Source organism: Pagrus pagrus, assembly GCF_965226575.1.
Source record: "Pagrus pagrus genome assembly, chromosome: 15".
Classification (NCBI taxonomy): Eukaryota; Metazoa; Chordata; class Actinopteri; order Spariformes; family Sparidae; genus Pagrus; species Pagrus pagrus.
Genome location: NC_140199.1, coordinates 2,379,481 through 2,451,569, shown reverse-complemented (window position 1 = coordinate 2,451,569; position 72,089 = coordinate 2,379,481).

Genomic DNA, 72,089 nt, shown 5'->3' with positions numbered 1-72,089 from the left:
TAAGGGATAAGAGTTGCTAAGAATGGAGACCATTGATATTCAAATTTCTAATAAAAAGTGACCTATGCATTCCACAAAAGAGGACCTGAAACGACCTGTAGCAGAGACAGGAAGACCTTTTCAAACTGCTGTAACTCTACATCACTGAATGGCCATTCTTCATCATCTGCCAGCTTTACGTTGACCAGACATTTATTACCCTCGACTTGTAGTGTGTAAAATGTTGTCCTGATGGGCTAATAATAGGACCCTGCATCATCCAGTGGGTTGGGTGCTAAAGGCCTCGTCAAGCCTAGAACAATGCAAGATAACTAGAAATGAAAATGATTCACTGTTGCTCAAGCATTCACATAAACGCGTTGTCTGTCCTGAGTCCTGAACAATGAGGCTTTCCTAGAACTTTAATGGGTTACAGTGTATTCTGTGTCTTGTTACTTGCACACATGCTGCTTTTAGGTGTAACTCATTGGGTTGTATTTCTCGATACAGTTAGCATTCAAGTGGTTTAGCTCTTGAGCATGCAGCTGACTGACGACACACATGAACAGTGTCTTGTTCTCAATTTAAAAATGGTGCTTGATATGCATTTCAAACACATTAGTTGAAAAGGCATCAGGCACGTCAACCAGTTCACCTTTGAGTCATTTGTCCTCAGCACAGAAATAGACAAGCAAATAGCCTAACATCAAGACTAGTCTTTTTGGTTGTGTGATGCCTCAAAAGTCTTGTACACACTCAGGTTTCGCCTTTTTAATTTGACTATGTTTCTGGGACTGAAGAAAACATTAGTGGCAGGGAGGTGGGGGCACACAGCATCCTTGAATCACTGAAGAACTGTAGAGTCAGCATGGGTTGAGTTCCCGAAGGAGCATCGCTAGCATGTTGTTGTTTCTTTTATTGCTTTGAAGAAATTAGGGTGTTCTAGTTTCAAAGAAGGGTCTTACCAATTACTAGTGACTTGTGCCTGATGAAGCGAATATTTAATGAACAGAGGAATGAACGATCAGCTGATATGCGCAGCAGCCAGATGTGTAATTGCAAACAACTTATGTGTCAGCAGCAACTAACACATTTGCTGATATTCAAGTGTGCAAAAAAAGCAGAGGTCAACCTGTGTAGTTTGTTAAATTATGCATGTCCTGATTCATCACTGGCTTGGACAAAGCACTGTGATTATTTCCAGAATGATCTCCTGAAGTATAATAATCAGGCAAAATAAATAAGCCCTACTGGCTTCGCACTATTACAACCAGCAGCCTTCTGGGTCGTAAAGAGGGGTTATTTGGTCTCATCACTGGAGCAATGAACATGATGCATAGCAGCGACATCTGTCTTGGCATGCTATTCAAAACCTGTAAGGTCAGAACTGTACGTCGTCGTGACAACCCAGCCTCTGATGCACTTATAGTCGCTGCCCCCTCCTTCCTCCACGTTCCTCTGCATCTCCGTGTCGCTCACCTATTCACCAGCCGGCCTGGGTGAAGAGCCGCAGCGGCTGCTGAGTGAAATGATAATGAAGACGGGCTAAGAGTCGCCTCTCTGTCTCCCCTATACACGCTCTCACTCTTACACTTATTCACTTCCTCTCCCTGCTACTACCGTCAGTCCCCCCCCCCACACCTTTTCTCAGTAAATCTGTCCAAACACTCCAGCTGTAACCTTCGGACGCTCAAGAACACTGACTCAATCTGTATACATGAATCCCTCATTGTTACCAAGAAATCAAATCATTCTGCCGGCTGCTGACAGGAAAATTGCCACCTTGAAAGCCACACACACACACACACACACACACACACACACACACACACACACACTCTGTATTTTCATCTGCACCCTCCTCCACAATCCTTTTCATTCCCTCGGTTCTTCTTCTTTGTCTCTCACCAGCTATTCAGGTAATCATTTTTAATAAAGGCTTATCAAGGAAAAGAGAACGCTAATGTAATGTAGCCCACTCACCTTCTTGTGTCTCACATTAATATGTTTGAGTTTGTCCAAGGTCAAATGACTCAGCCAGCTGACAAACTGACAAACACACCAGCATACTGACAGGCAACTATGACAACCCATCATTATGACTCAGATTTCCAAACAGAATCGTATTTATTTTCTGCACAATAAAAATATCACAGTCCAGGCGACGCATGTAGACCATCATGCTTTTCATGACATCTGCTAGGACATATTTGCATTAATAAGAGGACACATAGCTTTAGAGTAGAGCGTTCACCAGTTACCAGTGGTATACTTTTAGAGGAGGCAGTTTTCAGTGATTTGTTGGAGGACAAGCTGCAAATGTTAGTAACATATTCAGACATGCACTTTACATACTGTCCTCTAATGGTCACATATTGTCTCAGCAGCTGAATTACTTTTCCGTCAATGTCTTGAGTGACCTGACTCGTAGTGACATTTAAGTGTGGCTGTTATATATGGATTTCATTAGAAGCTCATTTTTTCATGTCAATAAATTGCAGGTGCATCATCCATAAACACTGCAGTCTGCAGTCCAGACACAGACGAACTGAGGTCGCAACCAGGAACCAACCGAAAGGGATGTGATGTAACCACTTGGTAAGGGTTAGGAGAGCGTCATGTTTTTGCTTATAATAACATGTTTTGGTCGCCACAAACATGCCTGGAGATGTCCCAACTTCCTGTTAAAAATATCTGGGGTTTTTTTTGTTTTTCCGCAGAACAATGATAGTTACCCTCCAGTAAGCCGAGGCTTGGATGAGTATGAATCCAGTTTGGTTGAATATATGAGCAGCTGCATCTGTTCTCTGTGAAAAGGTCGAAGGTACAATCTTGTTTTTACACAAACTTTCAGTTTGGTCTCAAATTGTAAGCCAGGAACATTTCTGTAAGAAATACTGTATGATGTCAACTGCTTCAACATTTCACCTTCTCAAACTGTTCACTTTACAACATGAATTCAGCCCTACGGTGCTGTGTGTTGGTCCCAATGCAACGATGAAGCATTCAGAGTTAGCTGAAGCTGTCGCGCCTCAGGGTGGGATCTTCTCTATGTGGATGGCCTGTGAGGATGACGGGTTTTATGTAGTAATAGTTAGAGCTACAATAGGCAGATAAAGATATGTGAGAAACAAGTCAGAATATTTATAATCAATTAATTATATGTAAAAAATATAACAGTGTTAAATTTTACATCATAAATGAAACACATGTCCTGATTCAAATCTTTTAATTCATTTGAGTTCAAAGACTTGTTTTCAGTCTCTGCGCCTGAGGGTCGGAGTGCTGATGAGTCCCTGGCTTATGTACAACTGGGAACCTTTGTGGCATGTCATTACCCGTCGCTTTCACTCTCTCCATCTCTTGTCATCCTGTTGTCTCTTTAGGGCTGCTAAATAAAGGCACAGCAATGCATTTTTATATATATATATATATATATATACACTGATCAGGCATAACATTATGACCACCTGCCTAATGTTGTGAAGGTTCCCCTTATGCAGCCAAAACAGCTCTGACCTGCCAAGACATGGACTTCAGACCTCTGAGGGTGTCCTGTGGTGTCTGGCACCAGGGCGTTTTATAGTGGATCCTCTGGGTCCTGTATGTTGGGGGTGGGGCCTCCATGGATCAGACCTGCTCCAGCACGTTTTACAGATGCTCGACCAGATTGGGATCTTGGGAATTTGGAGGCCCGGTCAACACCTTGTAGCTGTTCCTGAGCAGTGTTTGCAGTGTGTTGGGGCACATTGTGCTGCTGGGGGGCCACTGCCATCGGGTAGTGTTGTTGTGATGGGGGGGTGTACTTGGTCCACAACAGTGTTTGGATGGGTGGTGCGTGTCACCGCCACAGAAAAATACATGTTTCAGTTGTTGCATTTTTTTTCTATATAAACATTCTGCTAGATCATAAAACAAAGACAGCCATGACAATGTAAAAGAAACAATTCTCACAGTTTTTGGCCCTGGTGCACAGGTTGATAGACTTTAACAGTATTCCACCCTCACCTAACCCCATTCCTCCCCCACCATTTCCAGCCACGGTGCCCATCGGTCCTCAAATTGTGTGTTTTGGAGTCTCAACATAAAAGTTATCTTTTCCATTATGTAAATTCTCTTAACTACTGACCGCCATACATCAAGTGTCGGGGGATCTCTTTTAAGCCAGTTTAAGGTTATTGCTTTCCTGGCTGCTGTAAGTAGTATATGCAGTAGATATGTCTTTTTCCTATTCACCTCTGTTTCAGGGAGTGCCCCAAGGATGGCCAGCAGTGGGTTCCTAGGCAACTGAGAAGCAAATATTTTGTCCAATGAGTCAAATATCTCCCTCCAAAAGTTGTCCAAAATTGGACACTTCCAAAATACATGTGTGTGGTTCGCAGACTCATCTCCGCAACTCCTCCAACATGCACCTGTTTGGCTGGGATCTATTTTGGAAAGGATTAGCGGGGTTCTAAAATATCTGTGAACTATTTTCCACTGGAACTCTCTCCATAGGTTTGCACAAGTGACTTTATGCACTTCTGAAGAAATACTGTCCCAGACCTCCGTGCTTATCTCTAGTTCAAGTTCTGCTTTCCATTTTTGTTTAATATGCAGAGTGTTTTCTCGTTTCATACTAGACAGCGCGCTATATACACTAGATATTGGCCTCCTAGTATGCTCTCTTTTTTGGATCCTTGTCAAGTACTGCTCAATAGGTGAATCGGATTTTTTAATGATAGTCCAGTCTGGGTGTTTAGACAGATAGTGGATGAAATCAGTCTGCCAAGATCAGATTTTTATAGGTACCTTCAGGTAAGAAGCTACCTATAAAAATCTGATCTTGGCAGACTGATTTCATCCACTAACTGTTCAAATGTTTTTAATTCCTGTTCCCTAATAAGCTGATGGACAAAATTTAGGTTCAGATGTCTCCATACCTGTCGGTGGTTTTAATGTTGTGGCTGATCGGTGTAGATAGACAGATGAGATTGTTCTTTTATACGTAAGAAGTCTCTCAATACAGTAAGGGATGATACTGTATCCCTGTGCTGTGCTAGTATGACCATTTTTGCATCAGTGTTGGCAATAGTGACTTAACTCCTTCAAAAGGTATTTTTCATGAAATGTTTGTTCTGAGCCACAGCAGCTCCTGAGGCGTCGCCGTGGCCTGGAGAGTGCACAGAAATGGTCATGGCTGAGCTATCATTCCACAGTGACCCAGCATGTCACAGCTTGCACGAAACAAGGGAGAGCAATATGTCACATATAAAAGTCACAACAAATGCTCGAGCTGCTTGGATGTGCTGCTCAGCTGCCTTTGACAAACTCAGAGTGGTCGCAGCTGCTGCTCTCCTCAAAGGACCGAGCCGGGGTCAGGTGCAGACGGCTCGCTGTCATGTGATCTGTGTTCACGTCGCACCGCTGCGACGGATGATCGCTGTCCGTGGTCCTGAAAGGTGTTCGCACTGTCACCTCACAAAGTTCAGGAGCAGCACACATACAGCAGAGGTCAGCTTTAATTACGCTGACGAGGCTAATGCACTTAATGCTGCTGCTTATTGTGTGACATGCTTTTCCTGAGTAACACAAAATAATTACTTCTGATAAAAGATGAAGAAGATTTTGTTTGACTGTAACTAATGAGTGCAAAAGCCAGTTGAATTGCTTAATGGTGCATCAAAAAAAAGAAAAACAAAAAAGTCTTGTTTTGTGTTTGTGTTGTTTCTTAAATAAAAGACTTAACAACATGCCTGAGGAAATCTGTGAAGCTTATTAAGAGTTCTGACTGCAAAAGCTTTTTCTTTTTCTTTTCTTTTATCTACAAATTAGGAAAAATAGACTAATGCGTAGATCTGAAGATCTTTTTGATATTGGAGGTTGCAAAAATAAGCAAGTGTTGAGTCATCTGTCTACAAGTAAATTCTGTTAAGTTATCAATTTAATTTTGAGATCTTTAAAATCCGTTTGGGAGCCACACGGATCATCATCTGTGAATTTCTAAGCAAGAAATTAAAGTAATGGTGGGTCATTTACTGCAGAAACTGCATTTTAGCAGCCAAAATTAACAACAAGATTACTCCTCCTTCAGCAAGAGACTGGTATTTGATTCCTGATTAGCTTTATTGACTATAAATTGTTAAAATCTTCATTTACAGTCCATGTATGACCTGAGTTTCATATCAAGAGGTGGAGGGGATGGTGGTGGGTTAGGGTTACCCTAACAGACGAGTGGATTCTCAAGCCAGTGACTGCAGACTGCATTTTAACATTTGCAGGTGTTGTACTGATGGAGATATTTAAGGAGACATCAGACACTTTCCGGCCGCGGTAGTGTTGACAAAACCAGGTGTTTGTGATGAGACCTTAGGATTTCCCGCCATGTTCGTAGCGACCAAAGCGAGTATTTTAGGCCAAAACATGATGTTTCCCTAAACGCAACCAAGTTGTTTTTATGCCTAAATCCAACCAGACAATAGTGATGTCAAAACATAATTCGAAACTTGAACCTAAAAAAAAGAAAACATCATGCTGTATTATAAATAAATGTACATTTTTAACATATCTTTTTTGCAGAAACGTACATTGTAAGCATCTAGTCAGGCCACTGGGTTTGGGGAAGACCCAGCAGACCCGATGTTTTTCTTTAACTGTCTAAAGAGCCTCAAGAGTGCTCGGAGATGGGCTGGAACATTGTTGTGAAAAAGAATCTATAAAAAGATCGGAGGGATGGTTTTTTGGCAGTTTTTAAGTGACTTGCACTGTTCAGGCTGTACATCTGTCTGGCGGTTGGAACTGTGACTCTGTATGAACGGCTGGAGGTGTCTGACAGCTGATTTAGAGGCCGGGCCGTGGCAAATGAAGCGCGGCACTAATGGTCCTTCCTGCCACAGCTTTAATGGACATACCCGCAGAGCACCGGGCACAGAGCATGAGCCTGCCAACATGCTGAGGGGTAGGATGTGGGAGGGGGTGAGGAGACGTAGTCACGGTGGAAACAGGAGAAAAAGCAAAATACGTGAAGTGAATCTGGAGAGCAGAGTTTGGTGAGTCCTGTGGCTTCTGGCCATCGTCCTTTTTGGTGGAGATGCCAACAAACAGAGGGAAGTCCGTCTCTTTGCACAAGCAGGAGAATAACGTCAAAGATCAGTTTCACTCGGCTCAGCACTTATCTAGTTACCTCACTCTCGCTCACTCTCCCTCCCTCCTCCTCCCCCCTCATCTCATTCCCCCTGATCACCGGTGACCTCTAGGAAAACATTTTCAGCACCCAGGAGATTTTTCTTTTGACAGAAACCATTAATCCTCACTCAGGATTTAATTCAAGTCAACTCTCTGAATCTCACCTTCAGAAGCAGGTGGCTTTCCCAGTTTTAATTAATGATTACTAATTAAGGTTCGATTACTCCTGATTGCACGAGCTGGTCGAGATTTCTTGCAAAAACACTTGAGGCTTCTATTTTAGCAGTTTTTGATCTGAAAATGAATCCAAACATGTTTTGCCAATAAAATTCACAAACACATTATGATACTTAAATACCAGTTTGATTAAAAAGTTTCTTCTGCAAGGTCGACTGACGAGATCATTTTTAAAGGGAGTATTGGACTTTATGCTGAGAATATTTTGTCAAACTGTATTTTAACTGTTTTATGATAAGTTTTCATTTTTTCTTTGCTTTCAAATATTTTATTTATTGTGGCTCTGTAGCAGTCAGAGAGGGCAAAAAAAAAATACATTTTCACTTGGAAAGTAATGATTCTCCACAACAGGTTGTGACGGATCTGAGCTGCAGGCTAGCTGGGTACAGCTCCATTTCCATCCTTGTTAACACGTGTGTAGTAGTTGCTAATGATGCCCAGTGTTTGTTTGTCTGTGGCTTTTGTTTTGTAGCCCAAAGTGCAACATTCAAAGGGATTCTGTGGATGTAATGCTTCCGCTTCAATGCCTCTGGGGCCCGTTGGACTGTTTGGGTGGCTTGTGCTAATTACAATTCAAATGCTGTCTCTCTGCTTGTCTGGTTGAGTTGCACTGAGCTGCACTCAGGAGATGCGTGTGTGTGTGTGTGTGTGTGTGTGTGTGTGCGCGCGCACGCGTGCATGTCATCATGCCCTAAGAGCACCCTGACCCACCTCTGATGCTCCCGTCATTCACGTTCATTTTGCAGGCAGAAGCCAGTGACTTTCCTGATAGGAATGTGAATTTCTGAGGTGTGTGACATGGATCACCATGACCACATTCTGCTTGAAATAAAATTACTTTCAATGAAGTCACCCTAAATGTAATTTATTCCAACAATGTCAAGCTCAAAGTTATTAAAATTAACATGAAACGATAACAGTATCCCCATCTTCCATTCCTCTGCGCCTTCCTACTAGTTTGAAAGACACAACGGAAAAGAGATGACACTCAGGTCTTAAGTTAGCCGAGCGAAGATGTTTATCCTGCAGTCGTTTCACTTTCAACCTCAACAACTAATAGATTAGATTGTCGTGAAATATGGTGTTTGTACCATGAATCCTAATGACGTTGGTTATCCCTTGCCTTTCCCTCTAGCGCCACCACAAGGTTTACATTTTTATTGGAATAACTCAGGCTGCCATTGTCAGGTAGAAATATCCATTTGTCCAAAATTAAAGACATTCCCATCAGTCAAAACTGGCTGACTGAGATTTTATTTTCTGTGTCTTTGAAAAACATTAATTTCATCATTCAGTATGTCAGTGTTCCTCAATTAACCTGTTTTTGATCGTCATAATTCTTTATTTTCAATTTCCTTAATTACCTTTTGAATTCAAAATAATCTAATTAATTACTTCACATTGTTTTTGGTGAACAGATTTTGTCTTTGGACAGATTTTGTCAGTGCAATAGTGCCACAACTGCACAAGATGCGGTCACAAAGCTTTACACCTGGACCACATTGCCGACCTGAGCAGTGCAGGACGGTTGCGTTGCTGTACTGCTGCAGATCACATGTGTCTGTGGGTCCACACAGACAGTGTCGGTGCTGCAGTGCTGCTACATGTAGTTTGCCTAATTCATGGGGAGTCTGATTAAAAAGTTCCAGGTAGGCAACTTGTTAACCAATCAACACATTTTATTTTTGTACCCAGGAAATGAAAGCAAGCAAAATGCTCTATTTTTAATACCCATAGAAACATTTAATTACTAATATCTTTTAGATTTACTCTTTTTTTTTTACAATTTACTTTTACTATAGAGTGAAATGATTCAAGAAACAGCAACAAGCCCTCAAACGAGCAACATTCCTGACTTTGGATTAATGAGGAGGGAGAATGTGGAGCCATTTAAATATCCAATCTGCCTCCCTGAGACACTTTAAAGCCTTTGGAAAGGTTTGCTACCTCCTATTTCCCATGAGGTGTCGGAGTGCTTGCTCATGTGTGAACACATGCGGCGTGTGTGATGTTTTTCTGTGTCAGTGTGGTTGCAGTGTGCCGACAACTTTAGCATTCATGAATTATGCATTCAGCCAACCTGACTAATTAATGTCGTGCAACATGCTCTTCTCCTGGCTTCTTTTAGAACTGCTGTATGTTAACAGTGTACAGATTCCACTGACGAGTTAAGGTTTTATCTATAAAAGCCTTTTTAACAGAAGCCCAAGGTAAATAAGCAGTCAATATGTCACGTTGATAGATGCTGGCAGCTCAGCAGGCAGGCAGATGGAAATGGGAACAAATCTTGTGTAAAAGGATACTCAGAGCACATCATCGGCCTTGTTGAATACAGGTAAGAGGAAGATCCGTCTCGTGTATTCTACTATCCACAGCTGCTGTTCTGCGCTTGCTTAATATATTTATTTACTCTCAGTTTGTTTTTTATTTGCAGCAACACAGAGAATTAAATTTACAGCGCAGACTGGGAGACTCTCAAACTTGTACTGCTCACATTAATGGGATCAATACACTGGGATGTTTAGTCTCGTTCAAGGAGAGGTCTCGCTCTGAAATCTTGAGAGGCGAGTTGTTATAGTCGTTGCCTTGGACTTAGATTGTCGAAATCAGTTAAATACTCGGCCGTGACTTTGGAAATACATTTCTGCTGTCAATTTCTCTCGGTAAAGTCCAACCTCCTCTCTTTCCACCGTTGCCTACCTGCAACAACTCACCTGCAGCGAAACATCGGAGCAAGATCTTTTATTTTAACAAAAATATCTGTCATATCAGAGTTGCCCCAGTGGGTTACATTGCAGCCATTGCAGCAGTGTCTTGGCTGCCAGCTGAGAACATCTACTGGATGGATTTCGAATCATTTAAGCACCAAAACATGTGAATAAAGGGTCCAGGTTTAAAAATACCACAATTTCCCTTTAACACCATTGCCATTTTGGAGGTGGATATTGAGTTGCAGGCAGCGGAGTTAAAGGGTCTGACCCTTTACACACTGTGATAATGACTCAGCTGTACTCATAATGGTAGCCTCATAGCTCAGATCAATACTGTTCACATTGTACCTTAGAAAGAATGACACAAGAAAGGCTGGGTCGGCCTGAGATAAAAATACCAATCCTGATTATTTATTTTTTTTATATAAAAATGTAATCTACCCCACCCCAATGCTCTGACCTCAACCCCATCCAATGTCTTTGGTATGGGATGAACTTGAGAGCCAGACCTCATTGTCCAACCTCACTTATGGTCTTGTGGCTAAATGGAAGAAAAACCCTGCAACCAGGTTCCACAATCACTTGAAACATGTCATTTTCAGGTGGTCCTCATCAGAAAAACTACCAAATAGGTCGACAGTGAAAGCAGTTCATCATGACCCATATTTCAATGTCTGTTTCGGCAGTGACCTCTCGTGGCTGTAGTAATTATTAGGGCTCTAACAGAGGAAGTGAGGAGCAGTCGAATGAAGAGTGCACAGTCCAGAGATGGAGGATTTGGAGGATGGGTGGTCGGGTTAAACAAGCACAGGACTTTCATTCAGGACACCGTTGTTCTGGTTTAGTATGAAAAGTAAACTGAAAGTTATTTCAACTTAATAACATAGTTATGTAACGTCATGTACACTACGTAACATAAGTGCTGGATTTTTATGCCCAATCACTGGCTAAAATGTAAAAAACAGTGTTTTGTGCTGAGGGAACCAAAGGAAAACAACATAAATCAAGACTACGGCATCAACATATAATATTGTTATGGCCTTTCCAGCATTCAGCTTTTTGCTCTCTTCCAGTGTAGGTATATGTATCTGCATTGTCAGAACACAATTTTCTGTCTGTTGTCAACACCATGTCCTTGATAACATGTTTCTCTCCAGTGAGAGGGGATAAGTTCAAGCTTCACAGCGATGACATTTTGTGAATATTTTTTATTACTACTTAGTTTTTAGTTCTGTAAGACGACAGTGTTATTACTGTTAGCTTTTGTTTTATTTGTTTCTAAAGTCTAGCTGTTATTGTTGTTTCAGTTAACTCAAACATTTGTCACACCTAGTGTCAGTTTTCTAGTTTAGTTTATTTAACTGTAATGAAGTTGCTCGGAAAACTGAAGGGAGGGAAACAAATGCCCTGAAATTACTGTAATACGGCCCCAGAATGCTGAATGCATTTACAGCAGTTTATTCCGGCCAAACAGATCGTTAGTCCACCCAGAGGGATGCCAACAAACTCAGAGCAGGAATGGACCATATTTATGGATGCCAGCTGGAACATCCCATTAAAATGTGTAACCAAGGGACTCAACAGTTGTCCTTAATACAAATCTGAAAACTTTAATATGCTCCAGATAAGATATTGCATGCATGTTAAAATAATAATTGAAGTTGCTAAGTTTTATTTGTACAAAACTCACTCACTGTTTGCACTTTAAATTCTTACAAAATGCATTACACAATATCACAAATCAGAATAAAACAGCCAGATTGTATTGACTCTGATTGCAAAAGTGTCGGAGGGCTCAGATTCAGTCATCTCAAAATGTGTTCCTGCTTACAGTGCCGAATCTTTTCATCACGTCCGATGGTCTCTAATATTTTGACTGCCAAACTCTTGAAAAGTTCTGGGCCGCAAAGCATGTCGTGTTACTATGTGACCGGCAGCTGTGAGTTGTCATTAGCTGCGGCATCATTGCACATTGAACAGAGTAAAACATTTTGTTATCCTTGCAAACCCATTTGCCAAAATAAATTTGCAATGTAGGTTTCTGCAAACCACAGATATGTTGAAACTTTACATTTCTGCATGTTTAAATTTTTAGTTTTAGTTTGTGACAAAGCCGCACTGATGGTTTGGTTTTCTGTTGCCGCAAACAGAGTTGCCAACTGTCCTGACATCCTGTTAAAACATTTAGTGTTTTTGCACTTGCAGGTGTTGAAACTCTTCCAGATGTGATGCTGTAGGTTCCCGTGTAGTGTCAGTCCATGAAGCACATTTCTAATGCAACAGTATAAAGGGCAAGAAAGGGTCCTAATTGGGGGCAGTTGAGGTGGTTGAGTTGATCATACATTACACATTCGTATTGAAGAGCGGAGTTTGTGAGCGAGAATCAAGAGTGATTTTTTTTTCAAATGATGTGACATAAGTAAGTTAACATATGTAAATCCCATAACTTCCCTTTTGTGAGTGATGCACTTATGTGACTTGCGTTACGTGACTTATGCAGCAACGAGACTGAACGTAGTTCTTTATCCTAAGTATATTTTCCTCACCCGAACCAAGTTGCTTTTGTGCCTAAACCCGAGTGAACCATGGTGGTTTGACAACGTTAACAACAGTCCAAAAGTCATTATACTGTATGTCGTGATATATGAACTCTCTTCACGTGCAAAACCGACAGTAGAGGGGTGTGTAGACTGACAGAGCTGTCATATTTTAACGAGTTGGAACATGTTGCTCAAACGGTGGTCTCTCACCAGGCAGCCATCAGCCCCTGCTGTCACGCCACCACCACGCCCTCCATCTCCTGATATAAATGTAATCTGGCCATGATAAGACACGTATAGTAGAAATAATGTGTCACATATGAAACGTACAAATTGGTTTGCAGAGAAATATGATGCCGACATTCTAATCTGACAGCTGGACTAGTCTTTGCAACATCCCACATGTTGTGACTACAACAGACTTTATTTCTAGTAAATATCATTAGTAATGACTTGGAAATGCTTCACTCTGAGAACTTATTATTACATTTTCACACTGGCTACTGTACCTCAAGTACCAGCTGAACAGCAGCTGAATAAATAATACAGACAGTTTGCTGGTATTATAATTAATTTTGAATATCTACCTTGTGGAAAATAGGACACACAAGACAGTAAAATTACAAATTCGATCATGTCCATAGCTTTATTGTCTCTGTTTCTCTACTTTATATGCTATAAGACACACAAGTACAAACAGATCCCTTTATGATTGCACAAAGTGTGGCCAGAGCACATTATTCTTCCCTTCCCCCACTTGTTGCAGTGGATTTAATGAAATTATTTCACTTTGTCAGTGTAGTGATAAGATTTGTATTGACAGAACCTCTCAGTCCAAAGTAGCAGTGCATGGCCCGCTATTCAAAAATCAATACCTGGCAGCGGGATAATCACCAAGCTACAGACTGCAGCCAAAAAATTGAGAGCTGGTGGCTTCACTCATTCCAGCCTGCACTGTCTGTGGAGAGGAGTGAGTTTCATGTGTGCATGCCTCTATTTGCACATATCCCACCCCTGTGCAGCAGCGCAGCACATGTGTTCTTTCCAGTCCTGAAAGGCTTCTTACTGTAGTGTATCTGACATAATCCTGAGTGTGCATATCTTGTAAAATGAAACATAAATTGTATTGAGGCAGTACGTTTTTCAAGAACCTCTCACCCCTTCTTCTATATCCTGCTGCTGAGACATCTCAACAGCAGGTGTTTGTTCAAACAGCTCGAAACATTTTTTGCAGTGGAATATCGAAAGGAGGAGTTTGGGATGGATGGTGTTTGAAGTCGGTAAGACTTTCCTTGTCTAACCTTAATTATAGCAATTCAAGATGTCGAAATCCAATCACAGTTTAATTATAGGGGTTAGGTGAGAAACTGCACATGAGTAAATGTTTGGATGCTTTGTCATTTGGTATGAGAACTAATGTTCATATTAACGGATAAAAGGGGAGGGGGGGCTCTTTAAAATGTTGACTAAATAAGGCCGGTATAGCTTCAAACAACAGACAGACAGCAGTACAGCTGCATTATGAGACTATGAGGAAGCATCGAGTCAAGTTAAACTTACAGCACAGGTTGATATTAAATTATGTGTAAATATATTTAATGCCCAACAACAGGGTTAAATGTATTTCATTGCTTTTTAAAATGCTGGAAGTCTTTTTTAGATATTTAAAATCCTGCATTTATCTTTAGTACATGTAGTGCACATACAGTATGAACAATGAACTGGATCCATTAGAGATGTTTTTGTACTATTGTCTATCTATGTTTGTTTTATATTCTATTTTTGTGAAGAAATAAGTGTTGACGATCCTCATAATGTCTGTTTTATTCTTGTCTTGTGTCTTGTCTTGTCTAGTATCTATGTTATTCTTCAGTAGCTGTTTTACTGTGTTTTCTCAGCACTACTTTTGTTGTCTATCGTGCATTAAGCAGCTCAGGGAGATGCTCTGTTGTTTCATTGCTTTTGCACAATGAAAACAATGACCTGAATCTTGAATCGTGTTTGCTATCTCGTCTTCTATACGTTTTTGTCCCTGTTGTTTTGTTTCTTGATGGGTTACGGCCACAATAGTGTCAGCTGACATGTGTATGCAAGTTAGAATGAGCACAAGACACAAACGACATCTAAATATGTTGCTCAACGAAGCTATAAGTGCCCCAGACTGCACAGGGTATATGTTAAATTAACTAAAACAACAATTGTATACAGTCAAATGGAATCTGATACAGTGGCAGTGTTTTGCACAAGGCAACTCTCCTCTGTACAGGGTTTCCTATTTTTCTGGTCCCTCTGTGTAATCCCGTTTGTCTTTTCTAAACAACCACCGAGACACCAGATACATACGTATCACTTCTACAAATACAACTGACAAATACAGTTGTTGTGTTACAGAATAACTCAGGGCAAGCCACCGAACGGCCTGTCCAGCCCTCCAAGACAGCTCCCCCAAACATTTCATTAGATGAACGATTCCCTTGCACCGCTTTAGAGGAGCAGTTTGTAGCACCTGGCCAAGGTGAGAGCAGCCGCTGGATTTATAGTGGAATGCGCATAACCTCAAGGTGAACTAGCTAGTAATGACACTATCTCTGCGCTCAGAGACTCTCTCTCTCATCTTCACACCGCCAATAAAAACCGAAATATGTCCAGAATCAAGGATCCTGCCAGCTCCTGCCACTATGTCCTGGCAGTGTTTTCCATCCAAATAAGAGCTGCTCTTTTTCAGATATCCCCCGTTCACATTGAAGGGCCTGTGCTGTTGTTGAATCATTCTACGAGTCTTTTCAGACGTCTTGTACGGATGCCTTTAAATCTCACAGAGGGGAAGCGAGCCTGCAGCATTCAGGGACGTAATGAGGGTGAGTTATTGATAAGACAGAATCACATAAACTGGACAGATGACTGGTCATCAAAACTGCGCTGAAAGATAAAGGGGAACATAAAATAGATTTTGTGGATTATAGGACACAAGCTTTAAGTTGTTTGTAAAGTCGTGTGTGTCTGTGTGCACGCCTGGCTGCATGTGGCTGTGTGTATTAGTTTATATTTATGCCCATTTTGTGTGATCAAATAGCTGATATGAGTGCTGATATGCAAGATGTGAAGAGCGAAGAGGATATTTATATGTCATTAGATGTAGAGCAGCCTGTCCTTCCTTACCTTTTCTGTGAGACAGTCCGACTGAGTGCATCATAATAACCATCTTAAAGGTAAACGTACCGTCTGGAAGATGAGGTCTGCTTCTCTGATGGCTTCCTCTTGGACTTCAGGACAGCTTCAGTATTTGTCCACTTGTTTATTTACCCCACTTTTTGGAGGTCTCCATCACAAACCTTTGCTCTGAGTATGAAACAATCTCCTCTTGTTGGTATGAATTTTTTAAAAGTTTGCTACTTTGTGGAGGAACAAGCCCAAAGTAGTCAGCTTAGATTCACAGCAGTTACAACTGAGAGTCCACTGTCGACAGCAAAATGTCCACCAAACCACGAGAACTATATTCCCCTTTTGCTGTCATGTATGGACGTTTAAGCATATTCAAACACTTTACATTGTAGAATGCTAACATATTAGCAGCAAGCTGCAGTAAAGCCCCAAAAGGCTGCTGTGTATTGAGCCTAATATGTTGTTATACCTAAACAACTGAATAGGTCAACTTCCAAAGACTGGACCTCTGTCAATTGGTTGAGAAGCAATCACAGTTTGGTTTTGGAAAAGATCCTGGAAAAAGGTTTGGGTTAAAGTAAGTACGGTCCCTTAGTAACATAAAAGAAGAATTACAGTTTAAGTATGTTATGTAAGTCATAACTAATTACCGATGGCTGTTGGTTTTGTAAGGGACATGAAAAGCAGTGCTTGTGTCTGTGCCTGTTTGTCCTCCATCCTCCTCCTTGTACGGACTTTGTTGCTGTTATACATCAGCTCATTTTGTCCTTCGCTCTGCTCATAATTACTACGGCCAGTAGAGATCACGCCTAATAATAAATGTAAATACAGGTCACACTAAACTAATGGCACAAATGACCTAAACATTTATTTTTCTGGTGAGGCATGGGACCAAATAAATACAAAATAGAATAGAAATAACATCTTACCCGTGTCCTGCACTCTCTAAGCTGTCCTGTCAAATAAAGAAAGATAGATAGATCCCCCCAAAATATAAAAACAAAATTAAAATAAAAAAAGCCTGGACACACACAAAACAACTGCACTCACGCTGCACTGGAAGCTTCCAGGCATCAGGTCGTAAATACCAAACATTTGATATGATCAGAGTGGGTTTTATCTGTCAGTGAGTCTATCACTGTGGTTAGATTACTCTTAGAAACACTCCATTACCAGATAATCTGTGCAAGCCATCAGCCCAGACCTAGATCAGGATCAGGGGACTCCCTCTCAGTTGTCAGATATCCAAATGTGTTAATTGTACCGATAAGCCTCTGGACTGCCCTCCCTTTCCTAACCCACAAGGCAGTGCCAGAGCACTAATTTTTGCAACGCCCTGGTTCGTGTTTGCAATGTGTGCTGCACATTTTTAGTAGGCATGTGCATCCGACATGGTCATGTTGGGCGGTGTGCAACCAAAGCAGAATTGCGAGAGGCACCTAAGAAGATGAGACTTAATGTGCATGTGAAATGGAAACTAACTAATCAGCTTTAGGGGAGCACTTATTGGGGCATTGGAAACTAATCAAATTGAAGAATGGAGCTATTCAAGTCTAGGAACAAAGCATTCAGTCTCCCACAGAGGACAACAAGAAGACATATTAAAGAATTGGAGTTACTGCAACAACAGACAGACAGCCACACCCAGTAATTGTGTTGTTTTATTTACAGTTGAGTCCGCAGACTGCTGTCACCACAAGGGAATATTCTTTTTTAATACGTAGACATGTCTTTAAATTCATCACAGCACTGATTACTTTGATTTACAACCTGGACACAGCAACAAAATGACACGAGGGTGAATTATTTGTTACAGAACCAACCCGACAACAAGACAATACCACTTCATGTACAGTTAGCTGCAAGATGTAATAACAGCACTGATGGTTTCGTTGAATAAGTTTGTACTTTTTCAATCTAAGTTGTATTGTTGTAACAATGGGAAGGTTATGAAAACAATAATCACTTCTTCACTGTGACTCAGATGTTTGTTCTCTTCCTATGACGCCCTCCAATATGACATTAAATGTGTTGTTTCAGTAACTGCAGAGATCTGACATTAACTACGGCCTGTATTTCCATATTTCTTCTTGTTGTGCCGACAAGAGAGGGCTGAGAAATCTCAAATCACAGCAGTAAGAAATCATATTTTTTACGTTCCCAAAGTATTTACAAGCGGTGACCAAATACCCCTCTGGATTCTTACTTTGGAGTGTGAGAGGTGTTGATCCTTGACCTGAAACATTACTAGTTAAGACGATTTTATACAGCAAGCATCACATTCAGTGTCTCACGGGCCCAAAACAGCAGTGGTTTCCAACTCAGGCCAGAGTCTGAGAAAACAAGATAAACCCCCCAAACAACTTTAGGATTCTTGACAAAATGGAGTTAAACCTCAGGAGAGACTATTCAGACAGTATTCTGTCTGAATTCTCAGACAGCTGAGGTTTGGTAGTCAGACAATTAGTTAGATCGAACTCGATGGTTTTGTTTTGTAGAAAAACAAAGTGCAACAAGGGAATTATAGACTATAGATATATATAGACTATATTAAGTAAAAAATAATGCTGTTAATTAAATGAGTCCAATATTAAAGATTTACACGCATCATTAAAAGTTTCCATTCTAACATAAACTACTCAATTTTTACATTTTCCCAAAACGTCAAGGAAAACTTTGGGAATTACCCATTTTTACCTAAAGTGAGGCTATAAGTAGCCCAATGTCCTCTTAGCTTCACACTTTCTTGTGTTTGAGCAGATCTAAGCTAATAGCAGCTAGTTAAGGACTCCACTTCATGGAGAGTGGTATCAATATTCCCATCTTTCTCTCAGTGAGTGTTTTTCACAAAATGCAAAATTGTCTTTTTAAGCATTTTAGGATTTTCATAGCAACGGCAGACAAGGCTGATATGTGCCTCTAAATCTTCCTGCCATTTTTGTTAGCTTGCTATAATTAAACTTAAAATGGATCAAACCAATATGAAAAGAAATGCTAAAATATTTAAAGCTATAATTACACTACAATTTGAAGTGATGGCTACTCTGGAGATCTTAAATGGCAGTCAAAACATGATTCACAAAGTAGCAGCGCTTAAAACTTGGATGGCAACATTTCAGACTTTAGCATATTTACTCATGAATGGTTGCATGCTGTTTTTATTGTCTCATTGTGCGATGGCTGCAGCTCAGGAGGTGGAGAGGGTTGTCCAGTAACCGGATGTTCGCTGGCTCGATTTCCAGGCTCCTCTGGCTGCATGTGAAAGTACCCTTGAGCAAGATATTGAACCCCAAATTGCTCCTTGTGAGCATCAGTGCATGACACAGGCATCAGTGTATGAATTTCTGTGTGAAAGGGTCTTGTAAAGCGCTTTGAGCAGTAAGTGGACTGGCAAAGTGCCATGTATATATATGTACTGTATATATATGATGACTGTTATCAGGAATCAACTGACTCCGTGCAGAACGTGGAAGACAGTTCTGGCCTCCACATCATCCATTAATTCCTGACAATGGACGTGTCGTTGGGCCTTAACACTTACATCATTATCATGCACATTTTGCAGCCAGACCTACTTTCTACACAATTACAGTAAGTGCACATAACTCCCAGTCTGAGGCTTAGCACAGCATGAAACAGCACGATGTCCACCCTCCAACACAACAATAAACCCTGGGAACATTTGTGAGACATTTTTTGGATTTTTCCCCCTCATACAATTGGATCCCATTATGAATAAAAGCGACTGCTGCGTCCACCTCAGGATGAACCGAAACGATTTCTAAAACTTCCTGTCAGCCTTTATAATCTTTTTTTTTAACAGTCTGCTATGGAGGGCTTCCGACTGTGTTCCAGTGACAGCAGTAATAAATGGTCTTTTTATATGCTGGCTGTTTAATACCCATATAAAGCCCCCACCTCCCCTTCCAGATCTAATTTTGTGTGCGAGTGCAAGTATGGGCCACGGCTGCCAAAAGAGCAAACATAAAAATTCGTGAGTGACTTGATAAAAGCGAGATAGCTGAAGGTAATGAGAGGAGAAATTCATTAAATTGGAGGCATTTTTCACCCAAATGGAGAGGCAGAACAGCAGTCCCATTCTTATCGTCAAAGAACATCAAAAGAAAGAGCTTTTGGTGCTTTAACGCCTGATTTGCTATTTGCATTTCTCTTCTATTTCTAAACACTGTTGACACTTTGCACAACTCCTACAATGGTGATAAGAGGCAAACAATTACAACTCCTGCACTTTCCCTTCAGGCACACACACACACACACTCACACATATAAAAGCAATTTCTGCAGTTTCTATACACAAACACACCGCTCAGTTGAAGATGTATGAGTTATGAGATGGCGGTATGGAAGAAAATGGTCATATTTAGATTTATGGATTGTTTGCATTTTGATAAGAGGGGAATTAGACGAGGAGAGAGGAAGTGAAAGGTGTGTGTGTGTGGTTGCGTATGTGTGTATTTGTGTGTTTCATGTCTGCAGCAATGGTGTAGCAGAGCAGAGTGACAATGAAGGGGAGAAAAAGAGAACATGATTGAGTGGGACATTTTGTCAGCAGCAGACGTGAGCTGGAGCTCGGATTGGTCGTGTGTTTGTGTGTGTGGCTATAGGGGGAGACCAAAGTCTGAGTCACCCTGGACCTATTCTTTACTTCTTTATTGGCATTCGAAAGCAGCCACCTCTGTGCTAACCTGAGCTGTGTCACGGCTGTTGATAGGGCTGCCAGTGCCCATGTCCCTGCTGATTGTGTGTGTGGTTCTGTGTGTGTGTGAGAGAGAGAGTGTGTGTTTGTGTCTGAACTTGGGGGGACATATTTTGTAATTTAACCACCTGATAAGCATCTATTTGTGCACATAATTAATATATCGAGTTTGCTTTCATCGCATTATGCATCGGCTAGTTACAGAAGCATGTTGCATTAACGATATTAAGAAATGTTTTCTCAATGATTATGATTGTCAGCTTTAGGTAGTCAGACTAAGGCTTCAGGAGAAAAAAGATGATTTTAATGAAAGTGCATTACTTGCAATCCACCAGAGGTTCAGAGAGACAGAAAAAAGTCTAACACGACAAATCTTATTAGAGCTATGGAGTATTAAAACATCTGTCTGCTCACTACATCTTAGCCTATGTGACCCTCAGGTGGGAATAACCTACAAGTTAGAAACTTATTTTTTAAATAGAAAATGTTCATGACATTGTCATGAGATTTGTAAACCATTATTCTAAAAATAGCTAGCTAGCTCACCAGTAGCCTGGAGCTGCACTTCCAGACACCTATCCTGTGTGCCAGAGGAAAAACAACTGACTAGTACAAAGATAACTCCGACAGCGTCTGAGATGTTTCAGAGATCCTGTATTGATTCCTTTGAGAATGGTTTAGTGGTGGATGATGACCTAAACTGAACTGATAACACTGCCAGAGGTCTTTATTGATTCGCTTGGGAAGATAGTTTCAGGACAAGTTTGGGAAACTGAAACAAATTGAATTTCTATCTTTTGTTGTTTTTTTGTTGAATCACTGAAGGTGAGTACTTTTTGTTGGACAGTGGACTCTTGCCTAATTTGCCATCAGGACAAAGTCACGTTGCCGTTGTGAACATACCCCTGTCTTTTGAAAGAATAATTAGAAAATGTGAATGACAGCAACAAAACACACCAACTCAGTGATGCTATTGAAATGACTACAGGGGATGCAGAGAGTGTTTCTAGTCCTTAGTATTTGCATTGACTTTAACTCAATGAACAGTCCTCACAACAAATACTCTGATCTAAGCGTGTCTGCTGGATGGTTTGTGATGGTGGCATTCAAAGAGAAGTGGACGTAAACCAATGGCTAATTTAATGGTGTTTGTGTGAGACAAAGCCGACTTTTCTTCTAAATGGTGCCACTTAGGCACCAGAATCAAAAGGATTACAGAATGAAAGGGATTAAAGGCCTTTTGTGACAACAAATTAAACTTCACGCATGAATGTTGGAACACAACTTTTATACACACACACACACACACACACACACACACACACACACACACACACACACACACACACACACCCCAAGACACATACAAGGCATCAGGAGTGAACTGCACAGCTGCAGCACGGCGTCTGAGAAAACAGACTGGTTTTCTGTCAGAGGACAGATGGCTGTCAGGACTGCACACCCCCTAAAATCAATGACGTAATTTTTAATTAATCTCACTAACAGCGTGACTGAACTCACTCCCCAGGCTTCAGCACTGTACTTCGGTTAATTCGGTGGCAGGAACACATGGTTCTCACTTGTGGATCTCCTCTATTATCTCTAGAGGAGAAAGTAGTCCAGTTTAACACGAATGGCACCAGTAACTTTAGGCTGCATTATTAATTTCTTGGCAACTGAAAAGAAGAAGATGGAGAAGAATGTTAAAACAAGCCGACAGATGCACACACCTTAAACACAGATGAACAACAGCAGACACAGTGCGAAAATAGCAGTTGGGGTAGTGTTTGTATCCACCAACTCCTGAGGGGGAAAAAAACTCTTTTTTAGCATTAAAATGTTTTACTTTCTTCACCAGCTGGCACTTTTGTGTGCGTACCATTTGTTGTGGACTACAGTGGGTCTGTCAGAGCTTGTTTGCTGAAAACAAATACTACTCAGGTTCATGCACCGTACAGTGCAAGCCAAGAAACTAAGCTGTGAACCAAGAGGTTCGGTTCAGACTGCAGGCAAAGATATATTTTTGTCTTAAATTAGATCTTTAGACAGACTGTGCACACTATTATTTGGAAGTGATCAGATCGGATTTTTGTGTCCAGACTTCACCAACATATCTGCATGGGTTGCTACGATGCAGCTTTATTTGGAAGTATTAGAAATGGAAAGCCGTCGTCTCGCTCTCCAACCAAACACACTTTCAAGTCCAGGAACAGACCGTTTGTTTCAGCGTGACCGTCCACAGACTGTTGTTTTCTGTGTTGTCCTTCATACCATTTTGCTGCTCTGATGCACTTCTATGACTCTGGACTTGTTGTTGTTGTCGTGTGTCACCGTGTGAGTGACACAAAAGACTTATGAGTGTCAAGAATGACACACATCTGGAGAAATCTGATTTAAATCACTTTTCAAACCGCCTCCAAATGTGGTTTGGATCAAATTTGGAAAAACTGTGATCTTAAAAAAAATCTGGATATAATCTCGATATACCAAAAAATGGATTTGGCCTGGCGGTCTGAACTGAAGGTTAAGAGCCCAAGATAAGGGACTTCTGGCGAAATTAATTGGATTTTTCTACCTTTCAATGTTACACCAAGAAGGAGATGAAGAAGGTAGATAACAGATATCATCAAAAATACATTAGCATACTGTATAATGCAATAGAAGTAGAAGCTGTTAGAAAATTTCAATTTTACGTATAATATACCAGGATTTTCCTCATTTTTCTATTTGAATTGAAGGCTGAAGCCAAATCACACGGTCGGGTTTCTGTTGTAAATGTGTGAGAGGATATTACAGAGTTGAACAAGAGAGCTGGGAGCCATTTACTCGATGCGTTGAAATCCAAGTAGACAAGCGTATGTGGCCTTGTTTCCTCTCCTCACTCCTCTTCTCTCTTCATCCCTGAGCATCTGTTTGCATCCCCTCTCCCAGGCTTCCTGTCTCTCCCTCCATCTCTTTTTTTGTTCTGTTCCCTGGTTACCATGTGGGCACAGTGTGAGATGTGTTTGTTTGTCTCCTTCGGCAATCTCTTTCCCAGACCGAGAAACTGGAGACAGGCGCACACACAGACACACACACACACACACACACACACAAACTCACTGATACATGTTTCCGTGTGCACAAACACCTAGAAACACACATTTGGGCGCACACACATGCACTGATGAGAGTGTGTTGGTGTTAAAGACGCTTAGAGATTCTGAGAGAGGATTGATATTAAAATCTGAGGTTTGGAACAGAATAGAAAATAAGGTCGGCGACGGTGAGAGAAAATTTCCGGGTGGCGTTGCACGTCATGTGCACACACACACAAGTCAGCTCTCTGTTGGGAACACATACTTATATCCAGGCAACATTATACATCTGACGTGTGCAAATGCTAAAGATGTTCATGCCGTTGCCATGTGCACAGCTTCTGTATGGGCAGGTGTGATGTTGCTCATTATCTTCTGCTGATATTCACTGCACTATCTGCATTTTTTTCATAAAACAGCCTTAAATGGTTGACTTCCGTAGTGTGATGAGCACTTAAATGAGGCATTTAACTTTTTTTTAGACTGATTGAGAGACGTTTTGTTTCTTTTCACGTATTCAATATGTGTAAAAGGGGAAGTTATTTACACTCTATTACAGCACAGTTGTGCCTTAGTGCCAAAACCATTAAACCACATGTACTTTAAAACATGTATTGATGATGACAGTGGTAAGAGTGATAATTAAGGTTTGATTCTTGTGACATCAAGACTTATTTTGTAACCTAGTCAGAAATATACAAATCACTAATTTGTGTCGAGTTGCTTTACAATCAATACATTTAATACCTTTAACTTTCAGATCCTCGATTTAGAGATTCAGAAAACCCAAGAAGAGCAACAGAGGAAGGATCCTCTGTTCAAATGAAAGTGTAATGCCAACACCTCCTCATCATACCCAAACAAAAGAGTAGGACAAATGTCAGTCAATCCCAAAACAACATGACTGTTGCAGCATAACCAGCAGCAGGCAGCCTCGGTTTGGTTTAGGCACCAAAACAGCTCGGTGAGGTTAAGGAAAACATTGTGGTTTGGGTTAAACTAACCAGATGGGAAGGATCCAATCCAATATTGTTATCAGGTTCAGTGTATAAAATAGGTAGAGTTACCCGTACACCCTAATGAATGTAAGTGTTTAGAAAATAGTGCTAGTATTGTACTTTCCAGCTGTTGGTTGGGAAGATTCTCCGATCTCTGACTTCTGAATCTGTTTCAAATGCAATTTGATATATTCAAAAATGTTCTGCAAACATACCGAAAAATCTACTTGAGCAGTTGTTTTGGTGACACAAAGGTGAGGGTGTGTTGCTATATCTTATGTAAAATTGTAAGGGTCCAAAACAAAAGTGGATGGAAATGCCCTGAGTAGGAGCGAGTTTGTGAAAGAATCACGAGGAGCGTTTTCACCTCCCACGCGTCTGACCTTTCCAAATGTTGTGATTTATTCTCAAAGGACTTCTTTAAGACGTAGCTTCCATTAGATTCAGTCTGAGCAAAAACATTTGTCAACTTTAACATTTTCCAAATGTTCCATTCCAACACGACCTGGCATGATTTGTTTAATCTGATTGTTTGTGTTAGCTGATGACTCAGAGGGCAAATTCATCAAACATCTGTGTCAGACTGCATTAAAATAAAGCAAAAAGACATTAACGTGCCATGCATGCAATAGCATTACATTGTAAACACATTAACCTATGTGTGTTGAGAACAAATTATTACCACATGCAGTATGAATACAGTAAAACAATCGTGCACTGATGCATTCAGCGCAGCACGGACCTTTTTTACATTTCAGTTAATTTCACAGGAGATAATAGAATCTCTTGTGCAGGGATGTGACAAAAAGGCTTAATCTTATAAACTATTTCTCAATGCATGATGAAGTATCTCTTGAAATGGTACCAGCTGTTCTAATAGGATCCTTTTTTGATACTTTTCTAATCATGTCAGGAAGGCGCGGACCCTAACATTACTTTGATTAGAATGTAATGAGAAAAAAAAACACATGGCAGTGCAAATGTCAGATTAGATTTAAAGCAGTCGTGCATACTCTCATCAAAATAAGAAAAAAAAAGGTGTGGTGTCAGAAAAATAAATAATGATTAATGCAGTTTTGATCAGCCGACGCCGTAGCTTCATTATGTAAAGCGGATAAACTCTGTCTCATGTTCTATAGCAGGCTTTCTGCTCATGATGAGATGTATGTACTGCTGCGAGAGCAGATGGGAGCGGGGCTGTGAACATGCTTGTAGTTTTTTTTTTTCAGACTAGTGAATAAACAGACAGTGAGAGTGAAAGAATTCAACAAATAGCCGTACTCATACTGCAGGATAACACTTCCCAAACATTAGCACATGCCCAACTCTTTACGCCCCTGACCCGACCTTAATCTAAATTCTTTAACCCTGAAACCAAGTCCAAACCCTCAAAATAATCTCGTTCCAGATGTCTCGATCAGCACCCACAGTTCTGATATGATCAGTGATTCAGATAAGTCTGGTGTAGGCAGAATTAATAAAACATGTTTCCTACACATTGTATTTGTGAAAAATAGTAACAGAACATTGGCTACAAAAATAGAAGCGAACACGGAGGCGATGAACGAGGGCGCACAGGTTGTGGGAACTTTAATTATCTTGAATCAACATACCTGAATTTATCCGATTTATTTATCTATTTTCTAAAATAGATAAATAAATTGGACTTTAACACGACTTTAACACGACTACTGACAGCTGAAAGCGAGCACAATGAAACAGTACAATACAGCAGACATCTGACAGCACAAACATGGACACAGGAGAGAAATTAGAAACATAAAACCACAGAGATTCAGTCCAAAGCTGAGTATCTGAGAGACTTGTATAAAGACTTGTATAAACACCTTTCTCTCTGGTTTCCTGTACAGACGTTAGTTTAGTCTCGCAACACAGGCTTGTTTTTAAGAGGGGGGTGTCGACGTGGGCTTGCCGCAGTCGTGAGACGTCACCTCAGCTGGCTTGATGGTGGGTCAGCCACACGTTGGCCACACTTGGGAGATGACCCACTCGGGTGCAGCTTGGCACAACTGGGCACGTGGAAAATGAACAAAATAAATTACACTAAACTAAACTAAACGTTTAAACTGGTAATCCAAATCAGCAAGGCATGGGCTTGTGCCACCGGTGCCCATTGAACAGCTCTGTGGTTTGTGACTAGCGCAAGTAATGAGACTGTTTGCAGCCTTTCACAGCCACCAAAGGGTTCTGCATAGTGACCTGCTATGAAAAAAACCTGCTCCAACTGCAGAAATGCATCCATTGCTTAATCAAACACACACACACACACATGCGCGCGCACACACACACACACAATGTGATGAGTGATTGATTACAGCTCTAATCAGCAGATGAGTCGCAGCTGCTTCCCTGGTTTTAGGAGCTAGCAGACAGATGTTAAAAGAGCGATAGGGTATTAGGCTCTGACTCTCTCTCCATCCATCTCTCCTAACCTGCTCTTTTGTCCTCACTTTTCCCCCTTTTTCCTCCCTACAGTTGACTCACCTTCATGTAACCTCGTCTTAATAAGATTCGCCCTGCTGTTCAGGAACAAGCTGATTCTCGTTATTCAACATTTTCTGTAAAGGCGCTCTATTCACACTGCATGAAACATGGCTTTTTCTATTCAGGCTACATATACTTCACTCCAGTATGTTATCCTCCCAGCTCGTGCTGTCAGAGTGTCTCTACTACAGCGCGAATAAAAGAAAAAATACTTCCACTCATTTGTTACATCATTTTGATTATAATGTTTTATGGTTCTGGGACTATTGCATGGATTGTAAATGCACTGTATACATATAGTGTTATTGAAACAGCTTTTAAAGGCTGTTTCCAACCAATCAAATTACCTGTGATTTGCTGATTATGATCTCTTATCTTCTAATCAATGAACACATCTTACCCAAGACAAAGACAGTCTGCGGCGTGAGCAGTGGCGGATTTAAGAAATTTGGGGCCCAAGGCAAAGGCAGGCATGGGGCCCTCTGAAATGAGGAGACAACACACAAAACAACAGGTCAATTATACAGATACATACATTTTAACAGAATACACATGTATTATTTGTTTGACCTTTTGTCCCTCTCTTCCTGTCCCTTTTTCACGTTGTCTCTCTCACTCATTCTGAAAACAAACACACACAAAACACAGTATAAGGCTCTGACCCAGTGGTGAAGTGTAAGTATATTTACTCAAGTGCTGACATAGACATTTTAGGATTTCATGCAACTTCAATTTTGTCTGCTCCGCTGTATCTCAGAGGCCAATACTGCACTTTCTACTCCACATCATTTACGTTGCTGGTTACATATTTCAAACCCTTCCTGCCCAGTGAAAACCACGTACCCTCAAAATGATGATTTAATGCTAATATTTGTGATAAACTGAAAGAGTCTTCCTTTGTGGGGCGACTTCTTCAGCCAAAACTCTTTAAAAAATCGTCTTGGGCCAGCTGGAAAATACATCATGACAAGACTTCAGTGAAGTTAGTTTTAAGTTGGATATTTGACATTCGCAAGCCACTCCAACATTTCAAGTGCACCCGTATTGCAAACTTTACAGTAAACACACGGAGAAGACGGCTACAGCGTGTACCGACTTCCTGTTTTCAAAATAAAAATGTGGGATATTTAAAGCAGAGATACTGTGTTTAAAGCTATTGAGAAGCTATTGAGCTAAGATGCTAATATTTACATATAGCCTAAAAATTCATAAAAAATTATGAACAGATGTAAAATGTAAACACAAGAGGCGTATCTCATGCAGCCAGTGTAGTCACATGATCCCAACATGATTTTGAGTCAATTGATCACATGACCTGTGAGCTATTGAGCTAACGTGCTAATATTTAAATACAAAAATTAATAAAAATTAATAAAAATTACAAAAAAATATTTAGAGATGTAACACGTAAAAACAAGAGGCGTATCTCATGCAGCCAGTTTAGTTACATGATCCCAACATGATTTTGAATACAATGATACAATGATTGCATCCCGCATGGATTTCAGCTAGTCACACTAACGGAAACAGGAAGACACAGACAGTCACGTCAACACCTAGCAAAATAGAAAAAGTTTCCTCTCTGTTAGCTCTTACTACAAAACATGTATTCAGGGACAGTAGTCACTTTCTTAACTTGGAGATCAGCTTTCTGTTTTCCTCCTTCTTTCTCCTCTTTTCAGCACGGCTGGGGCAGCTTCTTTTCATCTGTCTCTTTAATCTGTCGCGTAAAATGTTTGAACATAACACTTAAGACAGACTCGTAATGGGTTTTACGTCAGGACATTTGACTTCCAGATTCACGTTGAAGCCATCTGCGAATGTGGCTGTATGCTTCAGACTGCTGTCCGACCCAAATCCCTTGACTTGTTCTCCCCTGCTTCAGTCGTGCCAATGGGGATGGTTTTATTAGACACAGTGTAAATTATTTTTCATCCACTGCTTCTTGATGGAACTGATTGTCTCTGTCGTCTCTGACTTCTAATGAAGTTCTTTGTTCGGTTTCGACCCTGAAATATCCTTTGTGTGGTCTGTACAGTACATTAAGTAGTTATCAATTCAGCCTAGTCACCAGAATAACATGTTGGCAGTTTGTTTGTGTTGAACTGAATATTTTGAGCTTGATGTCAGAACATTTCCAGCCCTGTTTGTGCTGACAAACCAGGTATTTTAGGCCAAAACTATCATGGTCCTGTTATTTTAGCTTCATTGTATGTTTTTTTGTGGTGTCTTCTGCCTGTTTATCCAGTGTTCTGACTTTTCTTCACCAGCCTGATTTTCCCTCCACACCTGTCTTGTATCTGTTTAATTAGCCCAGCAGTTACCTGAGTTCTTCCCCAGTCTGCTTTCCCTCCACACCTGCACTGCATCTCCCTCATTAGCCCTTCCCTCCTTCCAGTGTTTTTTTCCAGCTTTTTCCAGCCTACCAGCCCCCCGACCTGCTTCTAGTGTTTTTTTCCATTCATCTCCCTCACCTGTGTTTCTCCACCTCACTCAAACCTGCAGCTCATCCCCTTGTTACTTTAGTTGTAGTTGAGGTCCAGTCTTTTGTTGAGTCATTGTTGAGTCATCTGTTCAGTTTCTGTTATCCTGCTGTGGAGTTTGCCTGTTCATCCAACAACCGTCCTGCTTCCTGCTGTCTACTGGCTCCACCTTCTCTGTTTCACCGTGACAAAACATGATCTTTTCTTAACCTGAACCAAGTGGTGTTTGTGCCTCAACCTTATCAGACCATAAGCACAGTGTTTTCACCACATAACAATGATACTAGAACCTAAACAAACGTAAAGTTGCAACATGAAGGAATGAGATAAGATCATGTTTGACGTTGAGTCATTCATTCAGACATTCAGTCTTCACATAGCTGAAGATGGAGAGAAATTTGCATCTCTGTATGTTTAAAATCAGAATTTATACTTATGAAAGATGTGATATAAACTGAATATGACTTTTCCTTGACCGATGACTTTTTAATTTAATACCAATTTAGAAAAAATGTGCAGGGTTAGACGAGTGGTGTCAGAATCCAAACTAAATCCTTTTGTGATGGCTCATAATATGGAAAAATCCAATATGGCTTCAGTAGTCAGGACAGCGCACGAGGCGGTAAGCTACTTCACAGTGACTCGACTGACCATACCTTACCTCTCCGGCGGGTCACCTGATCCCTTCTCATGTGCACTATAGAAGCATGTATTCATGGTTTGTTAAAATCTTTGCACCTCAGCGCACATGTGAGTGTGTGCAGATATGGATGAAACCTCGGGGTATCAGGGTACGTGCCTTCATGCTACCTTTCCATCTTTCTGTGGCTCAGTGCCTGTTTCTGGTTTGATAATGCTCATGCATACACACATATACAGCTTCTTGGTTTAGGTGAAGATTGAATCATGTTTTCCGACTGTGTCGCTGTGTTTAAGTTTTATCAAGAGACACGTACACTACCTTTTATATGTCATCAGTATTCTACCTTTCTGTTTCTCTCTCACAGGCTATATTTCCCTGTGAGAAACTGCTCATAGACTTTATGAAAGCTTTTTCATTTACTTTAAGAAAACCAACGCAGAATGTCTCTTACTCTGCTATATCTTTCCGTGGTAGTAGCACTACTAAGTGGCTGTTTGAATGTGCACCTACTCTGCAAACCTTTGCAATCCACTGTTTCTTCTTAAAATCTGCCGTTAACTGGCACAAGATGACGCCACGAGCATGAGAGTGCCCGATAGATCAAAACTGGCACTGACTGTTGTTATTAGCAGTTAGTGCCATAAAGGCAGCACTGTTCCTGTAAACGCAGCAACTACAGAATAAACATTTTTAATTCATAAATGTCCGTTATTATGATCTGTACACTTGCTTGTGAGGCCTTTGTGACGATATCAATATCAAGGTTTTTGGTCAAAAATATTGCAATAAGGCATTTTTAAGGAGATTTCAAAACACAGAGGTATATATCTTGTACCCAGATATAGCCTAAAACTTTATTACACATCGCCCAGCCCTACTAATATGTGAGCAGATAAACAACATTCATATACAGCAAGCAAGGAGCATCTTTGCCCTCTTCTCATCCCTGAGAAAGACTAAAGCTTTAAAAATATAAAAGACATTTTGCCATTAGATATTCCACTTTCTTCACTAGTTGCTAATTTTGCCTGTGTGCCGTTTGGCGCTGCGCAGGTAGTTTGCGGTGCATTTATTAGAGCTGATTAGAGTTTGCTGAGAACCTTCCTGCTGTTTCTGAGTTAATGAAAATCGTGAGACTGAACCGTACACTCCATGTGATTAAAAGGAGGCAACGAGAGGCTAAATAATTTCTTGAAGCTGCATTATCGGGTGATAAAATATGCAAACACTGCAGGTTGCAATATAAATACTCAAATTAAACTGCTTGAGAATAAAGACTCACTCCAAGAAACAGAGCACTGTTCGATACAGTGCAGTGCTCTCAAGAGGGTCATAATAACTTCAACAAACAGCCTCATCCATGCTCTGATTTAAAGACAGATATGAAAGAATATGGTGATATATTTCTGCTAGATGAAGCCTTAATCACAGCTATTTTCACTCATATGAACACACTGACAGAGGGAATTGGAAGCACTAACAACAAACCTTTTGTTTAGTTTGTACTCATCCTGAAATAATGTTTTAAGATATTTACTTCTTTTTCTTCTGCCAACATCTTTACATGGATCCTGATCCGAACCAAGAGCAGTCCTCCAAATTTCATCGAAAAATTTGAAATGAGACGTGTGTCTCTTCAGCGCCATCACACACCGGAGGGATTTTCTTTGTGCTATTTATTTGCACGTCATTATATATTTAGTTTGAATTTGTGTTTTTGTCATGAGTACTTTTCACACAGAAAAAGAAAATTGAAAGCGACATACCTTATTTTTGGAACAAGGCCGATTTATTCAGAGCTTTTGCATTGCAAATGAATGCATCAACACATCAGGTTGTGCGAAACAGATGTCGTGTCATAACTTCAACTGACAATGGTAGTGCGTCTACCTGATGTTGTGCCAGCTGGGGCTGTAGGTGATTACTATCCTTTCCTGGGTGTCTGTATAGGAAGATAAGATCATGCTTGACAGACACGCTGTTTACTGAAACAGCTCCAAATTAGCATCGCTGCCAATATTAATAATTTTGAAGTGAAATATTTGCAGGTGTTTTGTTGTCACATCCACATCTCAAGTCTTCATATAAGGTGTTTAATGATAAAAAATTCAAGAGAAAGAAAATAAATCCTACAAGAATCACACGTTCTAAGATGCAGAATGATGGAGGATGTATATTTACACGTCTGTTTAATATCAATAATCACACTTGTTCAGTTACACGTGCCCTTTAAGTTACCAGCAGTCTACCGCTTTCTTCTCCAGCTCATTCTCCTCTTTAATTTAAAAGTGCTTCATCTCTCTCCCGTCATTCAGCATTGCAAAGACGTCGCGACACAAATCCTCCCCTTCACCACCTCGACTACAGAATCTTGACCACCACCGGTCAACCCATCAATCACACGTCGTTGCTCCACACAGAGCTTCATTACTCACCACTACCACCAGTGTCCAGGCTCCAGGGGACAGTCTCCTTTATACTGGAAACACCTAATACGTCGGACTGCTTCCCATGGTGACCAACTCCCTGCCGGAGTCTAAGCTTCAAGGTCTATTCCCTCTGTACACAATACAAAATGATCTTACTTTATATCCTGTCACTTTTTTTTCTCTTCCCTGATTGAAATGTCTAATGTTGGTTTATCAGTTACAGTTTCAGTCAGTAATTAGAAATTCCAGTTTGTGTGATGAAGCAGAAAAATAAATCCTTTTATTTAAAAATTCCTTTGTGCTACAAGCTCAGCTGAAACTGCAAAAAAAACACAGAACATAATGAAGAAATGTTCAAGTCATGAACAATCATTGTATAGCTGCTAATAAGGGAGATAAACTGTAAGCTGACATAGCAGGCCAATATATATTTTTTAATACATTAAACACATATTTCATTCTAAATATTCTCTGGCAACTCTTCAGTGTCAGTGGTGGGCGGCTGCCAACAAGCAGAGCGAGAGCTTCACAGAGGCACAAGCTATTGATTGAATTCTTTGTATATGTCATGCTTTGCCTTCCAGTTTTTTTCTTTTTAAAGATTTCTCCCCATAATAAACAGGATCATTTTGTATTGATCAACTTGCCAATTAAAAGAGGTCCACTGTTATCTAAAGTTTGTTGCATTTCTTCCTTCAGTGTCTCAAACTGTGAGTGAAATTCTGCACATTTTGCACGTAGCCCTTTTAATTGTCTGTTTCTGCACGAGCAGAGAGATAACGCTGAATGCACTCTTATGTTAATAAGACTAGTTAACTGAAGAATTAGTTAAACGGCCGCAGGCAGCTCAACTGTCAATGAGGGGTCAAATGTGTCTTGTGGGCTTGGAATGAGAATCGTTGCTGTTCACATTCAGCAGCAATGCTGAGATCTGCACAACAAAGGACTTCTGCATATTCATATAAAGAGCATGAATGATTTGAGGAGTGAGAAGAAAAAGTACTCCCCCGAGGCTTACAGGCTAACTACACCAATTTCATAAAGCGTTTGTAGGTCTTCAGGAGTACTAGTGAATCTGTCAAAAAAGTAGAATAAAGCCTTTTGTGGCTCCAGAGGAAGCTGCATGTAATCTGATAAATTGCTTCCAGTGTGACTCAGTGTCTGAGTTGCATTTTGCATAACGCAGACATCAAATTTGGAAGAGCAGTCTGCTGGTCTAGCATCACACTCCTACAACACTGTTGGACTCAGTATGGACAGATAAAAAAAATGTTTTAAAAAGATCAGAATTGTGACAGCAGAACCAGAGATATCACTTTGTAATTGTGTGTGTGTGTGTGTGTGTGTGTGTGTGTGTGTGTGTGTGTGTGTGTGTGTGTGTGTGTGTGTGTGTGTGTGTGTGTGTACATATATATATCTCATACAAGTTCCACATCAGGTAAAACACTGTCCATCATACATGTGTGTGAGCACCAAGCATCAATGATGTAAACACCTCTCCTAGTTCTACTCGTCCGTCGAGTGCAGCAGCTTCATCCAGGATGTTGTGGCGGAGATAGTTCCCTGTAAAGATGTCGGTACAATAGTCTCTAACTTCCTATTGCGTCCCATTTCTTCATTTCCTTTTTTCTGCAACCAGGCAGCTTTAAATCCAAGCTGGATTAGCATGGCTCTTATCCAGGCTCTCTTCTCTCCTCAGCTGGCCAGGTTGGGTGGTCAAAAAAGGCTGTGGGCAGTGACCCTCTGAAAGTCCAGAGCTCTTTATCCAAACCTGCTCTTCCTTGTCCAGTGCTGATGAATGTATGTCTGCCAAGAGTAATACGTGGTTCAGGATACAGCTAAAATAAATATATATTTTAAAAACAAAAATGTGGCAATGTTCAAAAAGGTAACAGAAATAACAACTCAACAAAACCTACAGAAGTTGGGTTGCTATACCTAAACGAGGAAAAATAACCTGAAGCTCCAAACACAATTCAACAATTGGAAACCAGCATGTCAGAACAAAACATGCTGGTTTTTCTTTTTCTTTTTTTTTTTATTGCATTTCAACTGCAGATGGATAATTAACACCTAGCTTGTTCTCAGGGTGATCTGAGTGTGATACATTCACGATGTGTCTGTATTTGCTTGTATGAACATGTGGGCGGATTTGTGGCATGTGCTGCTATTTTTGAAGCAAAGGATTTTTCTAACTCGGCATCACCTCATGCTCTGATGGAAAAAACCACCATGCATGACCTGATGTTGGGAGTCTGTTTTTCTTTTTTGTTTTTTCTCAAGACTTGAGTGTGATTCTTAAAATAAAGTACATTTACCAAAGGGGGCAAACATACCTGTGTTAGCAAAATACTGCATTTTGAGGTGCTATTATTTCTGAAACACAAAGGGGACAAAGAATTGATATCTTTTCATTTTAAGCAAGCTTGAAGACAGATCAAATCAAATAACAATCACATATCCAATGTTTCCTGCGTGTCCACTTTCCACAGCGGGTAAGAAAACAGCCTGTTTTGTAATTGTAATCACAACAAAAGGAAAAATGCACAAAGCTGACAGTTTGAGAGGAAAGATGTTGGCAGCGTTTTTCTTACAAATCCTTATTTTTTGTTTGATAAAGAAAAATTGCAGATGCTGCATCCAAATACCGATGAGTACATTGATGAACAGACATGAGGGGCAGTATCGGCTCGAAGCTTCTCTCCTGTGGCTGAGGTACAAAGCATGACAGACGCTGTGTGCCACCTTAAAGGGCTCAAGCAGGTACTTCACATGATGGAGGACGATCGGTCTGAGCTGGAGGCGGGTGATAACGTGTGCACCCGCACAGGCAATTGCGTCAGACTCACGGATCCATGCGTTCAATCACAAATTCACATTCTGTTGACGCACACAGTCCTCGGCACACACTCGTCTCCTCCCTCAGAGTTTTCCAGAGAGTAATGTCTTCATAACGCCGAGCCTTTTGACTCAAACGAAGTGAGATTTCTCCTGACAGACTGCTGCTGCTGAGAGGAAGAGAAAGGTCAGCTCACGTGGAATGCATTATCATTCAATTCCCCCATCCTCTCCTCCCTCGCAACGTCCAGACCTCTAGCCTTGGATAAAGAGACGCACCCTAACTGAGGTAGTGTGTATATTAAAAAAAACACAGTCATCATGGTCCAGTTTATGCATTACCATTTAGATAACTCAAGGCTAGTCCCCCTGTGTCCCTGGTTCCCCTGTGTGTGTATGTGATGGATAGGGGGTTGGTGTGTTGTGTGGCTAACCTCATTCTGTCTCTGTCTCTTTGTCCCTCTTCCTTTCTCCTCTCTGTGTAAACCACAGATTGACAGTCGAAGCACACAAAGTTTATCTTTTCCTTCTTTAAGCCTCCGTTAATGAGACGCTGCCTGAAAAGTTTTTTCGGGGTGTTCATGTTGGAATTCTCTGCCGCTTCCCACTTCCTGATGCATGTCAGGGGCCCCGCAACCAGACTTTCAATCCCTTAAAGTGATCATTACAATTTTCTGAAATGCTACAATGCTAGGACTCACTGGTAGTGGTATCGATACACGGACACATAATTGGAGATCTCCCAGTCGGCTGGTTGCTCGCCAGACAAAATTTAACAGGAGCAAACTGGGTCGAGCAAACAAAGAATTTAAATCAGCAAAAGTTTCAACCATTTACAACAGAGGAAGACATCTTTTATTCTTCTTACCAGAGAGCACTGATTTAGTGATTCATAAATCAAAGTAAACCTTGGCTTCTGAGTTAAAACTTACTAACTTTTACTGACTATTTTTCAGTGTAATGCAGGTCCAAAGCATTCAGTTTGAAACTGTAATGGAAATGTTTAAACAACATTTCTTAAAGAATTCTCCTGATATCATTTTGTAGCGCCAGAGGCGATATTTCAATAGCCTCCATAGTTGCAGCTGGGAGATGTAAAAGTGTATAGTTAGCTACTTAGTCTAGTAACTTAAAATAAACTCAATAAAAATGTCAATGTGAAGAAAAGTAAATATTTTTACTTTTTTTTTTTCCTTACTTGACAGAAAAAAACACATCAGTACAAATTCAGTCTGAATTCAAGTTCCTCTCCGTCACCATACTATGATGAGCTTAATTCCCTCGCTAACTCATTGTAAAACACACTTCAGGCACATTGTGCCACACTCGACATAAACAAAATACAACTTACCAAACACTGTTGTCTTTCCACAATCACGTCTGGTTTGGTCAGAATTAATTCTCGCTTCACAAATTAAAATGTGAAAATATTCCAGCTCTGTATGCTGTTTTCGCCTGCTGATGATGCAAAACCCTCTCGCTCCTCTGTCGTTTCACCTTTCTCCTGTCCCGCCTGCTGCGTCTTCTCGTCCACAAAGTCATAGTCTCGAATGGATCCACTGTAAATCACCTTGTACTGTATCCCCTGTCTTCAGACTGACCTCTTGGAGGCGGTGTTTGGTCCCAGTCTGGTGTCCATCCGAGGTTGTGGTGCGGGCAGACTCAGTCAGCTTAAAGGGCCACTTAGCAAGTAGCTCAGTTAGCCGTGGAGCTAACGACAGCTAGTCACTACAGCAAAAGATAGCAACTGCAAAGAGTATAGGTAGCAGCAGGAAGCAGTTATGCTGCCCCCTATAGTTTTGTAGCTGCCATATACAACCAAATCTTCCCCTCACTCATTTTTGTCTGCAGTATGCTGCAGCCTCCCTTTGAAGACATAACTTATTGTAGGTGAAGACACAATTTGTTCCATAATGACTTCCTTCACACACTGCAGTACACCAGAGCCAATTAACTCCAGAGAAAAGAAAAAAAAAGCATACATAACATTTTGTTGAGAGAGGATGGGCGGCAAGAGTAGGTGTTTCTCTCCTGATCTGACCTGTGACGTCTGTATCTCAGCAGTCTTTGTTGAAAAGACATCGATGAAGCTATTTCTGTCTGAGCAGATGGCAATGTTAGGAAGTGCAAACATACTGTAGGTATGAGAAATAACATGGGGGTGTTTCAGTGTTGTGATAACATTTCATCTTCCTAATGAGTATTATTTCAAAAAACTGCGTGTCCAGCACACATGAATACATAGACTCACTGGGAAGGAAAGCAGTCCTGAAATAGAAGCGATTACATGGTCACATACACAAAATATATAATACAGACAGACACATGAGATGAAACATATAAATCCTTGCAGGATACTGAATGGGAGGCACGGGTCATACAGGATGCGGTGCTCCACTTAAATGTTCCTCACAGAAAGCAGCAGCTTTTACGTCGTGACTCCAAGTGCTGTATCGTAGGCAACTGGACGTGTTTCAGTTTCTTGAAGACGTTTCACCTCTCATCCAAGAGGCTTCCTCAGTTCTAACAGGATGGGAGTTGCAGGCTTTTAAACTCTGTGTGGGAGTGTACATCGGGGGAGCACTTAAAACTGTGGCAACCCAAACTGGACCTTTGTCATAACCTCTAAAAGATCCAGAGCAGACAGAGAGGAGGAGACGGAAAAACTCAACATCGTCAGTCCTTATGCCACAGGAATATCTGAGCTGAACTCAGGTGGATCTTCGATAAACATCATATCCTGGTTCACTTCTAACCTACCAGCAGGCTGAGGCAGAAACTTGTCCATCCTAAAGACACAACACCCAGACATAAGCAGAGTAATGTAGTTTATGCTGTTCAATGCAGCCAGGAATGCACAGATTTGTACATTGGGGAAACAAAACAACCTCTCCATAAACGAATGGCACAACACAGGAGGGCCAACTGCTCAGGTCAAGACTCTGCTGTCCACTTACACCTGAAGGAGAAAAATCATTCCTTTGACGACAACAGTGTAAAGATGTTGGCCAGAGAAGACAGATGGTTTGAAAGAGGAGTAAAGGAATGCATCTATGTTAAACTGGAACGACCGTCTCTGAACAGAGGAGGTGGCCTGTGACATTACTTATCACCCGCCTACAATGCAGTAATGAGTTCCCTCCCCAGACAGCTTAACAACCATTCACACCTGGGCTCACCTAGTCCTAGCGACCCACGTGAAGGCCGGCCGGGTCAATGACCCACAAGTGTCCTTAACGACTCTGTAAGGACACTCCCACACAGAGTTTAAAAGCCTGCAACCCCCCTCCAGTAAGTTAGAAGTTGGATGAGAGGTGAAACGTCTTCAAGAAAGTGAAACGCGTCCAGTTGTCTGCGATACAGCACTTACAATGACCTTCATCGACACGTTTACACCGTGACCTTTTCTTCCTAAATCACTGCTGCTCGTAATCTGTGTAAACCTGTTGTTTCTGCCATGAGATCGTAAAGCTTATTTTAAGTCACTGTCAGGTGTCAGTAGTTTTTCAGTGTTATAAACATCAACACAGTTGGTCTCAATGCTCCTGCTCTCAGAAAGTCTTAAGTGACATTATTAATGCAGGGACATTATAAAATAGGGACAATAACACAGACTGCATTACAAATAAAGGAAATGGCCAAACGCCATAATGCTTATTGACAACAGTTAAACCACTATCGACATACAAGGTAAATTAAATTGTAGGTAACCATAGCAACCAGGTGAAACAAACCTGAAGCAGACCATTTAGGGTGGATATAAATTTAAATGGACCATCTGATGGGTCTATAGGGTGGTAACAGTGATCCACACACATTACACAATTAACATAAATCAACAAAAAATGCAGTATTTGTTTTAGACATGGAGTTTGCTCCTTGCTGAAGAGTGTCTTGGACTTGGGTTAATTTCTCCTGAGGCAGAGCTCTCGGTCTGAAGCGATCCTTAAAAATTCAAGCAGGTTAACAGGCCCTTGTGTTTTTACCTCTAAAAAAAGTCACATTCACAAGAAAAGGAGCATTACGATAATGAGCAGGCTGCTCGGTATAATCATCACTGACTAAGGAATCATTTTCATGATGAAGGACACTTAAGCAGAATTCAACAAAGTGCTTCTCATGAGGTAAAACATTTTGGAGGGCTGCAGCAACAATAGTGAGTCTGGCTGTAAAACAAAAAAAAAAGAGAGAAAAACTGAAAGTCTGTTGACCTTAATGCATCAATACAGGCAAGTCATGTGCCTGTTCTTACTTACCTGATGAGCTTAATTGCACTGTAAGTAAACTGTCTGAATTGGATGTATTTTGAGCAGCAGGCAGGTCTTTGTTTCTGAATACTTTTATGCTTTTTTAAAGCTACTACAAGGAACTTTCATTTTTGTTAATTGGACAAAAGATGGCATGGGTAGAAAAAAAGACTCAACTTTGTTTTAGTGCCATACCACCAGACTACAGAGTAGCTTCTTTCCTCAGGCCGTGAGACCCCTCAGTTCATCCTCAACCTTCTGCCATAATCCGACCCGGTGACAGGCATCAGAAATAACTCTGATAATCATACAGAAATATTCAAACTCCTTGCTCGCTGTCTCATTTGCTTGTGTAGGTCACAGCCTATCTTGATGACCTTGTGGTCTGTTCAGAGTCATGGGTTGAACACATGAAGCATCTCAGCTCGGTGTTTTGTCGTTTGAAGGAGGCAGGTGCGAGTTCGGGCAGGCTACTGTGACAGGTCCGCCCTGTTCTGGCTAAGGTGCAGAGCATCACCCCTTTTCCTGTTCCAACTACCTGAACTGAGCTCCGTCATTATTTGGTGATGGTTGATTAATATCGAGGCTTCTGTAAGAATTTTTCTGCTGTGGCCTCTCCATTGACTGACCTACTGAGTCCGAAGGTGAGATTCGAGTGGTCCAATGCCTGTCAGCCAGCGTTTGAGAGACAAAGAGCCTCTTAGTGGCCACGCCTGTCATTTCTGCACCTCGCTATGACCTGCCGTTTAAGTTAGCTGTCGATGAAGGTGAAACTGCTGTGGGTGCTGTCTTCCTCCAAGAGGATTCTGATGGGTCGGAGCACCCCACGTCTTACTTTTTGAACCAGAAATGGTGAAATTTGACCATTGAAAAGGAAGCATTGGCGCTTTGGAGCATTTCAAAGTTCATACCGGCTCTGCTAGCGTCCCTGTGATGGTTTATACGGATCATAATCCCCTCGTTTTTCTGCACAGAATGCATAACAAGTGGGCTGAAATGAGGGCTATCATCAGGACCAATTTTCAAACTAAATTTTTTGCAAATATGATGGGTCTTTTAGTGCAGGTGATGGAAATACATGACAGAAAGTCAAATCAGGAAAGAAACTGCGGGCAGGCAGTTGATGGTAACTGTTGACATAATGATTACGGTGTTTCTCCAGGCTCTTAAACATTCATGAGAGTGGACAGATTTGGGTTTCATCACTAGGCCTGTTTGTCACCAGGACTTGCAGACTTCGGACGTGTGTCCCCTGACTAGCTGTAAGCATGAATATATTTGCAATAGTAACATTTGCAGATGGCATTATAAACTCATGCGCATTGGGACTGAATGGCTGGAGTGATCTTGTCAACACTCTCCTGAAGTACAGGGTGTGAAATCGTGTTAATCAGAAGCACATCGACCAGTCCAGTCTTAAATTATATCACTGAACACACCTTGGTGCAGTTGTGGTTAGAAAAATGTGTTATACAACATACACTTTAAGTTAAAGTCAAATCTGTCTGGGAAAAAAGTTTTTAAAGATTCCTGTTAACTCTGTTCAGGGTCTGTTTACTCCGCCTTAAGCTTGAAGCATCAGGACTGCCATGCCCTTCAGTAAGAAAAATAAACTGCGAAGAAAAATGAGATGCTGACAGGGTGCTGGTGATTGGTCCGAATAACTGGTCTTCTATTTAATACTGTCTGACAACTTTCTACAGCTGAGCAGTCCTGTCACACTGTGTCCTGCTTTTCCTGAATTTTATGGGATTGTCAAAGAAGGAACCATCTGCACCAACTGCCAGCAAATTTTTAAATGTGTTAAACTGCCGTACAGCTTGCGGCTGCAGTTTCCACATGGGTAGAGGTGTGGATGGGCATCATTGAGCTGTGTCATTTCTAATCAGCATTCATACAGCTTGAATATGCATGATTCTGCTGTGACCCAATGCAACAGTGTGTGCCCTCTCTTCTGGCGACAAGTGTTGACTCAGTCCGACAGCCTGTTGAGGAATGTTGTGGAAGTCAACCCTCTGTCTCCTGCTGCTAAATAAATAGCTGCAGAGAAAAATACAGTAATAATGCTGTGTGAAATCTGCATCATGTGGATTGTGAATCATAGCTTTATAAATGTGAAATATCCTTCCCTTAACTTAGAGTCAGCCATTTGTCAAATAGTTGCAATATTTGACCTTAAGGAGATCTTATGGAAACAGTTCACCAAAATATGAAAATTGAGTCATTATCTACAGAACCACATGCTGATGGAAATGCATCCGCCTAAACAGCTGAAGTAGCATTGGGGACGTAAAAAACAGAGATTAAAATTTAATGGCAATAAATCAGTTCCTTAGATTGCCATCCATTGGCCGTACTGCTAGCATGGCTAAAAGTGACAATGAAGAAGATTGACGATGGATGTTGACAGGAAAGACATTTACTAAACGCCATAAAAGAAGGCCAAAGACACTGTTTACTTCAAAATTCATGGTCGCCAGTAGACTGACAGGGTGCTGGCAGTTTAACAGATATCTGTAGCTCCTTACTGGTCAGGGGAGAAGAAGAAAGTAGACCAGAACCCGCCTGGGGACAAGTAAAAGCCACTCTTGATAAATGCCTACCCATTGCTCATAACAGTCCACAAAACCAATTTGAAACCCCCAGCATGGTGCCATGATACATCAGGGTAATTTGACGTAACCAATTTAAAGTGTCATTGTGGCGGAGTGATGAATGGCACCCATCTTGACATGGCGGGTGAAAACGGTGAAATACACACATCGTTTGTCTCACCTACCTGCCGAGGACCGTCCTGCCCTTCATGAGGGGGAAAACTCCCCAGCTGAGCAAAGGTGAAGATGTTACGTGTCAGAGAGACGCTGGACAGAAAACCTCAGGATATCTGAATGAATCTGGTCCATTAAGTGTTATTTAGTTCATGCTTGCCTGATATGTGTTACTCATTTCATGATGTCAATTTTGTGAATTAAATGTTTGGCCAGGCAGTGACTTGTATCATCTCCAGGGAGTACTCTGTAAATAGCTCTTTTGCACGGGCTTTTTCACTTGACACTGCAAATTGCAATAATATGAGGAAGAAAAAAAACATATTTTACAGGTATTTATTTATGGTAAATGTGTAAATCAGTTGTAATTGTTCATATTATAATTTATCATTGTTTAATGGATCGTTCATTGTCTCAAAGACACTGGATAACATGGTGTTTTAAGAGGTCACATCTGAAGTATACAACCTTTTATTTATTTTTTAATTTGACTTCCTGCCTCGTTAAACTCCTTCCAAGAGTAAAAACTGTCTTAAGTGTGAGCAAACGTGTTTTCTTTAAATGAGGTTCTATTAAACAGGACTGAATTACCTTAATAATCATTTGCAGTGTTTACCTGCTTCATTTACAGTCATTTCAGTTGCAAAACTGCTTTTGTTGTTCTGGTAATTATGGGCAAACGTACTTTGCTCTTATGCTCTTATTTTTTACAGGTTCACTCTTTACTGTTTAGAATTTGCACAATATTTATAATTTATTCACTATAACTTCATTTTGCAGCAATGTGTCTCTAAATCAGCCTCAGTTCGGAGGCGACCTGCCGCTTGTAACGGTGCCTTAATTAAACGTACAGTACACAACGTTGATTTTCCCGACAATCATTGAAAAAACTGGTAGAACCAAAAACTTTGAAATCATTTGATGCATGATTAGACTTAGACTGAAGAGGACATTCAAACGTTAACCACACAGTAAGAAAGTGTTCCTCTCCTGTTTGAATGCGCCACTTTTCTTCATCTACACAGCGTTCTTTGTAAAGATCTGAGCAGACCGTCATTATCTCCAACATAATGACTGTCATGATGACTGACAGTCATTTTCTCCAAGAAGGGCAGACAATAGCATCTTGTTTCTGCAGTTCACAGACATACTGTAAGTGTTTTTGTTTTCAGAACTACTAGAACTTCAGCCTACACAATGATTTAACTGACAACCTGACTATCATAGGAGGAGAGAGGAGGGGACAGAAAGTAAGTGGGTGAGCCATGAGGAAAAAATAAACTACAGATGGTTCACTTTAACACAATGTATTTACGTGCACCGTTAAGCCCACTAGTAATAATATCCTCCCATATTTTCATACATGAAATTTCATCTTGCACTCATCCAGCAACATTCATGCAGACTGCTGCTCCCTCCTGCATTAGAGTAAATACATCCCACCCCCGCCATATTAGCTTTGGCTCCTGCAGGATCGGCTTCAGCCCTGTAGACCAGACCTTTCTGCCTGAGGCCCAACCCTAACCAGCCTCTGCTGAAGTCTTAGCACTTAAAAAGGCCTTTTGTGGTGTCAGTCTGTCTGTCTGGCAGCCTTTGGTTGACACTGCTGGATTTCTTACTTATGCCAAATTATCCTATTTTATTAGTAACAAGTATGTTAATTAGGATACTTTTATACACACACAATCACACAAACCCCTATACTAAGCTCAGTGTTACTGCCAGCCATGCCTTCCATCATCATTTCCACATCTCCATTGTGTATTTGCAGCCCACTTGCTGCAATTTATGTTCTCATGTCTTTATTTGGATACCTGTTAGCTGATCCCTTAATGACCATTAATCTCCTCAGTACTCAGAGCAAATGTTAATTTTGAAGGAACTATACGAGAGACGGCACATCATTAATGAATCAACAATGAGTTCACAAGTGAGTCATAAAAAACAAAACAGTCCATTTTAGGAAGATCTGTAATAAAGATAATATCTAGAGGTTCCAGGTGGCTGAGAAGAAGTTTATACCAGTTGAACTTCTGCCAGAACACATCGCATTAACAATGTCTTTCTTTCTGCCTTTTTCAGTTGAACTATTTCCTCTTTTTAAACCTTGAGCTTTGCCTTACACAAGGATTTTTCAGCCTCATGGAGATCTATGCAGCCTAGATCCAGAAGGACAGCAGCAAACCAAATAGAGGAAGACATCAAAACAGAGGAATCGATCCGATCTCAAAGCTGTCGCTACCAGTCCGAAAAAGTTTCAATGCAATTAACTGCAAGGCTACCTGGGATGCCACTGTGAATGTAAGACCTATTTCTCCTCACCTATACTGAAGAATAAAAAGTTGCACTTTCCTTTGCAGAGACAATGTCCTGGTTACTTGTGATAATCCAGAGACCTTGCCGTCACACTTTTAATAGGATTTTATATATATATATTTATTCTCAGTACCGTTTAAATAAAATCTGCTCATTATGATTTTTGTTGTTGTTATATGTTTGCATCTTCTGAACAAGCCCCCTCTCATCTCTTCCCATATGCCACCAATGTTCTTACATTAAAGTGAAATCCCGTCGATGCCTTCACCAGTTTGTATTCACTTATTCATGCAATCACCGGTTTCAAACGGATCATTTTTGCAAAGATATTAATCAAACTCATTGTTTGTGTCCTTCAACTAATCCTTGCATCATTTCATTTAATTCTCCAGCTGAAGTAAAGATATTTATTCTCTCACTCTCCCGCCGCCCTCAACGAACAGCCAATGTCAGCACCTATTACAAATCCCCACAAAGGCTTTACCACAGGAAAGGTGATTAATTAAAGCAATTAAGGCAATGACGGTTTCAATTAAGGCAGTTATGAGCTCCGAGTTGAGTGGTGTAAGGAGGGCCTTTGGGCGAGATAGAGGTGGCAGAATGAGAGAATATGACCAGCTAAAAGTAATGAACAAACGAGGAGGGCCACCTGAAGAGAAACAGAGAGATGGAGACGGAGGGCGACAGGGAGAGATTCAGAAAAACTGAGAAATTAATTACTTCGTAGTTCATCTGTTTCCTTTTCCCTGCAGCTGTGATTGTGATCATTCTATCAAGCAACATATTAATTCCAGCCATAGAGTGTGTGTGTGTGTGTGTGTGTGTGTGGGCACGTGTGTGTGTGTGTGTGTGTGTGTGTGTGTGTGTGTGTGTGTGTGTGTGTGTGTGTGTGTGTGTGTGTGTCCATGTGTATCAGTGAGTGTAGGTGCTTTACATAATCCATTGTCTTTCCTGACGTTGAAGACGATTTGTTTTTGTTAAATTAGCTCTGATTCTGACAGAGGAGGACGATGATTGAGTTAATAGTCTGATGAAAGCACTTACATGATTGATTGAATTGACACCTCCCCATAATAATTATTATAGTATACTACCTATTCTAATTATCCTGAAAGAGAGGGAGAAAGGGAACGAACTAAAATCATCCTGCTTTTTAAAAAAAATATTATTTATTAATTTTACTCCCAGTGGGTTTTGGGTAAGTTACTGCACCAAGTGAAGGAGTTTAATTATCTCAGGATCTTTTAAAAACTGAAAGACTGAGATCACGGATACAAGTGGATGAAATGAGCTCCCTCCATGGAGTGACTGGGTTCAGAGATAGAGCTCAGACTCAGAGGGAGCTCGGGAGAGTAGCTCCTTTGTGTCCAGAAGAGGCAGTTGAGATGGTTTGGGCATCTGATTTGGTTGCCCTCCTGGGAGAAGACCCCAGGGTAAACCCAGAAGTGCTGGGAGGGATTTTATATCTGATCTGGCTCGGGAACAACTCAGTATGCTCCATGAGAAGCTGGAGAATGCTGCTGGGGAGAGGGCAACAGCAATATCCTGCTTAGTCTTCTATTTCTGTGACACAACGGATGAATGGAACAAGATGGATGTTCCTTGAATGTATGTGCGCTGACATGCGGTTAAGATTTTGTAACCACCATTGTTGTCATGGTTTGAGTTTGTGGTTCAGTAATTTCCTGTTTTATTTTGAAGTTCTATCCTGATTTCACTTCCCACTACCTCCCTTTGTCTGGTCCTTTACTGTGCTCACCTGTTTCCCATCAGTTAATCACCCCTTGTGTATTAACATCCTTGTCTTCCTGTGTCTCTGCTCAGCCTGTGTGTTCCTGTAACATCTTTCTGTCTTGTGTTTTCGGCTTTTTGGTTCCTGATTCCTCGTGTTGTTTCTGGTTTGTACTTTGTTTTGCTTGTTTTGTTACCTGCCTTTTTTTGTTGCTACATTTTGGATTTGGATTTTCAGCTTTTTGTTATTAAAGCTCGCTTTTCATGCGTCCCTGCCTGTGTGTCCTCTTTGTGTAACAGTTGTGGCTTTCAGCACAAGCTAAGTGTGAATGTTTGGTAGAGTGCTAATTTTTATTCAGTATATTTCATATTCAGTATTCCCGCTCAAGTTCTTAAGTTAAAAGATAATAATAATAGTTCTAATCTTCATGTTGTTGCAATATGTATGTTGCAAAGGTGCAAGAATTAAATGAAAGACTGATTAATCAAATCTTATGTTGTTGCCAGTATTTCTTTTTGGACCTTTTGGAGGACAGCAGACCTGGACTGGCTCTCTGATAATGAATGTATCTGCATGTCAGTATTAAGGAGACAGCATTGTGCTGTGTGGGATGTACTGTGTGGGGACACAAAAAGCCAAGTTGGAAAGAAAAAATATTCAACTAAGTCTTATTTTGGGCCAAAGCAGGTGTACAGCATTCATTTGAAATCAAGTGACCAACTATATCAAAATCTGCTATCTAACTCTAAAAGAAATAAAACAGACGGCTGAGCACTGTCGGCTGCTACAAAATCAACACCTTGGAGGTAGAAGTGCAGTCTCTGTGCTACGGCCTGCTCTAAAAACCAGACTTGAATTTATCACAGAAACCATTCCCATTTATGAAAGCAATTATCTTGTCTGCTACCAATTTTCTTTGGTCAGAATGGGAATTTAAAAATTGGGGAAACGTTATTAAGGATCTGTCGTACACCAGAACGGCCAGGACCCAAACGTCTCACAGCAGTTACAGGCTTAATTCTGTAAACTCTCATGATGATTTCACTCTAACTGTTGGCACATCACTATGCAGTGACAAAATCCAAGGCTTTAGAGGCAGCTATTTGAAACTAAGGACTGCTGGGAGTACCTGACGTGATTTTAATGTTTCAACAACTGTGTGCAGTACATGTCCATCATGTCACTCTCCGTGCTTTTGTACTCCTGATGAATTATCCTGTGTATATTTTGAAGCTGCTACACAACCATCCAGATTATTGTGCTCAGAAAAGCACACGGGTTTGTGTGCTTTTGTTGCAAGAGCCTGGTGGTGCTTTCATAAGATTTAATCAGAGTTCCCACTTTGTATGAGGTGCACATAGTTGCACTTAAAATACCCTCTACATACATCAAATTAAAGGCAGCAAAGGGACTACTTATACTGCACTGTACCATTTATGCCCTGTCCTGCTGCCTGCAGATGGATTCAAGGTTTTTTGTAACAGAAATGGTCCACAAGCAGCTGTGAATGTCGGCTCTTGATAAGGCGATATTAACCTTTTACCTGAGTACATGTCCTTAACTGTTGGGTGTTAGTGTAATTCAAATCAGAGCACTGCACATATGTAAATATTATTATGTAAAGGCAAAAAAATGTACTAAATACATGCGCTTGGTATTAACTTGTTTCAAAACAAAGCTGAGTGTTCATACATGTCTGTGGCACATACCAGCCTGTGTGCATCTATTCACAGCTACTTATGCATTCATGTGACTGTCAGGCAGGGCGAGAACAAATCTATGCTGTGAGTTCACACATCATTTTCTACAATTCTTCACGTTGAATTGTACAAAGTACATTTCAACATACAGTAAATGTTAGCAAAAGGGGCCTGGGTTTGACAATGTGTTTGTCTTTCTGCGCACGTTGGCACTGTGAAGACAGGACGGCTGCTCACGGCATACCCTCAAACCTCACGCCCCTCTTCATGTGAAAATGTAATATTGTTTATTTGACCAAGTAAGCAACTGAAAAATACCCATGAGTTAGTGTTTTATAGTGTGTGCATGGACTAGTGCAGAGTGTTGTGTAGTGCAACAAACAAACTAAAACAATAGTGTAGGTTGAGGAGGATGGAGAGCAGCTACCTGGATACGGTCTTATTTATACTTGTTTTCGCAGACCAGATGTAACTGCACAGACTTGAACATGAACATCTTGCAAGACAAATATACATGTTTACTTATATCTTCGAGATAGAGTCCAAGACTAAGGAAGGAAGTTGGCAAAAGTGATAAAACATAACGTGAATAAAACATTACCCTGTCTGTGAACATTTCTGCCTGAGTCACGTCAGTTTTTCATCAGCGATAGTTGCTGCTTATTGGTGTGATCACCACCAAATGTTACAGCTTCAGTCAGCAGTCAACATTACAGTACATGAACATCCGACAAAGGTCAGCTCTGTCGATCGCAGCTGTTGTCAGGTTGATAAATGGGAGTGAAGATAAAATCCACTAAAAAGGAATCTCTGAGCTCTGGTCCTGCTGGAGAACAGCTCCGGATCACAGCAGAATCTGATGTTACAGTACTTCCACTGTTTGTTCCTCCAGGTCTGGCTCTGCACCTGACTCTCTCCTCCTCAAACATCGCCTTTTGTTTTTATATTTTGATTGAGCACCCCGCAGCAGCAGAAATAGCATATTGTGCGTATAAAGTCAAGACCTGTTCTATCTAGACATTGAGTATATTAATTCTTCTGAGGCTTTTTCGATATCGTCATTCAGACACAAACTGGCTGCACATACAGTTCTTGTATTGGTTCAAGTCTCTTCAGGAAAACTGCTATTGACGATTGAATCAGTGGTGAATGGCTGTATAACAAAAGGTCATGAATCTGGGTTGCTAGTGTGTAAGCAAAATCCAAATACCCATCACTCTGACTTCCACAAATGTACTCTTTGCTGCACTACTGTATGCCACACAGCCTCCTGATGTGGGAAGACGTGTTAACATAAAATATAAATCAACTAATGAAGAAAAGTTGCATATGAACATGATTTAATAGCTGTCTACTTTGGCATGCTTGTGTGAATCTGTGCATGTGTCTTGCTGAGATACTCGGGGAAAGTAGTGGTACAGTGAGGAGCAGATTTCTGTGACATCCAAATCTGTCTCGTTGATAATGGATGTGGGGTTGAATGTCTTAAAATACCCTCAGCTGGGACAGTTGGCAGAGTTATTAGTGCTGTCTTTGACTGGCCTGAGAAATACAGGAGTTATAATTCCCTCACACCAGCTGGCTACCAGGCTCCCCAGAGTGCTCATAGTCACACCAGCAATGTCAGGAGGAGACGAAACCAGTCACACACACATACAGTACCCATCCTTACATTTACATGAGTGGAAACCAAGAGAATGTATACATGCCCACGCATCGACCATCTGTGTAGCGTCCATGTCTCCTCACCCTCTCAAATGATGCTCTGACAGATTTTGTCCCAGTTTGTGCAGATTTTTACTTTTTTGTCTGCGTCACTTTTGGTCTGCAATTGGGGAAGTGACATCACATGTTGGTGGGTTGATGAGAAATGGTCTCATTACTATGGCAATGTAGAGGGGAAGCCATAACACCAATTATAGGTGAATGGCCTGCAATTAAGTGGCAGCGAAAGTAAGTTGGTTGGTTGGTTGGTTGGTTGGAGGGAGGTAGGAGGGGCAGAGGAGCATAGAGACAGTAAGTTTGTTGTGATGCAGGGCAGGACAGACAAGGATGTGCACATTGTTTGAAATGTGTGGCTCTGTAAGTTGGGCTTGAATAAGGTTTATAGCAGGTTTGAAATAGCCTCTTAATTAGATCCAACAGCTGGCTCATAGAGCAAAGCAAGGTAAATGCATCACCATTGTGAAACATAGCTTTTGCATGTCCTCTATGCAATATGCTCTGCAGCTTGTATGATTAATATGAGCTATAATGTGCCATTGCACACTCCAATTTCAGACTAAATCGACACACAACCTGCCAGGTGCAATGTTTCAAGCATAAGCAATGTTGCTTTTACATGTAGGTAGTGTTATCCCTCATTAAAGGGAATTTTACATGGGTGATTCGCCATCACAGCACGCCGCGGACAGCTTGTCTGACTGCAAATTCAACTGTGCTCCATGTGGAAAATAAGGCAATGATGACATTCATTATACTGCGGCTGGGAAGATGTGGAGTGCAGGCTGCTAAATCGATGCCTGCTCAGTAGGAAAGTGTTAGGTGTGAGACATAAGAACACAGGACAGGTTTTTAAAGCTTATGTAAGATTAAACATAATGTGAGACTGCGGCCCCCTGGCTCCTTTTGGTTGCTGATTATGAGGATTGAGCCTCCGTAGGTCTTTATACTGCATATCTAAGATCATAATTCCAACTATTCTTCAAAATACAACATAGCTCAGAAATTATGGCTATACGCCACTACTACTACTAAGGAAACTGCTGCTTTGATTATGGCCACAATGTTTTTCCTGTCCATATAAAGTGCAGGATTTATACATTTAGCCGTAAAAGACGTGATTCATGTCCTGAGAAGAAGTTGGGTTTGGGCAGCAAACATAGCTTTGATCAAGATCAAGGAAAGACCGTGGTTTTTTGATATTAACCAAAACCATACATGTAAACATCAGCTCTGAAAATTGAGAGATTTTCTGGGGTATCTACAAATGATTTGCTCTCAAAGCCTACAAGTCCTACACTACAGACGAACAGAGTAAATACAAGGTTGTGAACGTGAAAGCAATGTTGAGTGAAAAGTTGAGCACAAGTTGGGGTTCAATTGCCAGCATTACCAGGTATAACGACACATATCCCACACAGAATCAAAGGAAAAACTAAAAAAAGTATAAATTTACTGTATGTAAAGTGTAGAGTCTGATGCCTGCCCACACATACTTTTACAATAGCTTCCGCTTGGCTCTGACCTGCCATTGTAACCAACTGTGCCACATAGAAAGTCTGAAGTGAAGACATTGTTAGAAGAGAAAGCAACTCAATTCAAGCCTTCACTGATCAAATTTGACAAAGTATGGCTGCCACGCACTCATAATCTTTCATAACTACAGCCTTGAGACATTTACGTAAAGTTGGAACTGTAGAGAAACACAAAATGTCATTTGTCAGCTTGTCAGCCGTGACAGTTGAATAGACAGCGAGCCGTGAAGTGCCGGATTGTGGGAAATACATTACCGATGCTTTAATGCAACTGCAGTGTGCTGTTCACTCTGCACCGAGGCTTAGTGCACACTCGGACACGCATACCCACACACACACACACACACACACACTTCTGCCACTTGCGAGGTGATGTGTCCATTGAGTTATTTCCCTTCAGTTAACTTAATTCCATCCTTAAATTCAAAAAGCAGGCTGGAACCATTAAAAGCAAAGCACTGGTGCTGAAAACAGACATTACGGCTTACAGCTCAGAGAAAATTGACTCACAATCAAGACGCACCTAATCCATTCTGAACCGTCAAGGGTTAGCATTCTTATCTCCTACCAGAGACGAGAGCGGCCCCTTTTTGGGATTGGATGGATGGATGTATGAATGTCCTGCATCACAGTGCGCTCACACATTTTTACATGCCTTGTTTCCGCGTGCATGTGTATGACTGAATTACTCGAGGTATCCAGTTGTAGTGTGTGACCTTTTCAGGCAAAGCAGCAAGTCTGATTGATATCACAGCAGGAAAAAATACCCAAGTCAGTCACTGTATCTTTACCATCCATTTTACTTTCTTTCCCTAATCCCATCCTGCATATCCTCTCCCTATCGATCTCCTCCTGCCCATCAGTCCCTCTCCTCTTCTTCTCTTCATTTGTATCCTCACTTCCCTATCCCCCATCCACCCCTTTCAACCTCCACATCGCCTTATCATTATTTCGTCTCTCTCTCTCTCCCTTCCACCGTCTCCGCCTGCTGACTGACAGTGCAGACATGCCGAGGTAAATTGGGATGTAGCCGCAATGACAGGCCCTTTGTATTGATTTGTTCATCTTCATCATCCATCACGGTGTCCACGCAGGGCTCAAACGCACACTTACAAACACACGTGCACACACACAAACACACAGCGCTTGCAGCAAGAGGAAGCCTGTCCAGGTCCCAGGCCTAGTAAACTAATCACATTACCTTGATGGAGTGGACCAGTGAACCTCGCAAGGCCGCAGTGCTGGAGAGAAAATGAGAGAATAGCTTCTGTTTCTGTCACTGCTTGGGCTAGTGTTGAAACAATAAACAAGATGAACAGGCATAAAGCAGGTTCAGCTGCTCAATGAGCAATGGAGATGTGCATTGCTTCCTCCGTCTTTCTTTCTCTGTTTATTGGTGGTAACTGGTTATTGTTACGGCTGTGGTTGCAGGCATTGTTCTTCATCTTCTTTGTTCACATCTTATTGCTCTGAATGCATACTAAACCACTGATTCAGTGAGCTTACAGACTTCATCCTTCCTTCCAGTATGAGTGATATACATATTTATGAAGTGAAGAACTCACCTACTAAAATACAATTTACTGACACGAGGTTAATCTCATTTTAAAATTGTTCTGCGAACAATCTTTTTGAGGCTCACTGGCACATAATGATAATTGAAACTTTCAGAGGTTGTACCCCTTTGCACCTGCCTGCCTTTACAGGTGGAAGTGCATGTGAACTACAAGCTACAAAAGTGAACACATCCTCACACCTTAATGACTAAATAGGTCAACTGCCAGCCACTCGCAAAACTAAATGACTGTTGCTGTGTACCAGCAGCAGATGTACCAGCCAATCATTGTAAGCTCACAGCTTGGTTAGGTTTAGACCCTAAATCTACTAGGATAAGATTAGGAATAGATTGTTGTTGAGTTTAAATAAATATTACTTTGTGACTTCTTGCATCAGTGTTGCACGTTGAAGGAATCTGTGGTCAAGTGAGCATTAAGTTGTTCTATACAACGACAGAATAGACTTTTAAAATAAAGCTAGCTGACAAAGAGTTCACATATGATTTTTGTACTGTTATTAACGTTGTCAAACAGTTGCAGTTTGGTTAAGTTTTGGCATCAAACTACTTTGTTAGAGATGGGAACTAAAACTAGTCCAACCTGACTTGAACCGGCCTTCCTTCTTCATATCCAAGTAACTTGATGGCAAATGCAAATGTTTCAATCGCTAGATGTCACTGAACATCGTATAGCCCCTTTCATTAGCTTTTTCAGTGTGACCTTAACTGCTCCCTTCCTGGCGATCATTCGTCACCAGTGAGTTGTTACACGTGTTACGTACAACCTTTCTGCACAAACCACTGGTCAGTCTGACATTTCTACACATGTATTCAAGCTGTAGCTGGCACCCGGAGGGAGCCACTGATGTGAACAAGCGAGTAAGGTTTGAACTTTCTGTTTTCTGCTCCATATTCCACTGTTATCCTTATTTAAAATATAGAGCTGGGAATGGTACAATAAAATCGTAAGTCAGTCAGTTTCTTGATTAACATGTTTGTTTGTTTGTTTGTTTGTTACTACAGAGCCTTTATACAAAAGAATATTTTGAATATGGCTCAGTTGAGAATGACCACATATAAAACAACCTACATTCATAGTGTGTGTTCAGTGTCAGCTTTTCTGTAGTTTTTAATTGTAATGCTGCAGACAAAGTTTTGTTGGTATTCATGTCTCAAGGAGAACATGAAGTGCAGCTTTCTTAATTAGACTGAAAAACTATTTTTTGACCTTCAGAATAGGTCCAATCATTTATAATGAATACCTGGGATGTGTCTGAAAGCCCTAAGAGCTACTAAATGGAACTGAGTTGAGATCATTTTTCTACAAATATTTCTGATGTAATGTGGCCACAGTGAGCTACAGTAGCTAATTGCACCAACCGTCTTTAAGGCAGGCATTTCCAGGTAAGCGGTATACAGCAAATCTCAAGTGCCTGCAATAAACTACTCAATAAATCAGCTCTGAGTAGGTCTTTCCTTGTTGTATATCTACTGTATCAGGCCAGTAAACATTGATCGAGTGACCTGCAGGTCAAACGGAAACTAGACATCTTCGGTTAAGATCTCTGAAAAGTGAAAATGTTTGAAGCATACGTGTTTCTATTAGAGGAAACTGCTATTTAGATGTTGAAATGTAGTCATTAAAATGCAGGTGGAGGTTTTAAGTTGGACATCAAAGCTGTCTCCTACAATTATACAAGACATGTTGAGTTTAGGTGAATAAACACCTTGTCATAACCATCATACAACTACTGTGTAATCATACATAATTGCAAGGTGTTTGTGGAAATGTTAATATATGCTAATACATATCGCATATAAATGTGAGTTTAGTATGACATATTATATTCAGGCAGTGATATCTGTTGGCAGAAGCTACAAAGAAACTGAGCTGTCTGTCTCTTGGCTCTTGTGCCAAAAGTGTATTTACTGTCACTCTCATCCTCTGTAAATGATTGCCATCTATAAAGATTTCATTGAGAAGGGACCTTTGGCAACCCTTCAATTACTTTGAGTGTTTTAAGAGTGTTTCTCAGTGAAAAAGGCTCCAAACCATGTGACACCAGAACAATGTGGCATCTTTCACATTCACACAGAAAAGACAGGATAAATGTACTATCATCTGAGAGCTGAAATTGTGCTGCTTAGCGAAGTCGTAAGGTTAAAAACTGAACTTTATGGTCAGCATCAAAAAAACGATTTGAATGTGTCATTGGAAGCAGCAAAATGAAAGAACCGGAGACCCTGATTTGAGTGATGTACAAAGATGTCTGAAGGCTGAAGCACAAAGGTTGCTCGAGGTTACAGAAGACGTGACACAAGGCCACCGTGTGAAGGAAGGGGTGAGTAGCAATGGGACAGCGATGATTAGATTGTCTGAAGCAGATAGAAACCTTGAAGGATAGAGACAGATGTGAGCACATAAAAGAAAATATCAGATTCATTCTGAATCTGTAAAGAATAAAACAAAACAGAGAATACATTAGAAATGTGCTCCTTGAGCTCAAATAATCAGATATCATCTGAGGCAGTGCTGGAAGGAGCTGACTGAGCTGACCAACAGATAGACAGACTGATCTTTTTGTGAAGCATGTTAATATGTGTGAAAAATACTGGAAACTATTTGATGGAACAGCAAGAAAGTGTTGACACTCAAAGTCTGCGTCAGATAAATCTTGGGGATGTTGGTGATCTCATGACTGTCCATAGACCACCTCCAGCAGGTTGACATAATTGATTTGGAGTAAGAATTATCAACAACCATTTGATAGATTGACATTACCACCGCCATCATCTGGTCAAAATGTATTTTTGTCCATTATATGCAAAACTAATTCCCAATTGCCAATACAAACTGTCGTTTTTATGGTTGGGTCTCTGTACAGATGAAACAAACTGGATGTCACAAAGAGCTTTGGAGGAGCTGATAGGTAGATGTTGTTACGTTCAGACAGAAGGTTTAGACACAGGAACTTGGGAACATGGGAGCTGTTGTCTTCATCATGAAACAACCGAGATAAGCGATCTATCTGATGTGACGCAGGTAGAAATGTTTATGGATGAGGTCATGTTTGAAATGCTTATTCACGGCATGTTCAGTCGTGTTCGCCATTCCCTTCCTCACCCTATAAAAACCTTTTTGACATTGTAATGCTGAAACGTTACATATTACATCGTTACCGTTTACCACAGTGTTTCAGTGTCTATGAAGCAGTTAAGTAGGAAAACATGCAGCACTGCCTTGGATAGTCTGCGGATTGAAACACGAACACAAACTCCCTCTCTCTCACTCACGGACGAAACATTTGTAGCAAAATGACAGCTGCCCTGTGGCTTTCTGTTGGACTTATATAAGGGTGACAGAACACTAGTCTCTGTTCTGAGTTGTCTTCTCTCACCATCACACTCACTCTCTGATAGATGTACTCACATGCAGGCAAAGCAGACACAAACACACACACACACACACACACACACACACACACACACACACACACACACACAGCTCTCAGTGTGTCTGTCATGCCCCCCCATTGACCCATCACAATCTCAGAGAACAGGAACAAACTTGAAGCTCATCATTTTGTTTGAAATGGCAGCTTTCGGTCCAACGTGCTGTCGGAATGAGTGCAAGAAGACGGACTGTGCGTATGTTTAATGTCAAAACACACATTTCAGGAAAACAAACATGGAGGTTTAGCTACATGTAATTCAAGCTGTCTTAGTTAACAAAAGTACAGGACAAGGTAGCTGTTGAATGGACACTTGTTAATGTGTGTAACTGTAAAATAAAATATGCTTCCTGAGGTGCATATGGATTAGAAAAACAGTGGTTGTTTGAAATTTGCTCCAACTGTGTATTCAGATTAACTGGAACTGAGTGCACACTGCAGACAGAGCTGTATGCTTCTTCTTTTTTTTTTTATTGCCCATGAGACAACAACATACAACAGTTTGCTGATTTCTCATTATGTTTCCTTATAGCAGAGACTGTACTTGAATAAGTAAAGTTGTTTCTGTGTGGTGGTTCCATGTTTTCCCCGAGGGTTTCCTCCAGGAGTTTCCTTTTCCTTCCAATTACCTTTCATGTTTCTGTGTCTGCAATGACAGCAAACATTTTGTGTGAAATCTGTTTTCTCTCCTGGGTACGTAATTTCGCATATTCCCGATTTAAGGGAACAGAAAGCCGTTTGGGTGTAAAGGCTAGTAACCGGCACTGAAGCTGTAATAGGTCTCTTATAATGTCTCTCACACATCGAGACATACAGAGAGGAAGAAATGGAGATACGCATCCGTGAAACTCAAACATATCTTATGGTACCCTTCATTAAATGCCTCCGTATAAACATGTCATTTCTCCCGAGGCGCGGATGCTTCTGATGTTATTCACACAGTATCCTCAGCATGTGCAGTTATCAATGTTTATGTCATCCCTGGGGTGGTTTCCTTCTGTGATAATGTCAAAAAATATATAATCCAGCAAAACCAAAGATATAAGAACCAACACACACACACACACACACAGACACACACACACACAAACATGCACAGAAGTCATGTGAGACTGTCCACATTTTTTGGGGATATAACAAACATAAACCTAACTTCTACTTGCAAAACCCTAACCAAGTATTCACCCTAAAATTGAATGGTTTATATTATGGGGACTAGAGTTTTGTCCCTGTATAGAAGGTGAGTCCCCACAATGTGACAGTGTTGTCCTCACAATGTAGGTAATTTATGTCACAACACACATACACACACACACACACACACACACACACACTTGACTACATAAAACTAATCTCCTCTCCCTCATGATTTACATATTACTGAAGAGAACAGATGAACATTTTCTATGATCGGTGTGGACTCAAAACCACAGACAGGCTTGTAAATATGCCTCAGGATGTCAAAAATAACTCAAGCAATTGTCTGACAAACATATAAATGCAAGTTTATGTGTTTGAGGCCATCATATATATTATTATTATCAGCACTCAGTTGGAATATGGATGCAATGTTCAATATACCGTAGCTAATTTTATCTCACCTTGGAAAAATTTAATCTAAAGTACCTCTTTATGTTCTTTGTGTATGATGATGTTTTTCACTCCAACAAACTAAAATGGCACTCACAGTTAAATAACGACTTCACTTATGTGTATTCAGTTACGAACATCCCAACATCACGTATGTAACATATGTATGTGACATATCTGCATTAGTAAGTTAAAATTACACACCGTTGACTTTTGGGTCTCCTGGATGAAAGTTCTGTGCTCGTTTATCCAGACCTTTCACCCTAATGTCCTCCTTTTCAGCCTTTATACTACTTCACCTAGCTTCCTACACATCTTATACTTCCTGGTGAGCGAAGAGTCAAGAGTGTGACCTGTCCACATATAAATTTAAAATGCTCTACATTTACCTCCTTTTTAAATGATTTATGAAACAAGTCAGTAGGTTTAATGGATTTTCACCTGGATGTCTGGCTTGTTAAGGGATTTTTCATATGCTCACTAAGGGTGGTATTGACCCTAAAGGCTTTAAGATGAAAAGCGTGCAGCTTGAAATCACTTTGAGGCCAGTAGCAGTATTTTTAATTTATTTATTTATTTTTTTCAAAAATGGCATCCGGGTGTAGGGGACATGAAGAGAAAAAAAAAAAACTCACGAAAGGCTATAAACTATTACGAGTCTCTTTCACACACCCACACACACACTGACAGCGTGCAGAGTATAGAGATGTGTATTCACTCACACCCTTGACACTTAATCAATCACTCTGCTGGAAGTGTGAGTGTCTGAGGGTCTGCAGATGTTCACCGTACTGTGAGGAAGCCTTGGTTAAGACAGTCAGCAGGCAGTTATTGCCCCATTAAGTATAAAGTCACACACACACACTCACAGACACACATACATTACAACATAAACCAAGATGTGCAACGTCCACAGTGTGCAAGCCTGAGATAAGAACGATATCCCTCGGAAAACAAGGACGAATGAGCAGCAAGTAGACGATGGTGCTGTCTTCGACTAAATCTCTTTATATGAGCACGCGTTGCCTAAAGCAGAACCAAACATGGCGTGAGTACCTGTTCCTCAGGCACTGAAATAGTTTTTATAGCTCAAGAATTTGCAAGTTTAACTTTAATGTAAAATACTTAGAGAAACTGTCAGTGCAGACACGAAGACATACCGGCAACTCAATTTGGTTTCTTGTCATATCGCTCCACAAAAGGGAAAAAATAACTTGAAAACGCTCACCTCAGAGCGGTGAATATTTTCTAATCTAAGCTTTCTCGTGTGTGAGGAAGAACAGGTTTTTGAGAGAGTGAATTTTTTCATGCTAGTTCAGATTTATTGCATACAGGGAGGAATGACAGATGTGAGAGAGTGCAGGGATGACATGCAAGAAGGGTTGTGAGCCGAATTCATCCCATCATCCCCTGGCATTGTGAGTACCTACTATCTGCTTTAGCCTGCTGAGCCGCCATGACATTTCTCGGAGATATTTGCTATGTGAGTTTGTGTGTACCTGTGTGTGCACTTAGGTGTGATGATGACTTGTATGTTTGAGTGGGCCCAGGGCTCATTGCACAGCGTGACTCAGGCTTTGTTAGCAGCGTGCCTTTCAGACATGTGAGCCTGCTGGCATCTGAGCGGCGTGTAGGCCAGCTGGGTGTGCAAATGACAAGCTAAAGCTACATGTACAGTGTGTAGGTATGCAAGTGTGGATTAATGTGTGTGTGTGTGTGTGTGTGTGAGCCTCCGACACACCTCTCTGCCTCCACCTCTTGCTAATTAAAAGGACGATTCATCCTGGTGGTTCACTTAGTCATCATCTGTCCTCTCTGCTGGAATATATAAACAATCTAGTGAAATTAATTTTCCAGATGCAGTCTGACTATCACGCTGTGTTGAGAGGCTTTATATCTGGCTGTCCCCCATGTGTAACATGAACATTTCTGAGGGAGTGAGCAGGAGGTTTAGCAACTCACAAACGGGTTCTGATTAAGCGATGTTATTGAAGACGGATCTACAAAAAGCAGCAGCTAAATGTATCAGACCTTTGGTTTGAGCGCAGTAAGTCTTACAGGTGAAAGCAGGTCAGTGTGCAGCAGGTCTGACAGTGGGCGGTAAAAGGATGAGGCAAAATATGAGTGCCTGCGATAAACAACAAATACTTCATAGCAGGTAACTGTTTATCTTTTTTGAGGTTATGAATTTGGTTGAATAATGTTTAGATGTCTTCGGTTATCAAATGCAAAAATATGTATGAGGTAAACAAATGTGTGAGCTACTTGATGTGACAGTGCAATAATTCTGAAATGAACAACAATTATCAACCAAATGTGAAGCAATAACAGTTTTGACATTACGTCAAAAATGTCTATTGTGTTCTAGAGATATCTACGGAGATTAGCATGCTAACCAGCTAACCTGAAAACCTCTCTCTCCCAGCAGTCAGAAGGTCCACCGCAGAAGTTACTTTTACACACACATGCACCTACAGTATACACATGCATTGATATTGATGAGGCTGCCTTGCTCGAGGGCGCCTCAGCAGTGCCCAGGAGGTGAACTTAGTGCTTAGTGGGTGGCAAAACCCTATAATGTTCATCTCAAAACAGACAATCAGGCATCGAAACCTGTCCGACAAAAATAGTCAATTAACATTCATATTGGTAACTTTTATGTTAGTACTTGTTGGGATCTCGTGTCCTGTGTTGCATCCAAACTTTTGTTTTCCTGCTAATTAATTTTTGTATTCCATAAAATGTTTGCACTTTTCGATGTGTTTTAGTGAGAATATTAAACAAAATGCTGATACTTCTTCTTCTATCCAATACTTCTTCCCTTGGCAACAGCTGTACATCGCCTCATGCCGTTTTAAAACGCTGCAAAGCCACGGCTGTAGATGAAACGCTTAAATTACTCTCACCCCTCCTGATTCCATTGGGATAATTATCTCGAGGGTATTATCTCATAGGAGTCACTTACATTGTGACAACACTGCATTTGTTTCATAATTAGTAGAGTGGGCTCATTAATAGAGCGATGCAGGTTGTGGACATATTGTATGTGACAAAATATTCCCTAAAGCTACAATTTTATTATGTTGGAAAAAAGCATTCAGTGACACTAACGAGCATTTTTCAATTAGCCTTTTAATGGAAGCTTTAATTTGTAAACAGCATGGATTATTAGTTGGGCATTTTCTTTTAGCTTACTAAAAAGTAGCTTGTTGACAAGTAATTAAGAGAATAACACTACAGTCACATTTTTGAACGCCGTATCACGAGCAGCTGGATACATTATTTATTAAAAGTTTCCCAAATCCTGAAACGGTAACTAGACAAAAATGTGGAAGTTTTCGTTCGGGATGTACTTGACTTTGACTTTGAATAATTCTCAACATTATTGATGATACAGTGTCATCCCCGTCGCTACAACAGTTTCACTAAAAGTACTAGCCGAAGGTCCACACGGGATGGTCTCAATGTCAAGAAATGAAAATGAGAATAATTCATGTCAAGGCTCTTCATCACACCAGTGGGAGGGATGAATAAACCAGCACACTGAGCCTAACTCACCTACAGCCAAGGACGAGTCCTCAAACTCTTGGAGCTGCTGGAGGTGTCACCCTGAGCCTGATCCTAAGATCCTGATGACTAATAACTTTAGAGAGTTATGGTCGCTCCCTCCCCAATCTCCTCCTATACTCCCACTATTGTAACAATTACATGCTTGTACATCACAACACCTTACTGATGTATCTGCCTCTGTAATTATCAGTAATGCTTCATGCACAGATACACCACATTTAATGTTTCCAGTAAGCAGCCTCCATAATCTACAAAGGTTAGGTTTACCCTCTGGAGTCTGGGGTCATCTTTGGAGTCATTATTTATTTTATTTTACCTCCGCTGGAGAGGTCATTTCAATTTCAAGGTCCCTTAAAAGGTGAAAATGCTTTGTCCAGAATCACTTTTTCGATCACTTATTCTCAAATCATTGCAACTATCATTCACTTTCAGTCAAACTGTATTCAATTCTGCAGTAACTGGCAGATTAGTCCATGGCAAATGTTGCAAAGTCTTGTCGGTCATGCCCTCCTCCAAACCCTCCCTGACGCCTGAGTCATCGAACCTATTCGAACACAGACAGTGGCAAATCACAAATCACATTGTGGTGGCAAACACATGTCTGAAACTGAAACTGTTCAGAGGCAGCGACAGAGTCACAGTGGGTGCGTCGGGTGGATGGTGGGAGTGGTAGAGAGAGTGTGTAAGCTGATTATAGACCACTATAGCACACCGTTCTATAAATATAAGACAAACAAGTTCATCTTCTCATTTGTATATGAGAGGCCCACAGGAGAGGTCATCAGCTGTCAGCAGTATCTCTCACTAAAGCTCCTTGATTGTCATTGACCTACTTACGCTGTAATGAGAGCCGACAGTCTCTCTCCAGTTAGATGGGTGTTGGCCTTCTCCACAGAGGGTTCTTGAGCTGACGATGGTCTGAAGACTTCGATATGAGTGACCTAATTCCTAGAAGAATTTTGCATCCAGACCGAAATAAATAAAATCACGGAGCCCCACTGGAGCCACAGTAAACTCATCATAATGTTACATATCACACATGCTATTCTCTGACTACAAAGCAAGGAATCTTTCTATGTATGTTATTCACGTTAAGCGCTGCCCCTTTTGTGTTACTCTCTCATCCTATTCTTTACTCTCTTCTTTCTCAGGTGCTCCTGATCAGGTGATTAGGCCCTGACCCATACTTGGGGAGGCTGAGGAGAAGGAGCGCTCATTTGAGAGTGTTTCTGTCTTTTTCCTCAGTTGGTTTTTTCATTTCTTTTGAGGATGGCGGTCTGGTAGTCCTGTTTTTACAGCTCTGTTTGTTAGTTTCTCTTAGTTTAGGGAGGGTAGTTCTGGGTCCTACGGCCCACTGTGTGGCCGGCCCAGACTTCCCCCATCCTTTTGTTCATTTTGGCCAGGCCTCCAGACTCTCAGCTTCGTATTTTGTTGTGGCCGTAACACATATCTCGCAGCAGAGGGGGCGTGGCTTCAGCGCTGAGGCTCTGTGGCTCTGCAGACTGAAACTGGTCTCACTCTACAGGACCTGAAATCGGGTCGTGTCACACCGGTGAAACACCACAGATTTTCTTCTCTCTAATCTTCAACATGCACACACTTAAAGATTTTAAAATCTCCCAGAAGGAGCTATGCACCACCTCACATGATCCCTCTCACGTCATCTCATGGGGGAAGCACACGTAAACAAAACGGAGACTAGCGTTTAAGTTATTGCTTCTGCTGCATATGATATTATTATTGTTATTTCATTTTTACTGTTGCTTTGCAGCATCGGCAGCCACTCCAGGACACTTCTCTCATTGTTTTTTGTAGTCCAATTTGGAAAGTACAGATTTACTCATACATATTTTGATTGTATATCAAACATGTTTGGTGACCAGATGACTCTGGGAGCAGTTCAGGAGGCTTAAGACTGCATTTGTATACTCCTCACATAACCAGATAATCTGTGCGGGACCGCATGTTTTGAACGGGCACCGCCTGAGTCTTTCAAACACAAAGACATGTCGGAAAGTTCTTCGAAGACTTCAAGCTGAAAAACCTCACGGGAGAAATGCAATAAATCCCTTTTAAAAGGAAGCCTGAACCTTCTCAGAGATTCTACTTTCCAGGAGAGACGGCGCCTGTGTGTCAGAGCTGCAGGTTAATGGGCGCTGTGTATAAAAGCAGCCCGGCACATCCCGACTAAGTGCATGACAGACACTTACTCATCTTCTCCTTCTATCATTTGGCTTCTCAGAGAGGAAATAGTAACCTAAATAAATAGCAGAGGTGTCTGAAACAGGTAATTTTCTGCCCATCATCTTAAAAATGAGACACTGCCTGACTTTTTGAATTTACAATAGATTCCAGCCACATTTGGGGGTGCAGCCTGCAACATGCTGCCTCAGAGACCAAGGAAATGACAATACATCATAACGTTACTTGTGTCACACGTTTAGAAATGTCAATGACCTTGTAGATATAAAGGACTCATTCTAAGGTAACAAACATAGTTTAAGGGGATTATAAAATAATGACAACAAATGAATACAATAACTATTAATCATAATAATGATTATTATACTACATTTCTACCAATAGATCCTCCTACATCCTACACACTGTACCTTTTTACATGTACTGATACCAGTTACAGATGTGTTTTTACAACCCCAGACTTCAGTGGGGACACAGAACGTCGTTACAGAGCTGCCTCCACCTTGTTACCAAGGATGCATGGCTCGTGTGGGACCAGTGGACACTCAGATAAATCCCAGAAGCCATTAGAGTGTGCTTCAGCATGTAACCCAGCTCTGTCATGAGATATGCTTTAAGAAAATAATATTGACTAAATGCATTTTTCCAACAATCTTGCTACTTTAACCATTATTTCAGATTAGTGCTGCCTCATTTTTTTGTTGACGTGCATCCAGAGACTAAATGAACAGTCAAAGCTGTCCGATTGCACGTGAACTGGGAATTAACTATACTGGATATGTCTCATTAGAGTGCTGCTGGAAAAGTTGATGTTGTCCTGAATGCATTATTCCCTGCCAATCAGTGGGCTCTGGTGTTTGTGTGCATCATTTTCTTGGTGCATCACTTACATATCCTTACTTCCTTCCCTTGACTCCTCTCCTCATGTCTTAGATCTTCTTTCCCCTCAAAAAGCCTCCACCTGCTCAGTGTCTTTTACAACAATGGCCCCTCTGGAACAGAGAGGCTGCTCTTTACTGCTCGACTTATGATGCTGATAACACAGCAAAGCACTCTGTATGTGAATGACAGACGGAGCGGTAGCCAGACATGCCTCTAAGGTATTTTCAATGCTGTTAACTTTTAAAAAGAAAAGCCCTGGAAGAAGACAGAGAGAGAGAAGTCGAGGCTACAGACAGGCCTCGACTTCACGAGTGTCAACAAAAAACTCCCACAAAGGACACACCTGTGCATCATAGCTCCTCCAACAAGCCTCCTCTCTGCTCACTCCCCTCTACTTGAGATGCATTCTAGGAATGGAGACATCCTTTAGTAGATCAATTTCCAGGTAGGGGGAAGGAAGAGAGAGGGTGTGAAAAGCACTTTCCCCATAGGTCGCTATTATAAACGCCTGTGAGATGCCTCGAACTGCAAACAAGGTCAACGATGAATATATTATGAATTTTTGATCCTACAATATAAAGTCCTTGAGCCGAGCATGAACTGGCAGGTGGGGCGAACAGGAGAAACTCCGCTCTGCCTTGTCAGTGGGACGTTAGTGAACCCAGAAGCTTAAAAACTGTTTTAGCATATGTGCCAGGCGCCACCTCCGGGTTCACTACCTAGTTCTATTTAAAATCTATGGAGGTCCAACATAGAAAAATGAGCAGAGCCTCCTGCTCACTGTTCCCTTTCCAGGTACCTCCAGCTGTGACATCCAGATGCACTCGTCACTGGTCAGTTGGATGAGCACTGTCCTTGATTAGCATTTAAATTCTTCTTTTTTATATTTCAGTTGTCATGTTACAGTTCTCCTTTTCCGCTGCTCTAAGTCTTGCATCAAAAAAAGATGCAAGACAGATCTCAGTGTGAGGACAGAAACTTTTAGATGTTCAACTACAATATTTAAAACCTAATACCATGCAACACACGCGGATGTTTTCCATGAGGACACTGTGGCTCCGAGGATGTTTCCTGACAGTAGGAGATGTCAGCTACATGTTGCGTTGCTGAGACATTCTCCACAGCAAGCAACTCAGCATAATCTCCCTCAAACTGCAGGATTTTACCAGGCACGACTGTCAGAGCTCAGCCACAATGATTTCCAGCACAGCAAAATCATCAGTGCTCATTGAAGTGTAAGGAAGAAAAACACAGGGCCAGTGTTTATAGGTTCATCCCATCAAAGTTAATTTATCCGCCCCAGAGGCACATCAGCTATTTGAGGGAACAAACAACTGTATAATCAGCACTTGTCAACACCGAATAATCAGTTCCTGAAGAATCAAAACTTATTATCACTGCAGAATTTGCTGTGATGTTATTGACATGATGACCGCAGCAGCAGTGCGTCTGTATCTGTAAACAGACTTCCTTGAAAAGAGCAATTACATGCTGGTGCAATTTTTCAGCTGAAAGCAAATGCATTTAATTGTACCGCCACAGCAGCAAACATCAAGGGAGTTGAAAAAGAGTCCTGATATCACAGGGCATATTCAAAGCATGTTGTAATGGAGAGTTTTTAGTCCATAATGACCCTTTCTTCATCTCAAATTAACATGAGTTTTTTTACTCTTCAGAATCCCAAGGGTGCTCTGAATTTTGCCTCAGGCATCAGAGTAGGCCAAGTGCTGATTTCCCAAGGATTTATAAATGGGTAGATTGTTTTAATTTAGAGATATCAAATGTGTGCACATCATGGACGCAGCAGTCACGGTTTTTGGGCGGAAAACTGCTCTATGATCAGCATTCATACCGTCAGTTCCATTTTAATATGTATCGATATTAATTGCTTTGTTCTTTATAATCGTTTTAAGATGCAAATACAATAAAATAAATATTTGTTGACGTGGCTTTTACACAAAATAAAGTTAGATTATCTTGTTGAAATGACATCACTCCTGCCTCATTCAAAGTCCCAGAATATACAACATGAATATGCAAATATTTTCCACCTGCAACATCTCTAACTGTTAACCTACTTTACTGTAAAGTTACATATTAGTGTATGTGCACTGGAGGCTTCAAGTTTCCACTTCACACTTGTGTATGATGAATAATCAACCAGGAGTGGCTTACAAATTATTTGTGATGTCACAAATCACAGTCTTAGGCCCGACTCTTTACAATCAGATTTGTAATTAGCAGAGAGAAAATGTATACGAATGTGAAAACAGCCTTCTGGTGTCAGTAAAAAATGTTTACAATATTTGATTCCAGCTGGAGACCTTTGTTGCATCTCATGAAAAAATGTAGTAATATGAAAATATGTATTTTACTGACGTATATTATCCCATTAGACAATGATTACTGATCCATTAAAGGGGAATTCTGTTAAACATGGGCCTTATACTGTAATTACATGTTTTGGTGTGTAAATAATTAATACTTAACAAAAGTTTTGGGATCAGTCCAGTAGTCGCCCTGAAGTGTCTGCTGCAGTGGCTGCGACGGTCAAAGTTACGCCCACTAAAAGTGCTTGCTTTTGCCACTGACAGGCTGAAGTTGTTATAAGTGTCTGGCAACATTACAATAAAGAGCCCTACAGACAGAATAAAGTGAATAAGAAAGAGGTCTTTATCCTTCCACTGCTAATCATTTTTCATTTATTTTGACACATTACTCGTATTCTTCTTTTGTCACACTCATGCTTGAATTAAGCTTCTTTTCTTAGATTCCTCCTCCAGGCGTCATGTCACGCTCCTTTCTGAAAGAATATGCACCAGAAGTGATGCGTGATAATGATAATGATGTGGTGCAGGTGTGAAACAGCAGAATCGGGCCCTGTCACAATAGATGTGACGATGTCAGTGGACATGTTATTTACTTATATCCAGTAACACTTAATTAAAACACACACATTAGATTATATATATATATATATATATATATATATACCCACGTCAAATTTTCTGTACTGAACCTGTGTGCATCAGTATTGTCAGCTACTTTGTCTATGTTCAGACTGCAGGTAAATCAAATTTATTTCTCAAACCAGATCTGAAAGACGGAGTGTCTGCAGGATTATTTGTAAGTGATCCGATCGAAGTTTTGTGTCCACCCCTGCCTTTAAACTGGCGTCTGTCAGTCTTGGTGGCGCTGCACTGCTGTTCCTATATCATCATCCTTCATACGCAATATCTCCTAATGTAAACTTTTTGGGGAGTTCAGAGCTGCAGTACATTTTTAGTAATGTCTTCCTCTGTCCACTGGGTGGTGGTGTTTTCCTACAGCCTCAGTCTGTTCTAGAAACCTCCCTGCTGTCTTTTTTACACTGAAGTGATTCCCTTGCTGATGTTGTAATTTATTTTGTCTACATTTCAGGACTCGAAAGATGCTCAGCTCTGTGTGATGTCAGCACAGTGTCCTCTCCATTACAAAGCAGAAGAAAAAGGAGCCGCTGCCGTAGGACAGGTCTCTGGAGTGGACACGCAGTCTTCCTGTAGAGATGGCAGATCATTTCGGTTCAGCATTCCCCCCGTGAAGCAGCTGCTGACTTTGATGTTGTGGTTATGTTCCTGCAAGAGAGTCAAAAAAAAAAAAAAAAGAAAAGAAGAATGACTGTGTGTGCACATTTGCTGAAGAGGAGCAGGAACAAAATGGCACAAAGGCAAGATTTTAACTTTGTTGTCTTGCAATTCATGGCCTTGAATTTATTCCCTGACATATATGCATGACATTTATTCTGACATTTAATCACTAACCCTTAGCCTCTACCTAACATGAGCTACATTCAAAGATGAGCCGACAACCCAATACCTACAACTGGCAACTGACTTAAAATGACTCTTACATTTTCCTCCTTGTGAGGACAGCAAATCCCCATGATGTTCATTCAAGAACACACGCCAGTGGCTGCTTCTGATACACAGTCAGCGGCTGCATCAGCTCTATTTATTTTATAAATCAAAATATGATTTCAGCTAACAGCGAGACATGATGGAGGAAGCAGGAGGATCATGCAGAGACTCCAGATGCAGCAGGGAGAGGTCTTAAAATGCTCTGAGCACGATTCTTTAATACAAGTCATGTACTGCTTTACTGACATCTAGTGGTGTTTCGTGTGAATTGCAACAACACTGAGAGGTACAGCAGAAAGCCAGACAATTACAAAATCAGCATCAACAATCATGTAGGTGTCGCCCTGCACATGAACGCTGACTACTCATGAAATGATGTAGTAATGAATTCTCAGTGCTCGTGGGTCTGACATGAACATGTTACATAAACGTTACATAAGGGTTAAAATCTTAAAATGTCATAATATCAGTCCTACTTCGAAAGTTTCAATACTTTTGCAATAGCAAGGAGAGCACACCAAACTGAGGCAGAAAGCACGACAAACACAAAATACTGAACGCAGTTTTGCCTCGACTGACTGCAGTCACAGTTACACAACAGGTGAAAATGAAATAACTTAGAACTAACCTTATTCTTCATCCTTGGATTACAGTGGCTCATGTTGCACCATCTGATGCCGGGAACACTGCTGTATCCACAGCACAGAAATAGTTAGAAGTTTACAAAAAGAAAATCATACTGTAGCTCATGTGTGATAAATAGTTATGTGCTGGAAAATGAAACCCACAAACTCATGAAACCCAGTCAGAAGTAATCAGACACACAATATCTCTTGCTTTTACTGCCTGTATGAGAACTTACCCTCACATAACATTAATGAGTTTGACACCACATACTGGGATGTAGCACATATTTATGTTTGAATCATTGACAGTTTAAGAAACTCTGTTACCGAAATTTAAACAGAGTTCAGGTGGGTTTAACCCATCAAATCCCGGGCTGCGACGAACAAGAGTATCGATGAAAAGAAAAATGTAGGAAATGTTAAGAAGCTTAAGCCTTAATATTTGTGGCAAGGATCTTGGGATTTTTGGGGATTAGTGTCCATGACTGTGTCCCCACATTCTGCCAAAAGAACTGATCAAAAGAGCACAACGGCAGGATAAACAAAGGCTTATCAGAAGAGTCAGTGCAGTTATTGGGTGTAATCTGTAGTCACTGAATGTGAGTCACGACAGGTTCATGCCTCCACAGTGCACCTCTCTCTGGAGTCATTGTTTGTTAGAGGTTTAGAGGCGTTCATTAAACCCACAAGCCTTTATTAATCACCAACAACACCTCCGTTTAGACAGTTTCCTTTGTGACATTTTATTATTGGCGTTATGTTTGTGAACATATGACTCATTCAGTTCTACCTCTCTTGTAGTTTGATTTACTGGTTATTGATTCATGAATTTGCGTCCTTGATTATAGTGCAGAAAACCATGTGCTGCATGGAGGCAGTGAATGGACGACTGCATTACAAAGGAGGAGACACAGCCCAGTCACCAGGATACAATGTTAGCAGTTAACTTTTCTACAAACCACACATACGCTCAAATTTGTACGTGCATTCGGCTACGTACCCTATTGAGACTGGTACAAAATGTTTGGAAATCTGCAGCTGTTTCATGGCGACATAACCAGGTGTTTGGAACAAGACCTCAAGACATGTCCAGCCGTGTCTTAGCGACCAAAACAGACATTTGAAGACCAAACATGATGTTTTCCTAACCCTAACCAACCAGAGCAAGAGTACAGCATTGTTACAAGAGAAACAATTGAAGATACTCTGCAAACATTTATTCTGCCGATTAAGTTGAGGTGACATTTCCACTGGAAAAGGAGAGGAGGACTCTTCCTGAACAAACCAGGAGAATACTTGAATGATATGTATGTGAAAAACCCTCCCTCTCAAACCCACGTTCAGACCCACCTGGCCCCAGAACATCATCCTACATGGAGAGAGAGAGAGTCTGATCGATGTGATGAATATGAAACACATCGGAAACAGAGGCAGGAACTGTCTGTAGTGGGACATCTGGTGTACAGAATCGGATGTTGGCTCACATCAGCTTGTCTGAGAAATTAAACAAAGGTTTTATATGGGATGTTTCAATTTACTTCAACAAGTGGATATGCAATGGATATATTGTAGGATAGTACTGACCTTTTAACGAATATCAGCCTGTGAGTGGTACTTGATATGATGAAACTTCCATCCCGATCATCCTGAAGTCTTTTTTTTACCCGCTTCTTAATCAGGGTGCTCTCGCAGAGCAGAGATGAAGTTCATGTCACTGATGTGTGTGTTCAAGGCAACAGGATTGAGGACCCAAACACTCCGGCACAATAGGTCGAAGAACAAGGCCTTACTGAATCAATGTTCAAATTAACAGGCTTACAAACAAGCAAATAAATCCATGATGGCAGTTAGGTTGTAAACAGACAGCCGGCGTGTCAGCAAGTGGAAGCTGATTTGCGAATGTGAACAGGTGAAGAGGTGGATGAGGGAGTCAGGGGACCATTAGCATCCAAGGACAGCTGGAGGAAAGGTGGAGAATGGCAAGTCTGGGTCTCAGAAATGCATTGTGGGATGTGAGAAGTGTCTGGAGGCAGTGACAGAGGGGCAGACTGACTGAAGAAGCCGTCATGGCAGCTGTATGAGAATATCCATCAGCACATGAAGTCGGTCTCTCAGATTGGTTTTTACTTCTCTTCTCCAGCCTGAATGTGTTTCAGACTCACGAGTAGAACTGCTGCATGTACCTGAAACTTTTTGACTTTTCTCGATATTCATGAAGGTGAAAGTTTTCTTCTTTCTGCAGATTCCTCCTTCAGTCTGATCTTCCCACAGAGGAGTGCTACACAAAGACATGAAAACACTGAAGGAACATGTGAAATCTTGGGCCGAATCCCAGTTGGGACAAGTCAGTACATTACAAAGTGAATACATTTACACAACCCGGGCCAGTCAGGATGAAATGTTAGCACTCGGGCTGCCGCAGTAGCTCAGTTCGTAGAGCGTTGTGAGGTTGTGTCCTCGCCACAGCGGCCCAGGGTTTGAATCTGACTTGTGGCTCTTCACTGCATCTGCATCTGATCTAATGAAGCCATGTAAACTGACAGAAAAATATATTTTAAGAAATGTTCACATCACATGTTTACTACCTGACTTTCATGTCTGGAGGTGGTTTGAGTCTGTAAGTGTGAAACCACTGGATAGTTTTACGTAGACCTCGGGACATTTCCCGCCGTGTTTGTGGTGACGAATAAAACTGATATTTTTGATGGGAAGTCTGGGCCATCTGCAGCTGTGGTGACCAAACCAGTATCTTTTCATACCCCTAATCAAGTGAGTTTTTGTGTATGCAAACAACACCTAAAAACTGGTCATTA